The sequence below is a fragment of the Lontra canadensis genome, unplaced genomic scaffold (genome assembly GCF_010015895.1).
Source record: "Lontra canadensis isolate GAN:19392208 unplaced genomic scaffold, GSC_riverotter_1.0 scaffold1, whole genome shotgun sequence".
NCBI lineage: Eukaryota > Metazoa > Chordata > Mammalia > Carnivora > Mustelidae > Lontra > Lontra canadensis.
Window position 1 is genome coordinate 123,706,403 of NW_022630995.1, and position 60,143 is coordinate 123,766,545.

A 60,143-nucleotide genomic window follows, 5' to 3' on the forward strand; every position below is an offset into this window, starting at 1 on the left:
TCACAAGTAGACAGAGAGAGAGAGAGGAGGAAGCAGGCTTCCTGCTGAGCAGAAAGCCCTATGTGGGGCTCCATCCCAGAACCCTGGGATCATGACCTGAGCCGAAGGCAGAGGCTTTAACTCACTGAGTCACCCAGGTACCCTGGTCTCCTATCTTTCTTAAATTTAAAATGATAGCTTTTCATTAACGTCATCTACTCTCCCTCTATTTTCAATATGAAGACAGAAATCTGTTAGTATAATGAAATAAGGCAAGTATTTGATGTATGAGGCTTAAGAGTATTTAATATAATTTTCCTTTTTTACCCATTTTATATTTTAGGTATAAACATGTATTTATTAGGTAGAAATACATAGGCTAAAGTTAAAATCCCTTAATAAACAAAAATGTAACCTAAAAATTGTCACTGATAATAAAAAAAAAAGATGATAAAAGCTTTTATTTTCCAAAAAACAGTTGATTTAATTATTTCCCATGAAGGAGTAGTTAATAAAAACAGGCAAACATCTTTTTTTTTCTTTTTAACCACAAATATGTCACTATATCTTTATGTCTTTGTGAAATGCTTATTCATTTTCCCCAGAGTAGATGTGACCATTTCCTTTAGACATTTTCTAAAATCCTTGTGCAAATGTAATTTTGTCCAGCCTGGTATTTGGAGTTGTATTTTTCTTGATATGATTTACCATGAACTTACTCCTCCCTAACCTCATCCCGTTTGTGTTGTTCCCATCTCCACCTTGAATCTGTGTAGAATAGAAAGACACAGGCAATGTAACTTCCATGATCTGTCCCCCAGAAATAGCTGTACTAGGATCCAAAGACATACAAATATTTCATCAAACATGCTCAGCGACAATTCTGACAAATATGAAGACAACCAAAAGAATGCATTTTATAGAAATAAAAATGGTCTCAGAAATTGTATGGTATAGTTTTAAATATGAAGGATGTTTCATATCAGAGTGGATGGTTTCATTCTAACCATAATTTGTGCTAATGTTTTAAAAATCAAAGATTGCCATGAAGCATGATATATATCTTCTTTTTAACATTCAAATTTCAATGGATACAGCATTTCAAAAATAAAAGAAACAGAAAAAACCGTAATGTGTAGAAAAGTCTAGAAAACAGAAAATGTTATGTAATTTTTACCGAAATATCAAGTGCTTCCCAGATTTACCTATCAAATGCAGAGTGAGTATTCCACAACCAGCATTAAACTGATCTTATTATTTAAGCAGTAATAAAAGGACTCTCTCCCAATATTTCCCTCTTGATATTAATGTGACAGTCTTCTGAATGTGACTGTAATGGCAAGACTTTCAGATTCCACAATCCTAATGTCCTTATTTTTTAAGGCACAGGAAGGGTCTCAACAATAGATCAGAGCTATTGAAGTCTGCAAACGTGGGGAGTGGAGGAGGTCTTACACCAGTGTGATCACATACACAAAATTACAATTTTGCTTTTAGCAGGACATTTGTGTATGACACAACAAAAATCTCCTAAAGATTATATAGAAAAATAAATGCTCCTGAGTCACTAAGTCACTTGTTGAAAAAAGATCTAAGAGAGGGAACTTGCCATGATAGAGAATACAACTTGCTACAGAGCCATAGTTAATACAAACGAAAAACAAAGAGGTGAAAAATACAATGTGTTAATGATGTAGGGTGAGACACATAGATTAATATAACACAATAGAGGGGTCAGAAACAGATCAGAGTACAAATGGAAGCTTGACATAAATCCAAACAAAAATCTCTGAGTGAAAAATTTAATAGAGGGCCTAGGAAATTATGTCTCTTCATGGAGAAAAATAAAAGTTCCTGTCTTCTTTCCTATTTTAGGGTGACCCCCAGATGGTTGAAAGATATGTGATACCTATAAAATTCTAAATCTAAAGAAATCTAATGAAAAGTATATAGGAAAATATCTTTGTGATTTTGGGACAAAGAAAAACCCTTTGGAATTTAAAAATACCATAAGAAATACTGACCTAAATGTTAGAACACCAGGGATGAATTTTACAGATAGGCAATGAAGAGACAGAAGGACATGGATTCACATCTCTAGAAGGAAAATGGCCTTAATAAGACCAAGTCTGTCAAATATTGAATAAAGCTTAAATTCTAGCTATTCATTCATTATTTTTACAACTGTAATTGAGGCATAATTGATATAGTTCCAGAACTGTGCATATTTAATGTGTACGATTTGATGGGTTTGGGCATATGCAAATATGGTGATATCATCACCATAATCAAAGTAATGAACATATACAACACCTCTCAAAGTTTTTTAGTATCCCTTTGTTTTAAGTGTTAATAATACTTAAAATGTGATATACCTTCTTGAGTTTTAAGTGCACAATACAATATTAACTATAGGCATTTTTTTGTACTACGTACCTCTAGAAATTATTCATCTACATAACTGAAATTTAATGCCCCCTGAGTAATTCTTCATTTCTCAGACCTCCCAGCCTCTGGCAGCCACTACTATTCTATTCTGTTCTTCTATGAGTTTGACAAATTTAGATATATCACGTAAGTAGAATTATATAGCATGTGCTTCTGTGACTGGCTCATTTCACATAATATAATGTTCACAGGTTCATCTGTGTTGTCACATATGGAAGAATTTATTTTTTAAGGTTGAATAATATTCCAATATATACCATAAGTTTCCCATTCACTCATCTATCAATGGACACTTGGTCCATATTGTGGCTCTTATGAATAATGCTGTAATGAACATGGGGGGCAGATATTTATTTGAGATACCAATTTCAATTATTTTCAGTATATACCCAGAAGTTAGATGATTGTTCCATTTTTAATTTTTTGAACAACCTCCATACCGTTTACCATAGTTTCTATACATAGCATCATTTTACATTTCTATCAACATAGAGATCATTATCAGACAGATTTCCCCTAGAAATCTCATACATGAAAAATACTGAAATAGTGTGCAATTAGTTTATATAATATCTGACACACCAAGAATCTAAGCAATAATAATGAAAATAACTAGGCAAAAATATTACACTCACCCAAAATAAATAACCGCAACTTAAAAACATCCATTCACATAAAATGTCAGTTGCTTATATCACTCTGTCATTCAAAATAAAATAGCTGAGAGTATAGACCCTGATATGAGAGGCCAAAAGCAAGATGGCAAGGGGTGCCTCGGTGTCTCAGTCCATTAAGCATCCAACTCTTGGTTTCGGCTCAGATTATGATCTCAGGGTCGTGAGATGAGCCCTGCATTGGGCATGGAGGCTGCTTAAGATTCTCTTTTCCTCCCTCTGCCCTCCCAAATCCCTACTCACCCCACAACCTTGCGCTCTCTCTCTCTCTTAAGAAAAAAAAAAAAAAAGGCAAGATGACAAAATGTCTCTTTTTTTTTTTAGGGGACACCATGACATTAATGTGGTTTTATATGGTTAACTATGCACCTTTTATTGCTGGTAAGGCATTAGTATCAAGAGGGTTATCTGTCTTAAAATCTAAATATGTTTCATTTGGAGGTTTTATAATTATTATGCTTCTAGACATTACTTTTGTTGAAGTTAGCATTTAAAAACTGGAGCAACACAACACTATTGTACCATTGTTCTTGCATAAGTTAAATAAACTAAGTCACAGACAGTTTTAAAATATGATTTATTCATATATTCGCAGTTCATTTCACATGAAAATCAGTTTTCTTAAAACTTTCATGGAAAAAAAAATCAAATCAAATAGTCTTTAAAAAGAAAGACCATCTGGACTCAAGTGTATAATATAAAAGCCATCTGCAAATAATGAATTTTTGCTTAATTATCATGTGTGGGATATTCAAAAGTAATGCATGAGTATATTAGTTTCCAGAAGTTGCCACTATGTTTTCTATACCAAAATTTAATATATTCTCCTTGAACATCAAAATACCCAGCCAGCTGTTTATATGCAGTCCAGGCAAGTTCTCCAACAAAGAACTCCATTGCCTTTAGGCTGCTATTTAATCAAGTATGAAGCAATGATAAATCCTGCCCATGGTATTACAAAACTCTCTGTCCATAAAAGTAAAAATTCACTTGCCCAGAAGCATCCACTTTCATTCAAGTTATACTGAATTTCTTTATCAAAGTGTGCAGTTCTTCACAAAACATCTTCATTTTTCTCAATAATTTGTTAGTTTTTTGTTATTTTTCTCATTTTGTCCTTCCGACAGTGGTTCTCCTTTTTGGGATCATTTCTGATTCATTCTCATACTTCTCAACATAGAGCAGAGTTGCTACACTGAGGAAGATACTGTGTTTTCAGGTATGTGAAAACATGAGAGGATGTTCGTTTTTCGAGGATATTACTTTGTTTCTTTATCTCCTCTTTTCTGCATTACCCATCTTCCCTCTCCACTTCACCATCCCTATGGGCCCTACTCATTTCTGTGTTTGGTTCACCGAGTACTTTTGGGTCTTCGTCTCTACCACCAGTTGAATCATCCCTGACAACTTCACATACACTTGATAAATCTACCCAAAGCCAGGATGCTTGCTGTTTACACACTTAATTTTCGCCAGTGACCTTAACTTTCATTGTGCTTGAGATGTTTATTCAGCATAACTTGTCAATACCAAGCACTGTGAGCATTCTGAAATATTAACTTCAAAGTTATTATATCCTGACCATGTATGCCCATCACTCAAAACACCCACAATATTTAATATTTGACCTCAAAGGGACCTTTCAGCTGTGATCTTTCTGCTTTTCATTTTTTCTCCTCTTTTCTGCATTCACTTCATTATCTTTCAGCCTTGATCTCACTGAACACTATTTTTTCTTCTGATACTATTCTCAAATTCATTTTTATTCCAACTTACCACTGAATTGTCTAGGAAAATTCCAGTTTTGGGTGATCAAATTATCTGATTAAGCTACATCTATTTTTGATAGTGCAACTATAACTTCATGGTCTCCAGTTGGTTTCAACAGCAAGATCCACTCCTTTGGGACATAGTCAATTCTCTCTGTAGTTTTCTATGGCAACAGGTGTGAATTTCCTCTACTTTTCTGAAAACGTTTGAAGGTAAGTAAGTACATTTTTACCTGCTTTTATCCTTTTTTTTCCCCCCATTTAAAGATTTTATCTATTTATTTTTCAGAGAGAGAGCACACAAACAGGGGGAGATGCAGAGGGAGAAGGAGAAGCAGGCTCTCTGCTGAGTAGGGAGCCTGATGTGGGGCTGGATACCAGGACCCTGGGATCACCACCTGAACCAAAGGAATATGTTTAACCAACTGAACCACCCAGGAATCCCTGCATTTATCCTTTGTTTCTCTATGGCTACAATGGAATGAAAGCTCCTCCTTTTCCCCCTAAGGCTAAATCTCTTAGTTGAATTCTGGAATTCATCCTTTCATGCCTACTCAGAGAGATCACTCTATTAATTACTGCCTTTCACATTTGAGACTTCTCTGACCCTAAATTGATCTTCAGAGGAAGTGAGTCCCGCTACTAACTTCACAAATGCATCTTTTTATTTTTCTGATGTAATTAATAAATTACTTTTTAACTTCAAAATACTTCTCTAATTAATCCATGAGGGACATTTAAATTCTAAAAACAGAAGGTCTATTAAAAAAAAAAAACTTAACCTATCTATTTAAAATACATTTTCATTTTCTCTTTCCAGTGTCTTAAGAGTCTCTTTTTTTTTCTGATTTTATGTCTACAAAACAATAAACATATTTTAAAACTGAAAAGTCTAAAGAGAATTCTAAACAAAACTGCTTTCATGAAGATAGCAACTAATGCTGCTATACGTTAAAGAATCTATCTTCCTCTCTGAATATTTTTCCAAGGCCCAAGGCCTATTTGAAGAAAAATTGCTTTTTGAAGTATCCTTTAATGGTATTGTGAATAGCCTGTGATATAGTGACTTGAACACATTTTAAAATAAAGAGAAAAAGAAACTATCTGAGATATCTGTTTGTTTGAACAGCTTGCCACCTAAAATTTGTCATACCATCTCTTTTTATGGGTCACACATTAAGTTTCCTTTAATAAATAACAATAATTTGCTTCTTTTTTACCTCCTAGTTTGTTGAGGTGAAATGCCTCTTTCCTCTGAAAAAGTCCAGAGTTTTAATTCAATTTTTTTTTTTTTTAAGACAAAGATGAGCTATGCTGTTGAAATCAATCTTTAGCAATGTGTTGTGTTACAGATGTAACATAAAAATCGCCCTCTGGCTGGCTTATCTTTGTCATACTTTGAAAATTCTTTCTGAAGTTTAAATGAAATACTTTGTGAGAGAAGAGGAATGGTTTATCCACTGATGAAGCAAATATGAAACTTTTTTCTCAGAATCTGAATAAAACATGAGTTCGTTGAAAAGTAAACCTAAAAGCATTTAATAGCTTAGACGCTTTTAGTGGATTATGACTTGATTTATTGATAACTTGAACGAGTAAGTGAACAGGGAAGTGCAGCTTTTAAGTTAAATTTTTAAATGGCTCAATTATGTTTATACTGAAGGACAGAAGTTTCTGTTTATTACTTCTGGTGGGCCAAGCAGGGAGACACTGAGGGGAGGAAAGGACAAGCCCATGGCCACATTATGCTCTCAGTTGTCACTTTTTTCTTTGAACATGCCATATGCCTTTGAGGATTTACAATGTCCATTTTCCATACACAAATCTCCAGTGAGATAAAATTCATACATAAGGAAGTATAAAAATATTAGATAGTAAAAACCCAGGCTATGGATTTTACCAAGGAGGTGTGATAATCCAATGCAAGAATAAATCATAAAGGGAGGTTTTCTTCTGCAGTGAAGGCTCTTTGACATTCTAATTATCTCAGCAGTAATTTCTTCATGTTAAATTTAGGATAATTGATCTGTTCTTGTGCAGCAGAAACTGGGACTTTCCCAGCAACTCATGGGCAACTGCAGGTATTTTGGTAGAGGTCATAATGTATTTCTTTCTGTCCACACAATGTAATGATATATTACATAGCCATAGCCACTTGGAACTGAAACACTTTATGAATCTGTGTTTTTGTGAATGAAATCATTCATCCACTCAAAACATGCTTATTCAGACTCTGTGTTTATTGACATTCAACCAATAATTCTCTGTACTTTTTTTTTTTTATCACACTATTACAAGTGGTTTCTCTGTAATGGAATGATTTACAAGGTCAAGTAGTTAGGTAAAGAAAATTGGATGTAGAAATTGATAATTATGAGATATATCATCTGGAAAAAACAGAATTCAAAGACATATTAGACAAAAAGCTGAAGATATTATCATTACTTTAATAAGAAATGCTACTAATAAGAATTATATAATAATAAATATAATAATATAGCATAGTAAGCCTAGATACTGTGGAGGAAAATCAACAAGAGTGCAAAAAGACCTAAGCCTTGATCTAGAAGCCTGAGGTTTGAGAGCAACCTTGCAAGAGTGTTCTCAGTGGGAGGAATAGGGCAGGGATTTCATAAAGAATTAGAAAGAGGAGTCAGCTGAACTTCGCCTGCTTTGGGAATATTTGCTCAAAAATGGTCTCTTGAGGCGCCTGGGTGGCTCAGTGGGTTAAAGCCTCTGCCTTTGGCTCAGGTCATGATCTCAGGGTCCTGGAATCGAGCCCCGCATCGGGCTCTATGCTCAGTAGAGGAGTCTGCTTCCCCTTTTCTCTCTCTGCCTGCCTCTCTGCCTACTTGTGGTCTCTCTGTCTGTTAAATAAATAATAACTAAAATCTTTTTTAAAAAGGTTCCCTTAAAATACTCTTAAGACTTAGCAACCATTCGTTCACGGTTTGAATTTAGCAAGAAGTCAGGGGAAGAACAGCCTTGAGGGAGATGAGAGCATATGAGTGCAACGTAGAAAATTTTCAGCTGTCCAGGTTCTCTTATGTTATTAAGCATTTTTAATAACATATCCTTATGTGTTTAGAAGTGTCATATCTATAACAATATTTATATTTCTGTTGGCTTTGCCCTGTATCCCTATCTCCGTGTTGACCTGTACCTGGCCTCAAACTCTGTTCCTTCTCTACAACTCCTTCCTTTCCTATATCCATCCTCATCTCCTTCTCTATCTCAACTTCCCTCTAAAATAACAAATATAACAATCAACTACTATTTGAAATCAAGATTAAGTGTTATGTTGAGTGAAGAATGGGAAACCATTGAAAAGTCGCTCAGGTAAGACCTTTTTCTTTGTGAGTATGACACATTGCTTAACTTGGAAAATTGGTAGGATTTTATTAATTTGATCATATAAAATATGCAGTACCTTTCAGTTATAAAATAAATAAGTCCTGGGAATGTTATGTATAACATGCTATCATAAATAATACTGTATTATATATTTGAAACTTTTTTGTGCTGAGAGAGCACAGCTTCAAAGTTCTTATCGCAAGAAAAAAGTTTGTAACTTTGTATGGTGATGGATGTTAACTAGACTTAATGTGGTGGTCATTTCACAATATATACAAATGTCTAATCATTATCTTGTACACCTGAAACTAATATGTTACATGTCAATCATATCTCAATAAAAGAGAATAAAAATAAAATAAAATACGTAGTTCATCATATTAGAAAAATTAATTCTATATAATTCAGTTTTTCTTGATACTCAAAGCTCTAAAAAAATTTAAGTCTCATGATCTCTTCCCTTTATACAATTTTTAAAAAACTTTTAATACATTTTTTAAAAATTACAAATTACCCTAAAAATACATTTAACAATTAAAAATTACCTTAAAAAACATTTTATAAAAATTCTAATGAAACACATTATGCTTTAGGTAAGGAAAAGGACAAGGTTCACTTAGCTTTTCATTCTTGTGGAGGAATAACTGGTAAATCAATGAATTAGTGAAGTTATTGAGGAGTGAGTACCCTTTTCTTACAGATGACAAGGGGCCCAACTAAGATTTAGATACCATTGCTTTGACTCCAGAGCCCAGATTTTAATTTTGCCTCCCATCTCTCCTCCCATATAGTTAGCATTTATCTTCTCCTTTCTCATATGCAATCCATGTCCTTTACACTTGTCATCAGTTTAGCTGGGTTGGTTGGTCTGCTTGTCTCCAATGGAAAGGAACCATGCACTGGCTATTAGGTCTACATTTAGGTGTTATGGCTGCCAGAGGCCAACTCATCTATTTTTACATCAAGTAAACATGTTTATGGACTCCTAGAGACTTGTAGAAAGGAGATTAAATTTACAATACAACCTCCTTAATCATACATCTGCAACTTTGAGACTGCTTTATTTTTGCTCTGACCTGTCCACAATCCATTTTGGAGTCTATTTGTGTCAAGAAGGCAGTGCACAGAAACTTTGGTATTTTTACCACCATACCACATGCGTGTTGGGTTGCCTAAAATACTTTATACTAGCTTAAACTTGTTGACTCATTCTCTGGAGACTCGCGTAGTGTGATATATTTTTAAGAGAAGGACTCAAAAGAAAAAAGACACATTATTTTTGAAAGTTTTATACTTTTAAGAAAAGAGCTTTATTTCTTAAAATATAATTATGCTGTGAACATCATTGCTTTGTCTAGGAGAAAGATATTTGATGTTTGCTTCCTATGGAAAAACGCATCTTACAAAATGAAATTTTGAACTACTAAGTATGAAACTCTGGATCAAGCATGTTGTCATTACTGTGAAAATTCCTGTGGTTCTCATGGTTAGCCTTTTGGCATCCAAAGCTATGGAAACTCTGAAGTCCTTCTAATTTTGGAAAATTTGGGTGGGATATTTTAGTCTAGTTGTGCCAAGCAAGATTCTTGTCTTTATCAAAGCTAAAGCTTCAAAATACATCTTTTCCATTTTTAAAACAGTGGCAGAGACAAGAACCTAACAACCCAGTGGAAGAAATGTTATATTAGATTTTTTAAATTATTTATAAGGGAAGAAATAGTTTACTATTTTAGCTACTTAATTAAGTTGAAAACCCAAATATTAAGAGCTAATCTTCCTCTATGCATTAGTGCATACATCATCTGCCAGGCAGTTGGGCTCTGAAAAACAATCTGAAGGGTTTGAAGAGGTGGGGGGGTGGGAGGTTGGGGGAACCAGGTGGTGGGTATTAGAGAGGGCACTGATTGCATGGAGCACTGGGTGTGGTACAAAAACAATGAATACTGTTATGCTGAAAATAAATTTAAAAAAATGATAAAAAAAAAAAGAAACTTTCTCAGTCCCACTTCATATTTGACCCAGGGACCAACATAAGTGATAGTTTATAGCAAATGTAATTATCATATCCTACTTTTAATGAGATTAAGACCTATTGGAATTAGGACTGGGGTATGTGGTAGACTCTGAAAATGACCACCAATTATTCCAATCCTTGCATGCAGTCCCCATCAGAATATAGCTTTGCTCTTTCCTCATGAAAAGATAAAATTTATTTTTACCCCTTGAATCTGGGCTTGGCCAGGTGACTTCCTTTAGCCAAGGGACAGGAAAAAAAAATGTGATACAGAGACTTGAAAAGTGTTTGCATATTGCACCTTCACCCCTTGCTGCTCCAGAAAGCCAGAATCCATGTGAATAAACCCAAGCTTACTGGAGAACTGAGTAAAGGAAGCCTGAAGAATACCAGCGGGGGGTCAACTCCCTGGTGATGTGGCAACTTGATGGTATTCTTCCCATTGGGAAAGGAGAGATACACTATGGCGCTATAAATAGATTTCTGTTCTTAAAGTCTACATGTCAAGATTCCTTAATTATCTTCACCTCCCATGTATGAAGAAGAAAATCAGTATTCATATAAAGCACCCAGAAGAACTAACTAACTACATGTTGTCATGAGAAGATGGGCAGATTCATGCAGATACACAGTACAAGATCAAGCAGAGGCTTTCAAGGAGTGCCCGAGGAATAGCTGAGTATTTGCAATCCATAGGACTTCATTTGCCCTTTGACTACTCTCATTCTTTTTTAAATGATTCGTCATGCTTTTTTAAAGGCTTATTAAATTCCTAGGAATATTGTGCATCATATTTATATTAAAATTTATATATTAATTACATGTTTCCTAAAGCCAAGAGAGATTGGATATCCAAATATTTTATTATTCTGTGAACATAAAAGAAGACAGGAGGCTACTAGTATTCTGCTAGGCTAACTCCACACAAGTCTGTGTTTTATTAAGTACCAAAATGACTATCATCACTTGCCTTACATCCTATAATAGTTATATTTGGAAAACATAATGATATTTAAAGAAATCAATATGTTATAAAGATGAACGATGAGTAGTGTAATTTTTAAAGAAGTTTAAAGATAACAGATAAAAATGTATCTTGTTTCAAAGCATAAAGGTGTTTGGTCATATATAAAATAATACTATATGAATGAACATTTCTGTAGACCCTGTGATTTTCTTCTTGTATGTATAATTTTCTTTCTTTTTAAGTTATTAAGGACTAATAGTAAAAGAAGGCAAAGTTTTTAGATCAAGAAAACATGGTCATAACTCTACTCAAACTTTAAGTCTCCTTATATTTCCTTTCTTAAATATGGGTTACACTAGATTTTAATATTAATGTAAAAAACTGACTTTTATGCAGTAATCTCAACAAATGATCTATAAAGCAGCATAAGCACTCAATCTAAATTTATTCATTATACTTCTTAAATATAAAAGGTATCAACTTATTAAGGTTGAATAATATGTTAAATGATTGATAATGAAAATATACTTTTTACTTATGAAGTATACTTATGAAGTATAATTATGAAGATAATCAGTCAAATGAACATTAGTAACAACATAGTGAAGAAATGAAGAGTATTCAGAGTAATTCAGATAACAACCCTTATAATTTAGAAACAGGAGCTATTTTGACTCAAGTTCTGGTTGGGAATGAGAATTGCTCATCCTGTGTGTCAGGATCACAGCCTGTCTTTGTTCATCTCCCAGAGCACATGAGACATTGCACCTTCTATCCAGCTGTCACCTTAAAATTGCCCACTTTAGAGAGATCAAGTAAAACTATGATCCTTCATTGATTTTCTGCAAATTTATGGAGCCTATAGTAATTACTACATAAGTTTATATATTTCTGGGAAAAATCCAGACAAAAAGCAATTAGTCAAGGCACTGTCTACCTGAATCTCTATTTATCACCTGATAACATTTTTTAATTTATGGTGGTAAGATGAGGAGAATTACAATTACATAATGATGAAGATGATAATGAGGAGGAGGATATTATAGATAAGTTGAATGCTTTAATATAGAATACATCATAATTTGAGCAGATTTTGACTAATTACGTAGTGTTTACTGTTTGTGCAAACCTTTTTTACTAAGAGAATTATCAGAAATAAAGATTATAGGAGAAATATTTAATCTAGTTACTGTAATGAGCTCTTTAAACCGTTTTGGTAGTACATTATTCTGGACAATATCATACAATTTAATTTTTGTCTTTTTTGTTATATAAAAAAAATCCCTAAAAAAGAATTCTATTAAATAAAACTTTGTTAAAAATCTGAATTATAGGGATGCCTGAGTGGCTTAGTCGCTTAAGTGTCTGCCTTTGGCTCAGGTCAGGTCATGGTCTGAGGGTCCTGGGATTAAGCCCCACATTGAGTTCCTTGTTTGGCGGGAAGCCTGCTTCTTCCTCTTCCACTCTCCATGCTTGTGTTCCCTCTCTCATTGTCTTTGTTAAATAAACAAAGTCTTTAAAAAAAAAATCTGGATTGTGTACCAGGATTAAAACTGACTTTCTGTGTTATGCATTTCAAGGCCATTCTTATATTATTAAGATATTTAATTAAACCAGGCAGGAAATATTTTCAATGAGACCATTTTGGGGAGGAATTTTTTTAAAACATTTTAAGGCATATAGTCTTAAGTATGATGTGATCAGAAAGTTATTTCATCTCTGTAGCATTCTTCCCAAAATTCATAGCCCAGTCTTATTTTCAGAGAAAACCAAATTAAGGGAAGTTCTGCAAAATACCAGGCCAGAACTCCTCCAATTGTCAAGGTCATGAAAACAAGGAAAGACTGAGCAACTGTCACAGACCAGAGGAGACTAAGGAGGTATGACACTAAATGCAATGTAATATCCTGGATTAGATCCTAGAACATACATGTACATACATATATATATTTACATTATATATGCTTATATCATATATTTATATAATTAAATATATTATATTTATAATTATATATTTTGTTAATAATATAATATATTAATATATAAAACAGATATATATTTATAGATAAATAAATTTTATATATATATATATATAAAGACATCAATGGGAAAACTAGTGAACTCCAAATAAACTATGCACTTATTTCATAATAACCTATCAATGTGAGTTTTTAATTGTGACCACTGTGCCATGTACTACAAGATAATAACTTCTAGGGGAAACTAGGTGAGGGGGAGATGGAAACTTTGTACACTGTTTTTGAAAACTTTCCTTGAATTTAAAATTCCAAAATAAAAAAGTTTTCTAAAAAATTCTATAAGCTATTGTTTTTGATGCACATATAAAACTTTTTGTTTAAGTGTGCATTTGGCTGTCTAACATGGAAGTTAACATATTTGTTGCAATGCAAAATAGAATGATGGTGGAGAATTCTAATTTTGCTTCAAGGCAGGAAATGGCTGCACTTTCAACTTGTGACTTTTGGGCCATTTAGAATGTATTTCAAAAGCTGCAAGTTGTAATCAAGTAGGCATTCTTCCTTGTATATAGTGGTTGGTCTGGTATTTCAATGGGAACATAACTTCTCAGAATAAGAACATGCATGCTTCAGCTTCCCTTGCAATAGGAATTGTTAGGGTTTAGGAATTGGTACAAATGTTTTCCAATTGGTACATATGATGTCCTTAAAAGTTGGGGTATATTCTCTTGTGTTGGCCTCTCCTTTCTGTTGGCTGGAATGTAGACTGGAGAATGAGAGCTCAGGATATTATATTGGACCATGATATGGAAGCTACATGTTAAAAATGGCTGGTTAAAAAAAAAAAGAAGAAAAGAAAAGAAAAAGAAAGAGAAAAAGGTCTTTGGCTCCTTGAGACTGGCAAGAACCATCTCACTCCTAATCTTCCAAACTATAGATTTGATTTTTGTATGAGTGAAATAAATTTTTGTCTTGTGTAAGTATTGCCATTTGGATTTTCTGTTTCTTACAACTGAAATTAATTACAAATTGCACTTTATTTTCTTTAAATATAATATTTTGGGAATACTTAGTATTTACAGATCTTAATGTTTTCTGGAAAATGTGACTGCATGACTTCTAAAATGTTCTTAAAATATTTTAATCATAAGCATTAAAAATACTTTCTCATTTTGTTTTATGAAAATCTCTTACTAGTATTTTATTCTAATGCAAACTGGAAATACATTTTGTTTAAGCTTTTCTAAAAACATTCTATACCATCGTTACGTCTCTTGCATATATAAACACACACACGTTACATACCAAATGTTCAAAACTGTTTGCCTAACCTCCTGCTGTACTTTCTTTTGTATAAATAAGAATAACATTTTCTTGAATATAAAGTACAAATCAAAAGATTCATAAGTTTGGCAAATTAAGGCTGGCCCTAGTTAATTTCCTCTCATTGTTCAAGGTATTTCTCTTATAACAATATCCCGAGCATCTCCTTATTTGTTCTACACATGATTTTATATGAAAATCTTAAGCTGATGTTGGAAATCATTTTAAAAGTTTCAGGACTGAATGAAGTTATAGAAATCTTCTGTGGACTCTGGCCAATTCATGTTCCATTGGCCACTTTCCCCCACATTTTCCTTTCTGTTCTGCATTGTACACTCTAGGAGTCATATAGAACTCCTATTCAGTCCTCTCTGGAAGACTACATACAGGGAGAAGCATCAGTAGTTCTCACTTTCTATTTCCACAACTACATACATGAAGGGACTTCATGTGTATAAGGATAACTCACGGATGAACACCATGTTATGTATGGTGCTTCCCCCCTCCTTTCTTTCTGGAAAATAAGTCAGCACATGAATGAGAATGGTACATGTTAGAGAGAGAATTTTTAATCTCCTCTAATTTATTTTTTAAATAATTTTTGCATGCTTAGATATTATAAATATTAATGACAGCAAACCTCTTGTGACATAACTTTGACTTGTAATACCTTGGATGAAAATCGTTGGTATGTGGTACCTGACTGCCCTCTCTACAAATGAAGGAGGTGCACTTTATTTATTTATTTATTTATTTATTTATTTATTTTTGGAAGGTGCACTTTAAAGGTGATCATTGACTCCAGGAGCACACAGGTCTTGGGGCAAGTGGGGGGGAAATAAAGGTGATCACGGACAAGATCTCTTTATTTCAGGCTGATGTTAAAACCATTTAATTAAATTATATCAATTCATAACACTGACAGATATATGCCTGGCACTGGGCAAGACCATTTCTTCTTTCCTCTTTTCTTTTTTCTTTTCTCTTTTTTCTTTTCTTTTCTTTTCTTTTCCTTTCTTTTCTCTCTCTTCCTTCCTCTCTCTTTTTCTTTCTTCTTTTCTTTCTCTCTCCTTCTCTCCCTCCCTCCCTTCCTTTATTCCTCCCTTCCTCTTTCCCTCTCTTCCTTCCTTCCTTCCTTTTACCTATATTCTCTCATCTATATTCCTTCTTTCCTTCGTATATTCTTTACTTTAAAAATAAATATTGACAGCTCACTATATGCAGTGGCCTAGGTGACTGAGAGACAAAGCAGACAAAATTCACTGCCATTTTAAGATGAACAAAATTTAAAAAAAAAGTTAATGCAATGAATGAAGTGTGTTTCACTTAAAACAATGAAGGCTAAAGGAAAAAGGGAAAATAAGAAACTCTAAATAGGTTTATTGCACCCTCTTTGCTTAACAGGTTTATGGCAAGTGAAGGAATATATTATTTAAAGTATGATTTTATACAAATATTTATAGTTAATATTAATTTCCACAATATTTTTGATTACCTAATTATTTAAATTATCTTTTAAATAGGTAACTATTGAACAAATACTTATTTGATGTCACCACTTTTTAAATAGCCTAAAATTTTAAAGCTATAATTCTAAAAAAAAAAAAAATTGTGGGTCATTTCTGGGGTTATTATAGCAACAGGACAAAAAATAATAACTTTTTAAAAGAAAGATTTTTTTTTAAGAGCTGTTTAAGAATTGCAACAAAACTGAGGGGAAGTTACATAGTTTCCTATGTATCCCTTGCCCCCAAACACATATAACTTTCCCCAGGATCCATATTCTCCACCAGAGTAGTACGTTTGTTACAAATGATGAACCTATACTGACACATTATAATCACCCAAAGTCCATAGTTGATATTACCATTCACCCTTCATGTTGTATATTCTATCATATTTATGGTATCATATAGTTTTTTCACTACCCTAACAATCCCTACGCTCCACCTCTCTGACCTTCCACTCAACAACTGGCCATCATTGATCATTGATCTTTTTACTATTTTCACAGTCTTGCCTTTTCTAAAATGTTATGTAGTTGAAATTATATGGTATGTAGCCCCTTTGTCTTCTCTTTTCTTTTCATTGTCTGTCTTTCCCTCCCTCCCTTCCTTCTGCCCTTCCTTCCTTCCTTTTCTCTCTCTTTCTAGTGTTGAATAAAATTCTGTAGTCTGGATGTACCACAGTTTATCAGTCCACTGATCTACTAAAGGACATTGTGGTTGCTTCCAAGTTTTGGCAATTATGAATAAAGCTGCTCTAAACATCTGTTCAGCTATTTGTGGGGACACAAGTTTTCAACTTCTTTGGGTGAATATACAAGAAAATGGTTGTTAATCATATGGTAAGAGTATGTTTAGTTTTAAAAGAAATTGCCAAACTGTCTTTCAGGGTGGGAGTGCCATTTTGCATTCCACCAGCATTAAATGAGCATTCCCATTGCTCCAAATCTTCATAGTACTTGATATTGTCAGTGTTCCAGATTCTGGCTATTCTAATAGGTGTAGAATACTAGCTCACCATTGTTTTAATGCCAACAATGACATATGATGTAAAACATCTTTTCATATGCTTATTTGCAATTAGTATATCTTTTTTGGTGAGATATCTGTTAAGTTTTTAACTTCAATAGAGTATAGCTTGTTCACTAGTTTAAGCATCATGACTTTGGTGTCATATCTAAAAAGTTGTCGCCATACCCAAGCTTACCTAGGTTTTCTCTTATATTATATTCTAGGAATTTTATAGTTTTGCATTTTACATTTAAGTCGGATTCTTTCTGAGTTAATTTTGGTGAAGGGTATGGTCTGTGTTCATTATTCTTTTTTTTTCTTCTTCTTCTCTCTTATTTTCTTTCCTTCTCTCCCTTTCCTTCCTTCCTTGTTTCCTTCCTCCCTTTCTCCATTCATTTATTCATTCCTTCCCTCTTTCCTTCCTCCCTCCCTCCCTCCTATTCTCTCCCTCTCCTTCCTTCCTTCCTTCCTTCCCTCCTTCCTTCCTTCCTTCCTTCCTCTTTCTTTCTTTCCTTCTTTCTTTCTCCCTTTCTTTGGATGTCCAGTTGTTCCAGCACCATCTGTTGAAAGGACTACCTTTGCTCTATTGTATTTCCTTTGCTTTTGTTAAAAGTCAGTTGACTACATGTATGTGATACTATTTCTGGGCTCTCTATTCTGTTCCATTGATCTATTTCCTTTTCTTTCACAGATACCATGCTTTTTGATTACTGTGGCTTTATTTTTTTTAAGATTTTATTTATTTATTTGACACAGAGAGAGAGATTACAAGTATGCAGAAAGGCAGGCAGAGAGAGAGGAGGAAGCAGGCCCCCCGCAAAGCAGAGAGCCCGAAGTGGGGCTCAATCCCAGAACCCTAGGATCGTGACCTGAGCCGAAGGCAGAGGCTTTAACCCACTGAGCCACCCAGACACCCCTACTGTGGCTTTATAATAAGTTTTGAAGTAGAGTAATATCAGTCTTCCAACTTTGTTTTTCTCCTTCAATATTGTACTGGCTGTTTTAGATCTTTCGCCTCTATATAAGCTTTAGAATCAGTGTGTCAATGGCAATAAAATAACTTGCTGGGATATTGATTAAAATTGCATTAAATGTATAATTAAGTTAAGAAGAAGTGACATTTGAAACTATTGAGTCTTCTTATTTAGGAACATGAAATATCCCTTCATCTGCTCATTTGTTCTTTGATTCTGTCCATCAGAGTTTGTAGCTTTCTTCATATAGATCTTTTAGTTATTTTGTTAGATTTATAACTAAGTGTGTCATTTTGAAGGATGGTAATGTAAATGGTATTTTGTTTTTCTAATCTCAAATTCCACTTGTTCACTGCTGGCATATAGGAAAGCAATTGATTTTTGTTTATTAACTTTTTTTCTTAAACACTTGCTATAATCATTCATTAGTTCTAAGATTTCTTGTAGATTCTTTCAGATTTTCTACATAGATGATCATATCATCTACAAACAAAGACAGTTGATTTATTCCTATCCAATCTGTATAACCTGTCATTTTCTTATCTCACTGTATTAACTAAGACTTCCCACAAGGTGTTGAAAGGGAGTGGCAAGAGGGGACATTTTTGCTTTGTTCCTGATCTTCCCATACAGTGTTGAAAAGGAGTGGTGAGAGGGGCTATCTTTGTTTTGTTCCTGAAACTCCAAGGGATAGCTTTTAGTTTCTCACCAATAAGTATCATAATACTGATACTCAAACTTTCAGATGTAAAGAATGATTTCAATCACAAATCAATTATTCATGCATTTGCAGAATCATATTTAGGTGAAAAACTCCATCTCAACAGTGACATGTTTAAAAAGAAAAAAATATATATATCCCTCAACAAATCACAGAAAGTTAAACTTGGGCCACAACCAGTAACTGCTGATATGAAAATTGAGTCTAAAACACAAAGTAGTGGGGCACCCAGGTAGCTCAGTCAGTTAAGCATCTGCTTTCAGTGCAGCTCATGATCCCAGGGTCCTGGAATTGAGCCCCACATCAGGCTCCCTGCTCAGTGGGGAACATGTTTCTCCCTCTCCTGCTCCCCCTGCTTGAGCTCTCTCTCTGTCAAATAAGTAAATAAAATCTTTAAAAATAAATAAATACATTAAATAAAATACAGAGTAGGGGTGCTACACAGGAGAGACTCAGACTGTAAGTTTCATGAACTTGTATTCACTAATATAAAGCCTAGAATGTATGATGTACCATACAGCTACTCATTGAATGCGTTAATGAACAAAATTGTTTAGGAAGGTAAAATAACAATTTTGCTTCCATTTTCACTTTTAGAGCAACCATCCAGAAGAAAGAACTCCTTCCCAGAGAAGCACAGTCATGTTGACTAAAGTGGTAAGGGACAGAATCATTCCTGAAGTCATGGCTATTAGTTTCTTAGGAAAATTAATGTGCAAAAGGACAATAGTGAGTAGTTTTCCAAAATTCCATTAATTCACAAAAGTTAATTAGCCAGAATTAAAATCTGAAGACTGTGTCCATATATCATATTTTGGATATTGTAAGAAGATAATTTCTGACTGAGCCAAAGGGAATGGGAAAGGGGCAGAGGCTTTGCGACAGAAATAGTTATGATGGAATGTTGGATATTCCATACCTGCAGTAGAAGCTCGATTATTGCTGCCTACCCACACTAGTGTCATTGCTGAAGTTACTACTAGTGCCCAGAAACAAGATTTTGTTCATATCATATTAGGTTTTCACATGTGGAATATTATTTCTACTACACATGGGAAGGAACAACATGTTAAAAGAGAATCATTTGCATATATGATTAACCTCCACATTCACACAATAATTAACATTGTAAAATTAACTGAAATTATTGAAACCAAATTATACTTGCTTTGTTTCTACCAGAAAATAAATATTAACAAGAAGACAACATATATTACATTACATAAGTAACAAAACATAAAAACTAATATAATTATACTTAATATAGCTTAGTAGATATTCAAAATTAGAGTTGATTTCTACTTACTTTTTCTTTTTAAGATTGCATATCAGTTCAAATTTCCAAAGTTCAAGAAGTCAGGATATTCATCCCCTTCTGTGGGACTTCATACTGAAACTATAACACAATAGCAAACATTACACTACATTAACGAAAGTATATTTTAGTACAAATTTAAGAGAAAAAACGATTTAACCAGAGGGAAGGGGAGTGGGGAGGGTTGGGTTAAACAGGTGATGGGGACTAAGGAGTGTGCTTCTCCTGATGAGCACTAAGTGACATATGGAATTGTTGAATAACTGTATTGTACACCTGAAACTAATGTAACACTATAAAAATAAAATAATGAAAAAAAGATTTAAGTTGTACATTTCATGTTAACATTATTACTGGAATTGAGAAAATGGATGATCAAAATGGACAAGAATTTTCAATGAAGTTTTATAAACTTTTTTATTATCAATAAAAACTGATAGACTTTCCACTTTTGAACATTTTATAACATTGATATATTTTTATTTATATTTAAGACCTGTATGTAATTTCTATCAACCAAATGTGGACTTCAAACTCTTGATTTTTTTTTGATAAATAAACTTTTGACCGAAATTAATCTTCATGATAAATGAAGATGATAAAGATATGATAGAATCTCACATGTGTTATTACAGTGGTGCTTGCAAGTATGCAAATATTAAGAATATATACATGGGGCACCTGGGTGGCTCAGTGGGTTAAGCCTCTGCCTTCAGCTCAGGTCATGATCTCAGGGTCCCCGGATGGCTCTGCTCAGCAGGGAGCCTGCTTCCCCTTCTCTCTCTGCCTGCCTCTCTGCCTACTTGTGATCTCTCTCTCTATCAAATAAATGAATAAAATCTTAAAAAAAAAAAGAATATATACATACTCTGTAATCAATTACTTGGTTCAATACCATTAATTTAGCACTTCTATGGCAGTAGCCTGAGTATGATTTCAGTGAAATCATCAGGAACACTAATGTTAGGTTTTAAACGTCTGCTCTGGGTACTCTCATTGTTAATGTTCAGATTATTTAACATAAAAAGAACACTAAAGTTTTTCAAAATGTGTATTATACTTTAAAAGGCACTCATTTTTATTAATGACACCAAAACTTATTACAGTTAAAGGGATCTTCATTAAATAAACATCATTGTTTCCACAAGATTGACAATGCATTTAAACATTGTCAGTTTTTTGAAATATCTCTTAAAATTTTTGATATTCTAGGAAGTTTGAGGCCTTTAGCTGTTTATAAGTATTGGTTGATCATCCAAATAAGAAGCAATAGGAAAACAAAGAACTTCAGAGAAGAATAAGAGCAGAAGATGAAAATATGTTGGAAACAAAGTATCAATACATGTAGTCCCAAAATTTAGGGTCACTAGATAAAAAATAGGGTCAGGTCAAATTTTTATCCAATAAAATAGAGAAATTCAACATGTGAATTCACTAAATTCACAAATCATGTTGATTTCATATAATTATTTTTAAGATATTTGGGTATGAAATAAATAGCCTTTGAGATTTGTGCTTATTTATTTTTATGGCTTTTTAAACAGTGGTTTGAACATTTGTCAAAGAAATGCAGTTGGGGTTTTTTAGACAAAAAATAAATTGGCAGCTCCATATATTCAAAGGTATTGTTCCTCCACCCAACTGCACCTTTAAACATGTGTTAGGAAGTTGGCTTCTTGCCTCGGCTTAACACAAGATAAAGTGAGGTCCTGCATAAGTAGTAAGGAAAGTTTTGTTCCATATAGACAATTTTACTTAATAGTTAATACATCTGTAAATTTAATTCAAGATATCCCTCCATGCAAAATATACTGAATGTCTGATATTTTGGAGACTTTTATAGATTTCAGTGATTTATTTTGTGCTGACATAAGATATTCAATGCATAAATTCATGAGAATGAAACATGTGCTGTGAATATAATGCTCCAAAATTACAAGGGATTTTAGAGTACAGAAATACGGTCTCTTCATTAGCCCGAGGTCACGTATTAGGGACAGCCAAACTGTCTCCAAGCCAGGGTTTTAAACCCTGGCTGTATGCAAGACATTTTAGAATTTTAAATTACCTAATACCTCCTTCCAGACTGCAATGTAGAGCAATTACATGAAAATCTATGGAGCTGGATTTTAAGCATGATCATATATATATGTATTTTAAGTACTTTAGGTGCAACCTGGATGGCAAAGTGCTCATCTGTACAATGGCCTGATTTACCTTCACATGAAGCAGTATTTCCCATGGAGGACAGTTTTGTCCCTCATAAGATATTTGGCAAAATCTGAAAACATTTTTGGTTGTCACAGTTTAGGAGTATTTTTGAGAAATTCTGAGATAGGAGTCACTAATGACTAGTGTGTCTGGAGACCAAAACCCAAATCCATGTATCTTAGATCATTTTTAAAGTACCTTCTATTTACCTTCTAATTCTGCAACCTGTAAGCAAAAATAGGAAAAAGGGACATTTCCTCCTTCTTCTCAACTTCAGTTTTCTGTTTCTTCTACTGTTTATCTTCCCTACTGCTAGCCAGTTCTAAAGCAGACAGATAGCATGAAAAGTTCAGGCAATTCCTTCTTCTCTCCCTCCCTCCTTTTCTCCCTCTCTTGTACCTTCCATCCTTCCTTTCGACCCTCCTTCCTCCCACCTTCCTTCCCTCCTTCCTTTTCCTTCCTTCCTTCCTTTTCCTTCCTTCCTTCCTTTCTTCCTTTGTTTTTGCATATTTAACCCTTTCATATGTTGCCAAAGCAACTGGGTTGTTAAGTAATAACTATATTTTAAAGAAAGGAACCTATCAGACCAATGAACCATGGCAGAGACCATTGAATTCACACTGTACAATTGATCACCTGACCCATATATCCTTATGGTAATGTCGCATAGGTGGTCAAGGAAAGAATAATCTCTTGTAAGAAAGCCCATTTTGATACTGCAATAAAAAGTCACCTAAATTATTCAAAAAATGTGCTTTATTTACATAATAAATTTGTCAGAAAGGGATAAATTATAAGATTCTACTGTGAGGCAGCTTGAGGTGGGAGATGATAGAAGCTGGTTTGAGATAACATATTGGAGTTTGAAAGAGGATGACGTTAGAGAGACATAGTCATCCTTTACTTGGTGAGAAAGAATTGAGCTCTCTGAATGTCTTGAATGAAGATGGTATAGAGAAGGGCAGAAAGTTTGAGAATATAACTATGGTGAGGGACAATTTTTATGTTAAAAAATTGAACATTAGGTCCATATACAATGGACAAAATGCAAATCAAAGGTTTTACAATTATCTGATGTTTTGATTAATACATAGTAGTTAAGCCAAATGGCTGTATTTCTTCAGTCGTCAGAGATTTTTTGGGGGGGGAGGCAGGGACGGTAAGGGTAGCTTAAATTATTTAGCTACTATTTTATTCCTATTATAGGATGGTTGCATTTCTAAAACCTGAGAGTTTTTTTCTTCTTCAGGAGGAATTGTTCCATAGATTGGTATTGATTTGGTGTGTCCATGGAGTAGCCGAGTTCATGATCTTCCTATGTCACCATCTGGACCAGAGCTCTCTAAAGCTCCAGTGTTCTTTTGCATAAACTAATGATTCCAGCTTCCTTTAATTAAGGGAATTATAGCTTTGACATCCACAGTATTCATTGGGAACTCTAGAAAATTCATCATTCCAGAAATGTTATGAAGACCCATAGTTGGACAGGGACGAAGCAAAGTCCAGGACTGGCACCAAGATTTATAGGCATTCAGCTATCTGTAGGCTTACACCTCATCAGGAACACATTTTCATTGGTCTGTGTTGCTCATATACTTGGGCTACAATTTTTTTCTTAAATATCTTTGTTTCTGCATAATAATTGCTTGATTCTCATGACTATGCTTTTGCCTTGGTGTTCTGGTTGAAACTCTTTCCTGAAGCTGGAGACCGGTCCTGACCTCCAAGCCCCAAATAGCGTTTGCCAGTCCCTTGCTCCAATACCACAGTTCTGGTCCTCAAAACTACCAGCTGGCTAGAGCAAGGTAAATGCAATGATTGCTAGTAATGAACTCAAGCTCTCCAAGTGAGTGAGTGAGTGAGTTAGTGGGTTAGTGAGTGAGTAAAGGAAAACTCAACATGAAAGAAAACATTTGGTAGAGTTGTCAGTGATTCTTGACCCAAAACTAAGTCTTTTCTAGAACATAAGAACAAGTCAGCTTTCATCATTTTGATCCTGCATGCAAAAAACAGAAATGAAATATTTGCAGTGATGTCAGCTGGCTTTGAAATCAGCAGACCTTGGCTCACACCATTCACCAAATTGACACATTTATTGGAAATGATGTTCAAATCAGCTTATAGTAGGAATGGGAAAAGCAGCTTTTGCTTCTCTGCAAAGAAATATACAACAGCACTTCCTTTGGAATTCACATTCATGCTTGACATTCTAAGCATGGAAATGTGCAGAAAGATGAAGGCATCCTATATTCAAATTTAATTGATTAATTAATTTTTTGGCCATGAAGCTATCTGTAACAGCAGGTGCTGATTGATCTAATGACAAGTGTACTTATGTTTACCCATGGAGTGTCCTGTTTCACTGTGAAGTACTTCTGTATAAAAACTGAAGTTAATTAAATTAAATCCATACATTTTAGGGTTTGAAGGTGGTTTACTAATAAGATATTGGTAAAGTACATATAGACCAACCTGTAAAGAGGTTGGTCTTTGGTGCAGGGGCTCTCCCATCCAAACATTTACTCTCTTCAATCATCACTAGTCCAGATCTTGCAGAGACTCCTGTAGTGCTGACCAGTTAAAAATCATGGTCTAAAGTTCTTTTCCATCTTGCAGGATGGTGTGTGAAAAAGTTGAGACGTCAGATATTAATAAGAAGAAACCTTAAGCCAAGATAACTGATGCTGGTGGCAAGGTGGAGAAGAGTAACCTCAACTCTACAATGCAGAAGATGGGGAAAACCCATGGCAGCCGAAACCATGTCCTAGTCAGAAGGAAGTGGAAGATATTCCTGATTGGCCTTGTATGCCACAGAGACCTTGTACAAGAGGAAATACTGAGCAGCTAAAACGGGTTGAAAAGCAAAAGGAGAAGATTTCTGGCTACCGTCAGGAAAACGGTTATTGGTTACAAGAATGGTGGTACCCAAGTGGTTACATTTTGGAAAATTTCTGGGTATTACCCTACTGAAGGTGAGCCTCAGAAGACATTGAGCCATGGTGCGGTGGGAGGTGGGGGGGCTGTAAGTCAGAAGGTGAGAAAACTGTGAGCTAGCATCACTCCTGGCACCATCTTGATCATCCTCACTGGGAGCCAAAGAGGCAAGAGGGTGCTTTTCCTGAAGCAGCTGAACAGTGGCTTGTTACTTGCAACTGGATCTCTGGCCCTCAATTGAGTTTCTCTGTGTAGAACACACCAGAAATCTGTGATTGCCACTTGCACCAAAATCAATATTGGCAATATTAAAATCTTGAAACATCTCACTGATACTTACTTCAAGAAGAAGAAGCTGAGTACACCCAGATGCCAGGAGGGTGAGGTCTTTGTCACAGGGAAAGAGAGAAAGGAGATTACAGAGCAGTGCAAAGTTAGTCAGAAAGCTGTGGACTTGAAATTCATCCCACAATCCAAGTTGTTCCTCAGCTTCAATGCTACCCCCCACTCTGTGATTTCTCTCACAAATGGAGTTTATCCTTCACAAGTTGGTGTTCTAAATAACGGATCCATTAGAAACAAAAAGCATGGTCTCAAGAAAAAGAAAAGACAGGAAAGGGAAGGGAAAGGACTGGAAGGGAAGGGGAAAGAAAGACACATATGGGCATTAGAACAGCAAAATTCTGGAGATACTCCTTCTATAGTCATTGTCAAAAAATATGTATTTATTTTAAGATGAGAATTCCAAGTTAATAATACAGGGACGAACTTCAGGGGAAAAAAGGGCCAGTTCACAACACCACCACATCCCTCATGTATTTAGTGTTCAATGTTGGAAAGAGAATTTCATATACTTTACTATAGTCTTTAACCTGCAATTAACAGAACAATTAAGCAGTACAGAAGCTATGCTTGCAGGACACATTCGTCATATTTAAAACTGTTCTATAATTTCATAATTTGATACATTTCTCTTGGGATCCTAACATTTGACAAAAATGTCATTTACCAGAGAATCTTGCATAATATTTATTGTCCCTAGAGATGCTGGTTAATAATTAAGTTATATTTAAAGAATATTTGATCTCATATTTCTGTAGGTAAACTCTAAGAACTATCATGGCTTGTGCCTAACATTTCTCTATGAGTACATGTTAGAGAAGGGAACAAGTACAAACAGGGTTAAGTTCAGAAAATATAAGCACAAGGTAAATCATGTGGAAGAAAAACAAAGACCACAAATACCAGGTGGGACAAATTTGCCTTTGTGCAAACATTTTAGGACAAATTTAGAAATGGTCATACTTAACCACAGGATAAGGGTGAATCAGCACAGTGGACCACAAGTAATAAAAACAAGTGTGAAACAATGAGCTGTGAATGGGGAAAATACTGAGCTGTTACCCTTTTTGATTAGCCCAGTCTTCACCAAAAATAATAAATTCCATTGATCCATGGAAGGAAGCTTAATATAACAAGTACTTTTAAATGCTGGGTCAATTTCTGTTTTCTGCAACTAAGAAATGTAGAAATAAATGAATTAAAATAAAAATTATATCAAAATCATTCTTCATATTTATTAACTCAAGCTTAATAATTGCATATTTCAACCTTCTATTTCTATTTTAATTATGTTAATAGCTTTTGGTGTTCTCTTTTTTTTTCTTATGTCAATTTTCATTTTATATTCCTTTTGGAATGTATCTATTTATGCTTTTTTCAACTGTATAACTAATCAATTTTATATATTATTTTTGTTTTAATCTCTGTTGTGTCTTTGAAATTATATATGTATACATACTTATGAAAATATATTCGACAATGTATTTCTACATGAATACTTTCTATAAGAAAGTAGAAACAAGATTAAGTTCATACTGTAATTCTAAATAATTTTATTTTTCTCTCCCTACTCTATTTCTTGTCAATGTCTGTTTTTGTTGTTGTTGTTGTTGTAAAGAATTTAGTTATTTATTTGACAGAGAGAGAGAGATCACAAGTAGGCAGAGCAGCAGGCAGAGAGAGAGGGAGAAGCAGGCTCCATGCCGAGCAGAGAGCCCGATGTGGGGCTCGATCCCAGGACTGTGAGATCATGACCTGAGCTGAAGACAGAGGCTTAATCCACTGAGCCACCCAGGTGCCTCCAATGTCTGGTTTTTAATCTGTAAAATAGTTTCTCTAATTTTAATTTATTTATGTTTTTAATGTATTTATTCACTTATGTCTACCTTTATTTTTTAAAATTTTCTTCTATTTTATTCCAGTAGGATCACCCAGTTATTGGTGTCTCTTACTCTTATTTTAATACACATATTTACAATTATAAATTTCCCCATAAGTATTGTTTTGATTTTAGTTGTCAAATTTTGACATGTAGTAGGTTTGTTTTCATTAAAATCTAAAGTGCTTCATAAATTTCTCTTTACACAAATTACCTTTGATAGTTTTTTATTGTACAGACCATAGGCCATCTTTACAGCTATCCTTGGTGATTAACTTTTAAATATTTTTGCTTAGCTTTTACTGACTCCATCTATCATTATAGGAAAGAAATATTTTTGACTGCACAGATCATTTTCTTCATCCAAGTTCTATAAAGCTTTCCTTAGTAATTTTGAAAAAGCATTGCAAGATTAATACTTTTCTCATATTATGAAAAATAACATATTTTTCATCTTTTCATCATTATGTCATCTGGATCTATTGTTTTGAATTTTTTGTTTTTTGACCCATGTGTCAGTCAGGTTTTAGTTGTGGAAAGACATTGCATTTGATGTATTTCAAGATAGAATAGTGTTGGAAACTAGACACCTGGCATATCTCACATATCCATTTATCTTGAAGAATTCTGGACTTATTTTTCTTACTGGACTACATCTTCCAAGATTTGCCAAGAGAGTCTTTATATGAGTTTAAAATTTCTGAAACTCTGTATGCTTAAATTCTTTTTGTGTCTTCACTTCTAAATGGCAGTTGTGTGGGATAAAAAAATTATCTTGACTTGAGTTTCTTTTCCTTCAGCCCTATAAAAATATTACTTATTCTCCTACTCACTCAGCTATTGCTAATGAGAAAGTTGAAATAAATCTGTATCTTGTTTTTTTATGGATGGTTGGCTTTTTCCTTCAGGAAGATTTTATCTTTTAAATCTTTAGTTATAACATAATGTATCTATATGTAGAAATTTTAGAATCTGTTTTGTATGGCAGCACTGGAAACCTTTCAATCTGAATTCACTTTTCCTTAACTAGGAGAAATTCTGAGTCAATGTTCCATGAGTCTATTTCCTTAAATATTTTATTTTCTGCTCTTTTTTTTTTTCAAAAAATTTTTATGTATTTCAGGGAGAGAAAGAGGGGCATGAGCAGGGTGGAGAGGCAGAGGGAGAGGGAGAAGCAGGATCCCCACTAAGCAGGGAACCCAATGCTGACTGGCTCCACCCCAGGATCCTGAGACCATGACCTGAGTGACCTCAAGGCAGATGCTGAACTGACTAAACCACCTAGGCACCCCTCTTTCTTTCTACTCTTACTTTTGTGTGAGGTCTCTTAATTTAGAGATCACAACATTTCTGTTTTATCACCCATATGTTTTTTACTTTCCTTAATATTTCTCTTTGCGGCTTCCCAATGGTCTCTGAAAGATATTAACCCAATATTCTAATGCTTAAATTTATGTTGAGCTCTATGCAGACTATTCTTCAATCCATCCACTAGATTTGTATCAACTGCAATATTTCTCAGAGGCTATATTTACAGTTGGCCTTTCTTCATGACTACTTCTTTCTTAGTTTTATACATATGCTCCCTCACATTTTTGACAATATTTTTTAGGCTGATTCTAAATTTTTGCTCTCCTTCTTTATTAACTTTGCTTTGTCTGGGATACTCTACGCAGTCTTTCCTTCTCTATCTAAAATTGTGTAGTGCTCACAGTTTGATTATTACACTTTGTGAAAAAATATTATTTCAAATATTCCATCAGGTACCTTGGTTCGTAATTTAGACCTGATGGAGGAAGTGATGACTACTGGGTATTTAGCCTAAAGATACAAACGTAGTGATCCAAAGGGGCACGCACACCCAAATGTTTATAGCAGCAATGTTCACAATAGCCAAACTATGGAAAGAACCTAGATATCCATCAACAGATGAATGGATAAAGAAGATGGGATGGACACACACACACACACACACACACACACATACACACACAATGGAATACTATGTAGCCATCAAAAATGAAATCTTTCCATTTGCAATGACGTGGATGGAACTAGAGGGTATTATGTTAAGTGAAATAAGTCAACTGGAGAAAGACAACTATATGATCTCTCTGATATGAGGAATTTAAGACGCAGGACGGGGGTCATGGAAGGTAGGGAGGGAAAAAATGAAACGGATGGGACTGGAGAGAGAGACGAACCATGAGACTCTTAATCTCAGGAAACAAACTGAGGATTTCTAACAGGTAGGGGTAAAGGATCTGATGGCTAGCTTATGGACACTGGGAAGGGTATGTGCTATGGTGAGTGGCTGTGAATTGTGTAAGACTAATGATTCACAGACCTTTACCCTTGAAGCAAATAATACATTTGATTAAAAAAAAAAAAGAATATTGTGATTACATAATGTACCATCCAAGTCAGGACATTTTTGAATGAGAAAGAGTATGTTAACATAATTAAAATCAGGGAGACCTTGGTGGCTCAGTTTGTTAAGTGGCTGCTTTCAGCTCAGGTCATGATCTCAGGGTCTTACAATCGAGCCCTCAGTCGGGGTTCCCCGCTCAGCAGGGGTTTACTTCTCCCTCTCTCTCACTCATTCTCTCTCTCTTTTTCAAATAAGTGCAAAAAATCTTTTAAAAATAATTAAAATCATGCAATTTTATTAAATAGTTATATAATGATGACATGTTTTACTTTACTATGGATCTGCAAATAGTTGTTTTCACAAACTATTTTCAACGATAAAGTTATTTCAAAAATAAAATTGCCTACATTAAATTTTGAAAAATTGGTTCATTTTTATTGCTTAATTGAACATTAATTTAAAAAATACCATAAGCAGAATTGCAGAATCATTATTCTGGATGTATGTGTTTATTATACATATGATATATAATTTTATATATATTTATATATGTTACTTATGTATAAATCAAATGTCTTTAATAAAATAGAACTGATATATATCTGGGAGTATATTTTTAAAATATGCTTTAGTTATTTTTACATTTTTATAAAACTCATGTAATCTTCAAACTTTTATTTTATGTTTAAAAAAATTAAAGATAAGGGAAGAAGTCAAGATGGCAGAGAAGTAGCAGGCTGAGACTATTTTAGGTAGCAGGAGATCAGCTAGATAGCTTATCTAAAGATTGCAAACACCTACAAATCCAACGGGAGATTGAAGAGAAGAACAGCAATTCTAGAAAACAGAAAATCAACACTTTCTGAAAGGTAGGACTGGCAGAGAAGTGAATCCAAAGTGATGGGAAGATAGACCGCGGGGGGAGGGGCCGGCTCCCAGCAAGCGGCGGAGCAACAGAGCACAAAAGCAGGACTTTTAAAAGTCTGTTCCGCTGAGGGACATCGCTCCAGAGGCTAAACCAGGGTGAAGCCCACGTGGGGTCAGCGTGGCCTCAGGTCCCGCAGGGTCACAGAAGGATCGGGGGTCTTTGAGTGTCACAGAGCTTGCAAGTATTAGAACAGGGAAGCCGGCTACAGAGACAGAGCTGAGGAGTGAGCTTTCAGCTTGGGGTTACCTTGAACTGGTTACGGGTTCGGTGAGCTCGGAGCGTGGCCGGAGGCCAGGGAGATGGGAGTAAATGCGCGCTGTTCTCTGAGGGCGCACTGAGGAGTGGGGCCCCGAGCTCTCGGCTCCTCCGGGCCAGAGACTGGGAGGCCACCATTTTCATTCCCGTCCTCGGGAACTCTACGGAAAGGGCTCAGGGAACAAAAGCTCCCGAAAGCAAACCCGAGTGGATTGCTCAGCCCGGCCCCTGGTAAGGGCGGTGCAACTCCGCCTGGGGCAAAGACACTTGAGAATCACTACAACAGGCCCCTCCCCCAGAAGATCAACAAGAAATCCAGCCAGGACCAAGTTCACCTACCAAGGAGTGCAGTTTCAATACCAAGGAGAACAGCGGAATTCCAGATGACGAGAAAGCAAAGCACGGATCTCATGGCTTTCTGCCCATGATTCTTTAGTCTTGCAGTTAATTTAATTTTTTTTTTCTTTTTCAATTTTTGTTTCACTCTTCTTCTGCTAAATTTTTTTAACTTTTACCCTTTTCTTTTTTTAATGTTTTTTAATTAGTTTATCTAATATATATATTTTTTTTTCTTTTTTATATTTTTTCTTTATTTGTTTTCTTTTTTTAATTGTTTCTTTTCTTTCTTTCTTTCTTTTTTTTTTCTTTCTTTCTGAACCTCTTTTTATCCCCTTTCTTCCCCCTCGAGATTTGGGATCTCTTCTGATTTGGTTAAAGCATATTTTCCTGGGGTTGTTGCCACCCTTTTAGAATTTTACTTGCTCCTTCATATACTCTTATCTGGACAAAATGACAAGGCGGAAAAATTCACCACAAAAAAAAAAGAACAAGAGGCAGTACTGAAGGCTAGGGACCTAATCAATACAGACATTGGTAATATGTCAGATCTAGAGTTCAGAATGATGATTCTCAAGGTTCTAGCCAGGCTTGAAAAAGGCATGGAAGATATTAGAGAAACCCTCTCAGGAGATATAAAAGCCCTTTCTGGAGAAATAAAAGAACTAAAATTTAACCAAGTTGAAATAAAAAAAAAGCTATTGATGAGGTGCAATCAAAAATGGAGGTTCTCACTGCTACGATAAATGAGGCAGAAGAAAGAATTAGCAATATAGAAGACCAAATGACAGAGAATAAAGAAGTTGAGCAAAAGAGGGACAAACAGCTACTGGACCATGAGGGGAAAATTTGAGAGATAAGTGACACCATAAGACGAAACAACATTAGAATAATTGGGATTCCAGAAGAAGAAGAAAGAGAAACGGGAGCAGAAGGCATATTGGAGAGAATTATTGGAGAGAATTTCCCTAATATGGCAAAGGGAACAAGCATCAAAATCCAGGAGGTGCAGAGAACCCCCCTCAAAATCAATAAGAATAGGTCCACACCCCGTCACCTAATAGTAAAATTTACAAGTCTTAGTGACAAAGAGAAAATCCTGAAAGCAGCCCTGGAGAAGAAGTCTGTAACATACAATGGTAAAAATATTAGATTGGCAGCAGACTTATCCACAGAGACCTGGCAGGCCAGAAAGAGCTGGCATGATATATTCAGAGCACTAAATGAGAAAAACGTGCAGCCAAGAATACTATATCCAGCTAGGCTATCATTGAAAATAGAAGGAGAGATTAAAAGAATCCAGGACAAACAAAAACTGAAAGAATTTGCAAACACCAAACCAGCTCTACAAGAAATATTGAAAGGGGTCCTCTAAGCAAAGAGAGAGCCTAAAAGTAGTAGATCAGAAAGGAACAGAGACAATATACAGTAACAGTCACCTTACAGGCAATACAATGGCACTAAATTCATATCTCTCAATAGTTACCCTGAATGTTAATGAGCTAAATGCCCCAATCAAAAGACACAGGGTAACAGAATGGATAAAAAAACAAAACCCATCTATATGTTGACTACAAGAAACTCATTTTATTTTAAAGATTTTTTTTAATTTATTTGACAGACAGATCACAAGTAGGCAGAGAGGCAGGCAGAGAAAGAGAGAGGAGGAGGAGGCAGGCTCCCTGCTGAGCAGAGAGCCCAATGCAGGACTCGATCCCAGGACTCTGAGATCATGACCTGAGCCGAAGGCAGAAGCTTTAACCACTGATCCACCCAGGCGCCCCCAGAAACTCATTTTAAACCCAAAGACACCTCCAGATTTAAAGTGAGGGTGTAGAAAAAAATTTACCATGCTAATGGGCATCAGAAGAGAGCAGGAGTGGCAATCCTTATATCAGATCAATTAGATTTTAAGCCAAAGGCTATAATAATAGATGAGGAAGGACACTATATCATACTCAAAGGATCTGTCCAACAAGAAGATCTAAATATCTATGCCCCTAACATGGGAGCAGCCAACTCTATAAACCAATTAATAACAAAATCAAAGAAACACATCAACAATAATACAATAATAGTAGGGGACTTTAACACTCCCCTCACTGAAATGGACAGATCATCCAAGCAAAAGATCAACAAGGAAATAAAGGCCTTAAATGACACACTGGACCAAATGGACATCACAGATATATTCAGAACATTTCACCCCAAAGCAACAGAATACACATTCTTCTCTAATGCACATGGAACATTCTCCAGAATAGATCACATCCTCGGTCCTAAATCAGGTCTCAACCGGTATCAAAAGATTGGGATCATTCCCTGCATATTTTCAGACCAGAATGCTCTGAAGCTAGAACTCAATCACAAGAGGAAATTTGGAAAGAACCCAAATACATGGAGACTAAACAGCATCCTTCTAAAGAATGAATGGGTCAACCAGGAAATTAAAGAAGAATTGAAAAAATTCATGGAAACAAATGATAATGAAAACACAATGGTTCAAAATCTGTGGGACACAACAAAGGCAGTCCTGAGTGGAAAATACATAGCGGTACAAGCCTTTCTCAAGAAACAAGAAAGGTCTCAGGTATACAACCTAACCCTACACCTAAAGGAGTTGGAGAAAGAACAAGAAAGAAACCCTAAACCCAGCAGGAGAAGAGAAATCATAAAGATCAGAGCAGAAATCAATGAAATAGAAACCAAAAAAAAAAAAAAACAGTTGAACAAATCAACGAAACTAGGAGCTGGTTCTTTGAAAGAATTAATGAGATTGATGAACCCCTGGCGAGACTTATCAAAAAGAAAAGAGAAAGGACCCAAATAAATAAAATGATGAGTGAAAGAAGAGAGATCACAACTAACACCAAAGAAATACAGACAATTATAAGAACATACTATGAGCAACTCCGCCAACAAATTTGACAATCTGGAAGAAATGGATGCATTCCTGGAGACATATAAACTACCGCAACTGAACCAGGAAGAAATAGAAAGCCTGAACAGACCCATAACCAGTAAGAACATTGAAACAGTCATCAAAAATCTCCAAACAAACGAAAGTCCAGGGCCAGATGGCTTCCCGGGGGAATTCTACCAAACATTTAGAGAAGAACTAATTCCTATTCTCCTGAAACTGAGGCCAGCATCACCTTGATCCCAAAACCAGACAAGGATCCCATCAAAAAAGAGAACTACAGACCAATATCCTTGATGAACACAGATGCAAAAATTCTCACCAAAATACTAGCCAATAGGATTCAACAGTACATTAAAAGGATTATTCACCACAACCAAGTGGGATTTATTCCAGGGCTACAAGGTTGGTTCAACATCCGCAAATCAATCAATGTGATACAACACGTTAATAAAAGAAAGAATAAGAACCATATGATACTCTCAATAGATGCTGAAAAAGCATTTGACAAAGTACAGCATCCCTTCCTGATCAAAACTCTTCAAAGTGTAGGGATAGAGGGCACATACCTCAATATTATCAAAGCCATCTATGAAAAACCCACCGCAAATATCATTCTCAATGCAGAAAAACTGAAAGTTTTTCCGCTAAGGTTAGAAACATGGCAGGGATGTCCATTATCACCACTGCTATTCAACATAGTACTAGAAGTCCTAGTCTCAGCAATCAGACAACAAAAGGAAATTAAAGGCATCCAAATCGGCAAAGAAAAATTCAAACTATCACTCTTCACAGATGATATGATACTATATGTGGAAAACCCAAAAGACTCCACTCCAAAACTGCTAGAACTTGTACAGGAATTCAGTAAAGTGTCAGGATATAAAATCAATACACAGAAATCAGTTGCATTTCTCTACACCAACAACAAGACAGAAGAAAGAGAAATTAAGGAGTCTATTCCATTTATAATTGCACCCAAAACTATAAGATACCTAGCAATAAACCTAACCAAAGAGGCTAAGAATCTATACTCAGAAAACAATAAAGTACTCATGAAAGAAATTGAGGAAGACACAAATGGAAAAATGTTCCATGCTCCTGGACTGGAAGAATAAATATTGTGAAAATGTCTACGCTACCTAAAGCAATCTACACATTTAATGCAATCCCTATCAAAATACCATCCATTTTTTTTCAAAGAAATGGAACAAATAATCCTAAAATTTATATGGAACCAGAAAAGACCGCGAATAGCCAAAGGAATATTGAAAAAGAAAGCCAAAGTTGGTGGCATCACAATTCTGGACTTGAAGCTCTATTACAAAGCTGTCATCATCAAGACAGCATGGTACTGGCACAAAAACAGACACATAGATCAATGGAACAGAATAGAGAGCCCAGAAATAGACCCTCAACTCTATGGTCAACTAATCTTCAACAAAGCAGGAAAGAATGTCCAATGGAAAAAAGACAGCCTCTTCAATAAATGGTGTTGGGAAAATTGGACAGCCGCATGCAGAAAAATGAAACTGGACCATTTCCTTACACCACACATGAAAATAGACTCAAAATGGATGAAGGACCTCAATGTGAGAAAGGAATCCATCAAAATCCTTGAGGATAACACAGGCAGCAACCTCTTCGACCTCAGCCACAGCAACATCTTCCTAGGAACATCACCAAAGTCAAGTGAAGCAAGGGCAAAAATGAACTATTGAGATTTTAACAAGATCAAAAGCTTTTGCACAGCAAAGGAAACAGTTAACAAAACCTAAAGACACCTGACAGAATGGGAGAAGATATTTGCAAACGACATATCAGATAAAGGGCTAGTGTCCAAAATCTATAAAGAACTTAGCAAACTCAACACCCAAAGAACAAAGAATCCAATCAAGAAATGGGCAGAAGACATGAACAGACATTTCTGCAAAGAAGACATCCAGATGGCCAACAGACACATGAAAAAGTGCTCCACTTCACTGGGCATCAGGGAAATACAAATCAAAACCACAATGAGATATCACGTCATACCAGTCAGATTGGCTAAAATTAACAAGTCAGGAAATGACAGATGCTGGCAAGGATGCGGAGAAAGGGGAACCCTCCTACACTGTTGGTGGGAATGCAAGCTGATGCAACCACTCTGGAAAACAGCATGGAGGTTCCTCAAAATGTTGAAAATAGAACTACCTTATGACCCAGCAATTGCACTACTGGGTATTTACCCTAAAGATACAAACATAGTGATCCGAAGGGGCATGTGCACCCGAATGTTTATAGCAGCAATGTCTACAATAGCCAAACTATGGAAAGAACCTAGATGTCCATCAACAGATGAATGGATAAAGAAGATGTGATATATATACACAATGGAATACTAAGCAGCCATCAAAAGAAATGAAATCTTGCCATTTGTGACGTCGTGGATGGAACTAGAGGGTATCATGCTTAGCGAAATAAGTCAATTGGAGAAAGACAACTATCATATGATCTCCCTGATATGAGGAAGTGGAGATGCAACATGGGGGGTTAAGGGAGTAGGAGAAGAATAAATGAAACAAGATGGGATTGGGAGGGAGACAAACCATAAGTGACTCTTAATCTCACAAAACAAACTGAGGATTGCTGGGGGGAGGGGTGTTGGGAGAAGGGGGGTGGGGTTATGGACATTGGGGAGGGTATGTGCTATGGTGAGTGCTGTGAAGTGTGTAAACCTGGCGATTCACAGACCTGTACCCCTGGGGATAAAAATATATTATATGTTTATAAAAAATAATAAATAAAAAAAATTAAAGATGCCTTCAGTTGATCTTTTTTCTGCTGGTCATAATAGCTTTTATTACAATATTATTGATTATATTCCCTATGATATCCTTTTCATATGGCTGCCTATTCAGAGACTGCATATTCAAAGTCTCTCAACAGATTTTTTTTTCATATGACTGCCTATTCAGGTCATAATATTGTTAATTGAGTAAGGTATCCCAACAGATGTTGAAACACCCAAAAACCTCAGAGGAAATAATATTAAATGGAGAAGGTCAGTGGTGGGGTGGAGTTACTGGATAATTTGTATTGAAGAAAGCATGGGATGTGATGAGCACTGGGTGTTATATGCAATTGATAAATTATTGACCACAATGAAAGAAAAATTAAAAAGATATTAAATGAAGAAGATTCTCAATTCCAATTTTTTATTAAAATGTATAAATTCTTTGTCTCACCATTTTTATCTCCATTTTGAGTATATTTTTTCAACAAATATTTTTATGAGTCAAAATTTATAAAATATGTTTTTAAAGTCTATTATTATTTGGAATGTTTTAGCAAATATAGATGCTGGAAATCAGAATTCCATTCCATTTACTAGTATAGAATATAAACTTAATTAATGGATACAAGAAATCCATTGAGAGATTCTTCCCACAACATGACATATTCCAAATCACAATAATAAAATTTCAAACTTGTAAACTCTTCAACCTCTCATAGATTAATTTGTTCATCTTTTTTCTTATTTTTTAAAGGAATACTTTTCTTAAAGATTTTATTTATTTATTTGCTAGAGAGAGAGCGGAGGAGAGCACAAGTGGGAGAGGCAGGCAGAGGGAGAAGCAGACTCCATACTGAGCAAGAATCTGATGGGGGACTAGATTCCTAGGACCCTGAGAACATGACCTGAGCTGAAGGCAGCCACATAACTGACTAAACCACCCAGGCATCCCTTAAAGAATATTTTAATATCTTTCTTTTTGAAGGCTTTCTTTCCAATAATTACAATGCAAAACCACTTCCAAAATTTAATTGACAATAACTAGCAAAGACAAGTGGCATCTACTGCTGTGGCACGGGCATTTTTTGTATTAATAACAGCTTTGTCACCGTATTTTTGTAGTTTATTCACTGTGCATATATAGAAATGTTTGCAAATTTCAACAACCTTCTTATATTTATATTTAGATTGCTAGAGTACTGCAGTTTGCATGACAAAATTATGAGTTTTGTGTGAATCACTGCCAATTCCAAGTACATTTGTATTCCAATGCTTTCCTAATTCAGCAAGAGTAATGTTTGCGCCATGATGCTGTGCTCTCAGGAAATTAATATTCTTATCACTGCAAATAAAAATTTAATTTTCAATGGTGAATCCCTAACTCAACTTAATATACCATTCAAATTTTCAAAAATTTGATTTAGTAGCTTGGATTAAAACATCAAACAATTACTGGAAATAAATGTTTTTCTCTAGTTGAAGCATCATATGATAATATTAAATTGGTATTTTTTTAAAAGATTTTACCCATTTATTTGACAGAGAGAGAGATCACAAGTAGGCAGAGAGGCAGGCAGAGAGAGAGGGGGAAGCAGGCTCCCCGCTGAGCAGAGAGCCCTATTAGGGGCTCAATCCCAAGACCCTGAGATCATGACCTTAGCTGAAGGCAGAGGCTTAACCCACTGAGCCAGCCAGACACCCCAAAATTGGTATATTTTAAATGTTTAAAAATCTTCTTTTGCTAATAAAGGCAACTCATTGCCTACTATCGCATCACTTTTTACAAATGCATAAAAAACTTGGAATAAAATATGAGTGTAATTTAGAACAGCCTATTGTTTTAAGTGAAGCCATGCTTTACTGAGTGATATATAAATGCAAATGTTTCACCTTCTATCAAGGAATCAATGGAACTACTAAAGTTTGAAGTAAGTGCTGATGTTTTTTCAGCAGGTTTTTTTTTGGTTTGTTTTTGGTTTTGCATGTGGCTATTGACTTAATCCTGATGATAGATATTAAATATCAACAAATATTTTTGCAAGTTACATATTCACCCTCAACTTCCTTTAGAACTGCAAATGTAGTACATAAATTGCTCTTAGGCTGGCAGTTTTGCTTTTTGAGCTCATTACTGTGAAAACGCTGCTTCCACTGGAATTGATCTGTTGGACTCAGAGAATGAACACTAGATGACTATAAATGGGAGATCAAAGGGACACATTCTAAATAAACTATGACTTCTTAGAGGAAATCCAGTCCCCGTGTTATCTTCATAATTTTTATTTTGAACACGTAAGAGAGAGGGAAATGATTAACCAATCTAATATTCTCAAAGGTTGTTTTGCTGGTGTCCTAACTTTTTAAACATGTCTTCAAAAAATAAAGCAAGAAAATGAAAATCTTCCAAGAAATATGCCCAGGAACTATTGCAAAGTCTCAAAGTAAAAAACAGAAGAGAGAAAAACCCTTTATTAGTACTCTGGAATCTGAAAAGACTTGTCAAAATGCCTTCATTTTGCAAGTTAGATATCTGTGTTTTCTTATGAGACAGTGCCCACTTTGAACTGCCTAGTAAGTGCTGGGGCCAGGGCCTCATGTAATTCCTACTTCTGTAACTATAACCAACCATGTTTTAAAAATAATGGTTGAGGGGTGCAAAATGAACTGGGGGATTTCAGTTGGTTGAGCATCCAACTCTTGATTTCAGCTCAGGCCATGATCTCAGAGCTGTGAGATTGAGCCCTGAGATTGAACCTGCTTCAGGTTCTCTCTCTCCCTCTCTCCCTCCTCTCTCCCACTCTCTTAAAAAAATGATAGTTGAAATTAGAAATGGTTGAATTACCCTTTAATTTCCATAATGTCCCTCTATCTTTCTTTAATATCTTATCCCTGAATTGTGATTATGGGGACTTTGCACTACAAAAACCTCCCTATAGCATCTCCAATCTCATAAATTTTCCCTGATAATCAAAAGAAACATAAAAAATGTAGAAGACAGCAAATGCTTAACTTGGATCCTACATATAGCCCATACCAGCCTTCTCTTTATTAAAATTAAATCATATTGCCACTATATTTTGTAAAAGTATATAATTATTTTAGAAATGAGATTTTTACTTTTTAATGAATATTACTTTTAGAAAGAAATCATTAAAAATAGTCTATGTAAAGCAGGTTTGAGTCACTTTTCATTGAACTGAATACTAATTCCTTAGTCAAGCTTAATAAATCTTTCAAAGATGAATTTTTATTAATCAGAACTATATATAAAGATAGCCTTAGTAAGGCATTCATAATAATAACAAAATTTATAGCCTCCCATTAGTTACCAAAATATATCCAATATAGAAATTAAAGATAGAGGAAATAAACCATTTTTGGGGGGTTCAGAAAATTAAAAACTAGCTTAATACCTCAAAACTCAGGAATGATTTTAATTTTTAACCTGAGTTATTTGGATAAATACCTGTTTTCACCTCCGCATAGGTTATAGAACTCCTAATGTCCAAAATATATATTTTAAGCAATAACATACTAATCTTTATAATACTATCATTAAAGACCCACATAATTTCCTCAGGCAAGATATGGAAGATAACAGAGAGTTGAGAATGGCTCACACATATGCAACAAAATTCATTTGACAGAGAGAGAAATCAAGACAACTAGCTTTCAACCTTTGAAATACTTCTTACACTCTAATTCACATATTCATTTATTGATTTATTGTTTAAAAATGAACAAAACCATTCTAATTGTAGAATGTTGTATCTCAAGGAAGGTGCAGCCAGAACTATTTTTGACTTTTACACAAATTTCAAAAAAGATTGAAACTAGGGTACCTGGTTAAGCCTCCAACTCTTGAGTTCGGTTCAGGTCATGATCTCAGGGTTGTGAGATCAAGGTCTGAGTCAGGCTCTGCTCTGGGCATGGAGCCTGCTTAAGAGTCTTTCTCTCCCTCTGCCCCTCCCCCACAGTCTCTGCACTCCTCTAAAAAAAAAAAAGGATTGAAACTGAAGCAAACAAATATGACTAAGCTTCATATACAAAAATCATTTGAATAGTGAGGTAATAGCTAAATTATATGTAATTAACTGTTTTTAGCGTCCCCTTATTGAAGTATATGTTTCAAATTATCTTCTACCTTTCAGTGTCCTATCAGTATATAAATGAAATGGTTAGATGTACAGAGTTTAAGTATCTTTTAATGCTTATAGCATCCACGAAGGTGCTGTTTACACCCTATCAAGCATTCTACGTAAATTGGGTTTGTTCATTTTTAACAATGGCAATACTATTAGAAGTGGAAGTGTTAAAAAAAAAAAAGTGGAAGTGTTATTGGGGAATGAAGATTATCAGCCTTCCCCTAGAAGAGTGCATGTCTTGTTTTTCCAATTGAGCTTATGAATTTGGAAATGTGCATGTATACTCTGTATCTTGTTTGTCCTTATGCCCGCTGACCTATGTGTAAGATTCCTTATGAAAGTTAGAAGTGAAATACGCGGCAATGGCAAAGAGCCAAACTTGCCAGCCCACGGGGAGATCAAACCTGGGATCTGGGCCTTATTAGCACCATGCTCAAAGTAAGTGGGTTAATCATTCACAGACTAATTGGGCTCAGAACACATTAGTTAACTTGTTTTTAAGTTTCTCCTAGCTTAATAACATATACAGATAAGCAATTAATAAATACTTTCTTATTATAAAGTGTTTAAATGCAATATTTAATATTAAATATTTATAATTTGTATTGTTCTCAAACTTGTGTTTTTAATTTTCCACATGTTAATAATGTAAAAATTATTTTAGATATTTAAATATAGATGTTTTCATTGCTTGCAAACTCCTTGACACAAATAGTTTAAAGAAGTTTACTATTAGTTTTATAAACAGAAGTAGGGATAAATGACCATTACTATGAAAAATTGACAAAACAATGTCCCCCACCCCCTGCTATATGATTTCCTATTGAAAGTATTTTTAGGACACACAGTCCCAACATCCGACACTGACACCGGGAAAATAACAACCCTACACTATCACTAGGTAGAGCATCTAATTTTCTGATGAGGAAAACTAACACAATTTAGCAAAGAAGAAAGTTCATTTGGGGGAAGAAAATTACTTTATGTGTTTAAGTATGTATGTATGTACGTATGTTTTAGGAATATTATAAGAAAATCCATGAGGTGAGAAATGAAAAACTGTAAAAGGAAAGGACTGCAATAAGGCTCACAATTTTTAATAAATGTACAGGATTTCTTGGTAGGGAGAGGAATCTAGCAAGTAGGGAGGATTATAAAGTGAGGAATGGAAAAATTGTCTGAGGACTTTTTAACAGTGGGATAATATAATAGGAAATTTTAAACCAATGGCTTTCTGGTGTAATAATGCAAGTTCCAATGAACTGAGGTCCTACATAGGAAATGCTCTAGCCCAGGACACTGGAACCTCAGCCAACAATGAATAGATCTAGGGACTACTCAAACTTCATCCTGGTAGCATGGCAGCAGAGCCATCCACTAACCAGCAGCTCTGATTTCTGTTACTTTACTTCCTGTTTCTGGTTTTTGGATCTCAAGATTACCCATAGATCCATAGATTCTATAAACTAATAGCGACCTAATAAATTCATTTTTTGCTTTGGTTTTTTTGACTAATACAGCTTTGGCAAAAGTAAATGAAAAGCCATGAAAGAGTATAGAAAGCAGTCATGGTGCAAAAGCAGAAAATTGGAGATGACTATTGAAAAGTGAGCCTTTGGGAACTCATAGATACCTCGAGAGGACCAGTGTTGACTCATCACCTGGTGTGGTGAAGCTCTGGTAAGGTCCTGCTGGTTATCTGTGGCCAGGACCACTGTGATTAGCTATGCCACACTGTGATTGTTCATGGCCTGTACCCTGCCACTTCTTAAGTCCTTTACATATCACTGCTGAATAGGATGTTAGATTTCCTTGGTGTATGGGATAGAGCTATCCGAAATGACAGTGTCTGAGCTACTATATAGATTTTACCTGCATAAGGTAAGCAATTGGACTTATTTCATTCCATTCATCTAAGGAGAAAAGATTCTATACATTTATATTTAAAATGAAAATAATGCAACAGTACAGAGGAACACAGCCTCTTGTCAGTGACCACTAAATAATTACAGTTCATATCTTCATATCTTCAAATACATATGGGTGTGTTTACATCAACTTAATGACCTCTTAAGAGCTTTATACACCTTTATTACTGTTTCTTGTATATTTGCTTTGAGTCCAACAGTAGAAACAGAAAACTCTGGACAATAGTAATTATCCTCAAACATTCTACCCAAATTCTTGAAGAGATGAATGTCCTTATATTACTAAAAACAATCATATACGATTCTTCATAGCAACAATGAGAATGCTGGGCTGGCAGTGTCTGGAAAGAGGTTTCACATATGTGAAACCATGAATTCCTCTATTTACTCCCCATATTCCTAAAGGGGTCATTCAAGGTGGAAAGCTGCATCTAAAACCTGAGTCAACTGTGTGTGTCTTCACTCACCTACTGACTGGTTTATGAGTTCCTCAAGGCACTCTTTTTCCTTGGTACAATTGTTTGATTGACAGCTGCAGGAAACAGTATGATTTTTGCCATATGCTTGTCTGCAAACATTGCATTCTTCTCATTGCAAACAGTTCTGTAAAATGAAAACAGTTTCTTTCATTCAGAGCTGTTTTTGTGTGCAGAGATCGAGTAATGCCCTTTTTAAAACCCTTCCTCAGTTTGAGACCACTTTTTGCTAGTGAAGCATTTTTTTTCTTCTTCATTTTGAACTGGAAGTTTTGTTCTCTGATGATACTTGTTGGTGCCCAAAACGTAAAGAAAATCATAGGGAATAAAATAAAGCTCTCTTCCTTTGATGTCTATCCAAGAGCATGAAAAAACTATCACTTCTTTCACCTACAATTCCTTTAATTTAGTCCCTCGACTGCTAAGAGATGACAATTAAAGCATTCAGGGTCTAAAATAGAACCAAAAATATAATAAAAAAAACAAAAGAAGCATTCAGAAAAATCATTTTTAAGATTTCACCATGGTAACAAAAATAAGATTAAGTTTGTGTCTCAAAAAAAGTAGTGCAATAAAGCACAGATATAATTGTCTTAATAATTCATGCTTAAATACTTTAGCCTATCATATATTTTAGGTTTTCCTGATAATTCCTTATTATAGTTTTAATTTTGTGTCATAAAATTTGAAATATAGTAGGTTCTAACTTGCGTCAGTATATACATTCCATTTCTCCTGGAAAGACAGAATGTTCTTAATTCTCTCAAGTTTAGGTCATCTTAATTTAAATAATAATCCGGAATGCATGGGTCGCTTAGTTGGTTGAGCATCACACTCTTGGTTTTGGTTCATGTCATGATCTCAGGGTTTTAAGATCAAGCCCTGGGTCAGGATCCCTCTCAGTGCAGAGTCTGCTTGAGTTTCTCTCTCTGCTTCTGCCCCTCCCCCCATTCAGGTGCATGCCCTCATAAATAAATTTAAAAAATAAATAAAAATAAATAGATAGATAAAAATAATAAAAATGTCATTATAATAATGTATGTTTGTCTAGGTGGAGAAAGATTATGTAATCTGTAATGCCAGAAATGAAGTGTGTCAAATGATAACACCACTCCCTATATATGCCATTTCTCCTTTTTCTTTTGCAAAAAGCCATTTTGCTTATGAATGAAAATAGTATTTGCAGAATATTATTATGGAAATTTGTGGCTCTCTTCTTGATCATCAGAGCATTTAAATACAATGTTTTTTGAAACATTTTAGAGGAATTATGTTAAATTTATAAAGTATAGAGAAATATATTAATCTGTTGTGTGGAATTATAAAACATGTGTTCCCTGGTAGCCTCACCACCACTGTGTTCTATTTCTATACTTTTTGCACCTCAGATTCTAGAATTTTTGAACAGGAAATCTTTCTTTTTTTCCACCAAAATGGTTATTACAAAGGACAAGTAAACCAATCGAAGTAAAATTTTGACTAAGACATATTTTTCATACATGGTGCTATATTTAGTTTTTTTACTATATTTTTTATTATTAAAATATAGTTGTTATTGAACACAAATGGATGTTAAGATTAATATTAAATAATGTGTATCTGTGAACATTTTCCTTGACCTCATTGTAGAATGTTTGGGGAGTGCTATAACTACCCTAGCACCTATCTCAATGTTTCTCGAATTGTGATCCTTAAAACACCCCTATCTGACATACACGGGCTTTCTTATACATTGACATACATTATTATACTTTAGTTTATGGATACCTAAACTAGAGCAAGGTCTAGAGCTCTACTCTAGACTCAAAACAATGTGCTAAACATAGCAGGTGTATTTTTAGAAAACTCTTTAAAATCTTGGAAAATGAAAAAAGTTTGTGAATATCTATCCTTAAATCCTATACCACTTAACAAGTCCTTTTTTAAAAATACTTTTCACTTATTAACAACCAGAAATGGAATGGTAAAAAGTGGCTTTAAAGCAATGTCTAAAGTGGCCTTTCATATGGTCCAAAAAGATTTTATTTTGTTACACGTACATAAATTATTCACATTTTTGTTAATAAATAAATCAAAACATTTTTATGAACTAAAACTATTTTAATATTAAACCTGACTGAATATACATTATAAAATATGTATTATAAGGAAAATTATTCTTTTGGTATAATAACACTTGATACATAAGCATATTTACAATAATCTTAATTTACAATAATCTTGGTTATTTTGGCCTTTGAAAATTTAAAAAATTAGTTTGTTGTTGTTGTTTATGAGTCAATGATGAATAGAGTAAGTCTGCTACATAATATTCCTGCTTTGATTTGAATAAAGCACATGCTGTCGAGTTCCTAGTTGCAGTTAAGACAGAGCAATCATATGCCAGCATATCTTTACTACTGATTTCAACTAAACACTCTGAACAAAAGAATATGTAAAGCAACTGTCACAAGACATGGAAAGTAATTCCAACAGAACGTCTCATAGGAAAATCAAAACTCAAAGAATGAGAATGGGGTCCTCTGTAAATCTGCTAGTCAACAAAAACAATCAAAATACTGACAATATTTCAAAATCTACTTTTTCAAAACTCTAGGTATTAAATGAGTTTTGAAAAACAACAACAACAGAGGAGCATTTACTCAAGAAAAACTGCTGACCCTCAGGGTAAACAGTGGAATTTGCAGCCTTTTTTTTTTTTTTTTAGGATTTATTTATTTATTTTAAATAGAGAGAGAACACCTGTGCTTGAGCATGGGGCAGGGAGGAGCTGAGGGAGAGGGAGAGAGGAAATCCTCAAGCAGACTCCTTGCCAAATGCAGAGCCTGATGCAGGACTCTATTCGGGGTTCGATCCCAGGATCCTGAGATCATGACCTGAGCTGAAATCAAGAGTCAGCCACTTAACCAAATGAACCACCCAGGTGCTTTGAATTTGTAACTTTGTAGCTTAGCTTATTCCTATCCCTCTTTCTCCAGCTTCACAGTAGTCTTCAATGCCAGCAGTCTCATCACTATGGCAGCTGTTAACATAGGCTGGCCACCACCAGAGGGGAAAGAATGAGACTGAAGACTTTAAAAATATTCATCCTCAGAACAGTGTCACCATTTAGTAGGCCTTTCAGGTCTCTGGAAAAGGTGATCTTGCTGAACAGGAGAAACCCTATCCCAAGCATTTGTTCCCCCAAATCACCAGCACTTGTTCAATGCAGCATTTTTTTAAAGTTGAGTACTCTCAACTTTCAAATATCTCAACTTTTCAACTCTCTCAACTTTCATGTACTCTCAAAAGTATATGGCCAAACTGTAGAAAGCTCTCTGGAATGAGATATCCATAGAGAACTTTGAAAGCTCGGATGTATACCTGGAAAACTAGAAAGTCACATGCATGTGCAGGACTCTGGATATGTCCACAAAATGCCTAAGATGATTCCCATCTCCCATCCCTGGGTGACCCTGAGGCCCTGAAGAAGTGAGAAGTTAAGGCTAAACTGGAGTTGTAAACTTCCTGAGCACTGAGCTTTGTATCCAACACACACTCCACAAGCCCTCAGGAAAGTCTGGAAGATTTACAGTTTCAAGACATTTGAGGAAATCTGTGTATACTTATTACCTGACCAGGGTAAACCACGTAGATACTACAGTGGCTGCTCAGTCATTCGTACATGCACCATATGGGAGATTACCTCTATAACAGAAGTCATCCAACGGGAGAGTAAGTACTATAAAATTTTGCCTAAATTGAGTTGTAATGATCAGTGACACTATGTTGGACCCCAAAGGCATTAGATCAATCTTATCTTACTGACTAGGGTTGTTATGAGAAAATTATCTTAGTCTCCCCCTTATGGTTCCAGGCAGAGGCTGTGCCATCACGAGTACATCCTGCTGTATTTGAATAAGGCTTCAGACCAAGCAAAAGTGCGTACAGAAACTTAAGAAAAAAGGCCTGACCATTTATTTAACTCGTTGGGTCCAGGACCTTGGAGGGCATAGTTGAGGTCATTACTATAGGTGAGCTTCATGGTGCCCTTTGGATTCCTGTTGATACAAATATTAATTAAAAGCTATATGAGAGAAATTGAACAAATTTCATCCCAGACACTGTGAGTAAAATTAATCAGAGTGGTTGATAGGGGTGTTCTTGTGAGAAAATGCAGCTGAAGCCAAGAAAATATGGAAATCATGGATGAATTTTGGTGCTAAATGATTCATCATGGGTCTCTCATGCTCTGTATATCACACAAGAAGAAACGCTACTTTTAATCCAGATTATCATTTCAAAGATGTTTTACAACAAATGGCTTTACGGCTTTACAAGATGGAGCTAGTGTCTCCTGCTAGAGCAAATAGAAAGGTTATATACTCCTCAGTATAATAAGGATAACGTACCATTTTGAAATGAAGGATAGATAGATTCAAACCCAACATAGAAGATATGGGTTTCTCAGCTAAGATTAGCTGTGTCATCTGCCTGGGCCCCTCTCCATCACAGAGAACCAACAATATAATTCTCATGGAACTTGCTGGACCATAAGTGATAAAAATGCCTTGTTTCTGACTCAGAAATCTATCTTCTATCAGCATCCATGGAATATATCTAGGAATATTTTAGCTTGCAAGTAAAGTAGAATATGACTTTTAAAGGTTCTTGGCAAACAGATAAAACCTAGAAATTAGTAAATTATTTTGATCAAATATTTAACACATTTTCAAGAAAGATATGTATTCATAATAAATTCAAACCGAAGTCATCTAATTGACACAAAACAAAAAGCCAAGGAAACTTTTCATTTGCTAATAAGAAAATGCCTGTGGCAAAATGTGAGTGTTATTGAAAATAAAGTGTCTGGGTTCTTGTGGAAACTAACTTTCTAATAATTAATATTAAACTGCATTTTCAGCAAACAATTTTACAAACATTATTTATCTGATCTAAAAATGTAAAAGTAATACGTATTTACTTTTTGAAAAATAAACTTTCACCTAAAGTTTCAAAATAGGGGCGCCTGAGTGGCTCAGTCAGTTAAACATCTGACTCGTGATTTCGGCTCAGGTAGTGATTTCAGGATTGTGAGATCAAGCCCCACGCAGGGATCCTCACTGGGCATGGATCCTGTATAAGACTTTTTCTCCCTCTCCCTCTACCCCTTCTTCCCCTCTCTAAAATAAATAAATAAGTCTTTAAAAAATAAAGTTTCAAAATAAATATACAAAAATTAATAGATGGATAAAATCTACAAAGGAGATAAATAATCAATATTGTTACACAATATAAATTGTATTCTAATTCTCTTGAACAAAAGCAGTTTACCAAAGCCTTACTTTTTTTTTTTTTTCTTTTAAAAAAGATGCTAGGGCACTTTGGTTCACAGCAAAATTGAGAGGAATGTAGGGAGATTTTCTTTATGCCCTTTATCCCCACATACACACAGCATCCCTCATTATCAACATTCTCTCATGCATTGGTACATTTGTACCATTGATAAACTCACATTGACACATCATAACCACCACAGTCCCTAGCTTTATACCAGGGTTCACTTTTGCTGTTGTACATACTCTGGGTTTGGACAAATGTATAATGACATGTGTCCACCATTATTTCAATTCCTCTAGTTGAATACTAAGAGGTGTGATTGCTGGGTCATATGGTTAAGGTACATTTAGTTTTATAAGAAACTGTCAAACTGCCTTCCCAACTTCCCAATTTTTCACCGGCATCAAAAAATTAGGTTTCCTCTCACTCTACATCTTTTCCAGCATTTGCTGTTGTCAGAGTTCTGGATCTTATCTATTCTAATAGGTGTAGTACTATAAAATCTTACTTTTTAAAAACCTCGATGTTTTTCATTCCTAATTGGTACTTTCATTTGGCAGCAAGGAATTAGAATGACTGTCCCTATACTTCTTAAATATTTTGCATTGTCAATTTTTTTTAATATTTTCCATTTTTTAAAATATTTTCCATTTTAATCAACAAAGTAATAGTCCTAATTTTATAACTTTGTTATTGTTAAATACAGTATACATTTTAAAAATTCACCAAGGAAAATGTAACTGTATAACCACAACCAAGGTCAACAACACACAGGATATTGCCTGAACCCAAGATGCCTTCTTACTATTCTGTTCCAGTCTCCTTTTTTTTTTCTCCTCCATATGATGATAATTACTTTCTTACTTTTCTTTATTTGTTTGTCAACTAATTATATATCCAGAAGCATTATAGTTTACTAGGGTCCTTTAAAAATATTATATAAATAAAATCATAAAGTGTGCATTCTCCTGGTTACTTTACAGTTTTATTGAGGTATAACTGATGAATAAATTATAAGATATTTAACATGTCCAACATGAGTATTTGATAGATATATCAAAGCATTTTTAGGTTTTTGAGGTTCATTCATGTTTTAGTTCTGAGTTAGTTTCAACAAATCAATTATTCTCCTCATTATTGTCATATTTTTCTGGTTCCTTTCATGCCTTATAATTTTGTACTGAGTGCCAGACACTGTGATTTTACCTTGGATGTTCGATATGTCCTTAAATACTTTTGCAGTTTGTTCTGGGACAAACTGTTTGGAAACAGTTTGCTCATTTTAGGGCTTCCCTTTATAGTTTTGTTAGATGGGAATGTAACACCTGATTTTTTTCCTACCAAAGTACTATTAGAAGATTCTGAACTTGATGCAATTTGAATGTTCTCTCCTGTGGCTGCTTGGGACTTATAAATGACACTAGATGAGTCCAGGGAGTTGTTGTATCTGATCCTTTCAAGTGGTCTTTTTGCCAGGCTCAGGTAGGTTTCTTATATGTATGTGCACCTCAGAAATCAATGGAAAAATTCAGAAGAGGAACTTCTTGAGGTCTCTGGAGTTTGGTCAATGTGTAGCTCTCTGTTGTCTAGCATTCTTCCTTATGAATTCCAACCTTCTTGGCCTCCCAGATGCCTAGCTCTGTCTCCCCAATGCAAGGAAACCACCTGCTTCTTCCTAGGCTCACCTCCCCTTCACTGTAGCTTTGATATACATCTCATATGTAATTTAAAAAATTAACTCAAATGATCAAATAATTTATTATTAAACTATAAAACCCATCTAAGAAAACAGAAAATCTGGATGACTTTAATTTGGTGATGAGTTTTTAAATATGACATTAAAAACATGATCCATGAAAAACCATTGATGAATTGGACTTTCTAAAAATTTTTAAAAAACATTTATTCTGTGTGTTCAGGGCACTATTAAGAAAATCAAAGAAAACCATAGAATGGTAGGAAATATTAGCAAATCACATATAAATATCACATAAAGAACACATATGCAGAATACATTAAAACATCACTTAAAACACACAAAAAAATAAAAAATAAAGAATTCAAAAAGGACAAAAGATATAAATAGACTCTTCCCCAAAAATAACTTACAGAAGACAAATGAGAATATGAAAAGATATACAACATCATCAGTCATTATAAAATGAAAATTAAAATTACAGTGAGAAAACATTTCATACATGGCTAAAAATGCAAAACAATAACAACAACAACAATAACAACAAATAAATGGATGATATCAAATTCTAGGGAGGAGGAGAGCAAAAGAAAATTTAATTAATTTGGGGTGGAAATACAAAATGAGGCAGCCACTGCAGGTTTTCTTTTTTTATAAAGTAAGACATATGCTTACCCTACAGCCCAGCAAACCTACAACTAAGTATTAACTAAGTGAATTAAAAATTATAACAATAAAAATATGTGAATATACAAAACCTGTACATGAGTGTTTATAGCAGTTTTATTCATAATTACCAAAAATGAAGCAGTCAAGAAGTAACTTATCAGATGAATGGATAAATAAACTGTGGTATATCCATGCAATGGAATCCTACTCAGCAATAAAAAGTAAACTAGTATCCACCTAAATGATATAGATTAATATTAATTGCAATTCACTAAGTAAATGAAGTCAAACACAAAAGGCTGCATATTGTATGATCCCATTTAAATGACATCTTGAAGAACATACACTAGAGATGGAGAAAACATCTACATTTTGTGGTTTGGGAGCTTGACAACAAATAGGGTCAAAGAAACAGTATTTTAGGATGATAAAATTGTTTTGTATAGTATTGTTGATAATGAGTGCATGACTTTTGCAAAACCCATAGAATTATATAACAAAAAGATTAAACTTTATTGTATGCAAAGTGAACAACAATTACCTGGAATGTTCTGGGGTTCCTGGATGGGATGGAAACAAATTAATACAACTGTATTACTAATGTTTGGCATAATCTAATTAACAGGGATTGGAATAAATAGCCTGACCTCAAGTCAGCAGTGTTTTGACAGGATATTCTAAGGCTGGGAGACAAAAGGAACAGTACATAAACAGTAACTCTATTTGATGAATTTATTTCTCACAGCAGTATGAGTTAACAATTCTGAAACTATATAACTAAAGTTAAACAAATTCTTAAATAAATTGTAGGCAATGGGACCCATGGTTTACGTGTCAGAGTATGAAATCACAAATAAGAAAGTGTGTGTGTGTGTGTGTGTGTGTGTGTTGAAAAAGATTAAAAATCTTGTGGAACTGAATTAGTAAAAGGTATATTAACATATGTTTATTATAATACATAAAGGGAAACTATACACAAAATAAATATGGATATATGTGTATATACAGTTTAATATACATGCATGTATTTTCTAGTTCTGTCCAGTGAGAATGTTTACAGGAAATGACAGTAAAGTAGCAATGACCATACCATGTGCCCAGATCTTGTTTTCTACATACTTTTCTCTAATAACAGAAATCAGGCTCCTTCAAAAAATATCTGATTTTAGAGTTGATGCAAGGAAAAGAGAAAGTGAGTCTGGATCTTGTAGTGACAGAAAGTACAGAAATGACCCCATTCCTCCTGACATACACTCATACTCCCAATAAGAAGGAAATATGTCAAAAAAAACCAGCTGAGTCAACCAGAAAGAGCTCCAAATGACTGAAGTTGGTGCCATTTATGCAATGAAATAAATAATTATTTTGCTGGTTTATAATACAAAGAATAAGACATATATCCATGAATCCATATTGATACTAATGACGGCATATGTAAGTAAGTGGGAAAGAGACAAATGTTCCCTAGAGAAGACATTTGAGTAATAAATGTAGAAGAGAATGAGGAAATCAGAAAATTATCATTAAAACAGCATAGTAATAACTGCTTCTAGCAAAATCAATTGGTGAGTGTTAAAATTAATGGGTAAAATATTGATAGAATATTTGCTTAACCTTACAGTAAGTCCCTCCAAATTTTTGTTAATCACTATGGTGGTTTTTAATACAAGTTCACACATTTTTTTGATAATCCTGTCTCTACAAAGTGGAACTTAAGCTGTCTTTCCAGAGTAACTTGCTTCTGAAGAATATAGTATAAAAGGGGGAAAATAGTAACTACAGGAGAAAGATGGCAGCCACTTAGCCACCTAATCAAGAGTAACACAAGTAACAAATTCTGTTGATTTCTTATCCCTCCTGATATGATGCAATGGAAAAAAACACTTCACCTCTCGGGTATTATTCCCCCAAATCTATAAACCTCACTCTAATTCTCAGAAAACAGTCAAGTTGAGGGCCATTCTACAAAACCCATTTCCATTGCTCCTCAAAATTTTCAATCATGATTGGAAAGACCAAGATACTTTCAGATTAGAGGAGACTAGCACATAACAGCTAAATACAACATGGCATTCTGGATTGAATCCTGGAACAGAAAAAGAACGTGAGTGGTAAAACTGGTGAAATCTGAATAAAACCTCCAGGTTAATTAACAATATTATATCAGTGTTAATTTCTTAGTTTAGACAATATACCATAGCTTTGTCTTAAGATATTCCCAGTAGGGCAACTGGGTAAAGTTGAGCAATGTCTGGAGATACTTAGGGTTGTCACAACTGACAAGGGTTGCTACTGTTGGAGGCCAGAGAAGCTCCTAAAATCCTTACAGTGCCCAGAACAGGCCTACAAGAAAGAATTATCTGAACTAAAATGTTAATATTGCTAAGTCTGATAAACTCTCAACCGGTGAATGTTTTATTTATTCTGTACATCTTAAAGCCCACTGGAAATGGTTCTCCTTCAGCTGGCAGGGCCAGTGATATAGATTCACTCTCTTACTTCAGAACTTCCACAATTCTACAGTCCTTTGTCATTATCTATGTCTCCAGAATATTTCTTCTCCGTTCCATAGGACAACACATTGGATTATTACACTGGCAATAATGTGATAATTGGACATGGTAATGAGAAAGTAGCAGATGTTTTTGACATGTTGTTAAGACACATGCAAATCAAAGGGTAGGAAACAAATTCCATAAGACTTCAGGAAGCTGTTACCTTAGTGAAACTTTAGGAGTTCAGTTATCTAGGGCAAGTTGAGATATCCTTTGAAAATGAAGGATCACACCTTTCCTACCACGAACAAAGGCTTGCTTGGATTTTGAAGGAGACATATACCTCATTTGAACATTCACTCCAATCCACTTACTTCAAATTCACTTCAAATTCACTTCACATTCACTTCAAATCCATTTAAGGGACTACAAAACCCACCAAGAGAAAGATATGCAGCATATCCAGGCTGCCACGAAGTTTGCTCAGACATTTGGGCCATATGAATCACAGCTCCAATGATGCTTCCAGTATATGTGGTAGACAGTGACATGTGGAATCATTAGCACGCTCCTTCTGGTGAATTATAGGAAAGAATCTGAAGATTTCTGAATAATGCTCTGCCATTTTTATAAATAACTCTTGTCATTTTGAAAAATAGCCCAGGGTTGCTACTAGGCCTTAGTAAAGACTAAACACTTGATTGTGAGCCACCAAGTTCCCATGTGACCTGAGTTACCCATAAAGAACTGAGTGATAGAAGTGGTTCTACCTTGGAAGGATTGCATTTTGTTCTCACTGGAATAGGAACTTATTCTGTGTATGGAATTGCCTTCTCTGCCCAGGATGAGTCCCATTGATTTACAAACGCTTTATACACCATCATGTTATTCCACACAGCATTGCTCCTAAAGAAGGAACTCATTGTCTAACAAAGGAAAGTGAGGCTTTTTAAAAATTAATAATGCAAATTACAATTAACCCCATATTTATGAAATTACTAAAACTTTAAAAAATGAAGTTAAAATGAATCTATTTGCAAGCTCCCAAATCAGCTTTAACATCATAACATACAAGGCTATTTTTACTGAGCACTGACTATTTTTCTTACTTATCAAGGATCCAGAAATGTCAATAAACCGTAACCCCTGCCATAAAGAAACTAATAGAAAAATTGATACAAATTCCAGGAATAAAAAATAAATGCAATGTACTGAAAATAATAGCTTTCTTGAAATATTTTACAGTTACTACTCTTCCATTATATGACTATGCCTTAAAGGCCAAACACTATTTTAGTCACTTTAATGTATATTAGCTGGAAGAAAGAACCTTCTGTCAATAAAACAACTTCAGACTGTCACATGAAACTAATTGCTTGATCTCTGGATCTAATTTTATTATTTAATTTATAAACACTTACATGTGGCTGACTATTTGCCAAGTACTGACTTCAGCCCATTACAAATACTTACATTGATTTAATGCAATTCTTAATTTGAATTATATCAAATTATCCTGATGGTCTAGTTCACTGAATTATGTAGGGACAAAAAGCACTGTAGGAGGGTGAGAGAAGTGTGTAATAATTTAGGCTTTTGGAAGGGTCTCTGGTACATTATCAATTCATCCATCTTAGAGGCTGCCTCATACCTGTGTCCCATTAACTTCATTCACATCTTCCATTCTTTCTGCATTGCTTTGAAACACAAGCATCAGAGACATATGGTGGTCTTTCCATTATGAAAACCGACACCTAAGATTTCTGAGGACAGTTTTAAATATCAAACTCTACTTTCTTGATTCCCAACAGCATTATTTAATGCAGGAGAAACATGTAGTTTGAAAATTCATATTCAACACACATTTTTAAACATTTTAATTTTTACTTATTTGAGAGACAGAGAGCAGAGCAAGCAAGAGAGAACATGGGAGGAAGAGGGGCAGAGGGAGAAGCAGACTCTGTGCTGAGCAGGGAGCCCCATGGGATATTGGGCTCAATCCCAGGACCCCAGGATCATAACCTGAGCCCAAGGCAGATGCTTAACTGACTCAGCCCCCCAGGTGCCCCTCAATACACATATTTTTACTTGATCCATAGATTTCCCTAGATGGTAAGAATACATAGTAGATACAGTGAGAAATATATGAAATACATTGAGAATTATGATTATATTTAAAATGGCCCATTTTCTTGGTGGCTTATCCATCAAAATTCAAGTCAGACGTGTGTGTGTGTGTGTGTGTGCATTTGCACCTGTGTACATATTTCGTTCCAGGGCACTCTGTATTCTCATATGGCTTTAGTGTACCAAGGCTTTTGCTAAAGCCACTCTGTAGGGAAGTATTTTTTATTATTCTTGTGTATTTTTTGTAGGGAAATATTGAGGCTAGCCCTCCTTCTCCCTACCTGCCTTTTATTCTTCCCCTCTAAAACTTTATTTTTTAAATCATACTTCTTTTTTATTTTCTACTTCTTGCTCATTACTCTATCATCTGCCTTACAATGAAGATACTAACTATAATATAAGGGCTTGGATCTGATACTATTTGAAGAAAAATAAACAAATTAACAGAGCAGAAGAAAATATTATCTTACTTTGGTTTTATGTTCTGAGCCAGAAAATTGGCACATTAAGGAAAGGAGAGAAAGCTGCTCGATCCAGCAGATACTATCAATAAATGCTCTTCTCTGCCTCCACAGCCCCAGAAAGGCAGGTCAGAAGCCAAATTCAAACAAACGAGGGGACTCCTAAGAAAGGAATTAAGTAAACAAGTTCCAGAGAGTAACTATTCCCTGGAGGGTTTTTAAAACGAAGAATTTTAATTGGATCTTGAAATAAATATTTCTGACACTGTTTGAACAAAAGGAGTAGCAGCCTTCTGGCCACAGACCGAGTGTTCTGAGGAGACTGGGCTGTGTCACTCTGGAATGCCACAAACAAGCAAAGTGAGGCTGGGAAGACTGTAAAGAGGAATGGCTGGGTGATTACTGAGGATCAAAGGATAGGGTTAGTTGGAGAATGATTTCAATTCAAAAATTTAAAAAGACCTGTAAATTAAGTCTCTTTTTATCTGAAGCATGGTAGTGAACTCTATTACATGATAGAACTGCCTGAGTCAGGCTCATCTCAAGAGAGAAAACAAAATATTTTTAAAACTAATCCTTCTGTATCTCCTGTTCCCATGGATAGCTGATAGGAACAATTTATTTTGTAATCTCTCTGATAAAGTTAAGTAGCCTAATAAACTGAATCACAACTAAACCTTGGCCCTGTCCTTAATCTTTACATACCTCTAGTCCGTCATCTGCACCATTGAAATCACAAACGACTTGCACATTCACTAGTGTCTGTGTCTACAAAGTGCCCCAGGCTCCCCAAATGAAGCTTCAGTCCAGTCCCAGAGATGGTGGCACGTGGGAAGTCACAGTTGATGTCATCTCTTGCTCAAGCATCTCTGATCCCGTGCGACTCAGTGCACCAGCTTTATCTCACCCTGTGAAGGAGACCAGGGAGGAAGAGGGGAGGTTGTCATGCTCTTAAACCATTGTGCACTCTAAATCAATTTCTTAGAACACTGTATCCCACTTCTGAAGTATTTCATCATGTACTCCTTTAAAGGAATTCTCAAATTGTTCCTCCTTGAACATGTTGAGATGTCTTAACCAAAGAAAACAGTTTTGTGATTAAGAGTACTAGTAAGCTCTGAGCAAACCAATTTACATTTCTAAAAAGACTCAGGTTTGTGACTTTGGTCATCAAACCCAACAATAGTTACCTCACATATTCTTCTTCCCCTCCCCCTCCCTCTCCCTCTTCTTCCTCTCCTTCTCCTCCTCCTCCTCGTCCTTCTTCTTCTTCTCCTCCTCCTCCTCTTCCTCCTTCTTCTTCTTCTTTCTTCCTCCTCCTCCTTCTTCTTATTTTTCTTCTTCTATTCTCCACTTAGTAGGTATAATTTTGATTCCATTTTCATGGAAAATAAAAGTGAGGCACAAAAATTAAGCAACTTGTCCTGAGTCACATACGTAGATAGTGGGTATAGAAGTCAGGATTTGGATCCAGAGGTATAATATAATCTAATTAACCCAATTAAGTTATAGCAGTTTTCTTTTGATATTTTTCATTTATAAGTTAGATATTTTCTCTGCCATTTATGAGCCTCTTTTAAGAAACAAAAATATGTATTTGCTTAATTCATTTTCGTTAAATACTTGTCACTTGATCAAACTTAAAATCATAGTAAAGTAACTTTGTAAAATCCAGACTAATATTGTTTCTGAATGGAAAAGTAAAATGCCACTTGATAAGTGGCTAAGCCTGAGAAATCTCGGCAAAGGACAGTACTGAGTGGGAGAAGAAAACAAAGGAGACAGGTGGTGGGACGCCTGACCCAGAGAGAGCATACTGGGAGTGAAAAGACATGGTTTGGGAGGGGATGGCTACAGTGGCAATGAGCTGGAGTGATAAATGTCTATACTTACAATGTGGTGTTCTCTTCACTTTTGACTCATGAATTATTCTGATTATTCTAAAATGTTTTTCCACTAATTCTATTGAAACTACATGTTCAATAGAAAAAGTTAGACTTGTGAAATCTCACACATCCACACAACAAGCAAAGTACGTTAACTATCATCTCATCACATAGAGGTAACCTCTATTAATAGTTTTGCCAACAAGCAACGAGAAGAGTTAAGATACTGACTGGTGTCTACAACCCAGGAAATTCTCTAGGGCACATAATAATACTTGGAAATGTCATGGCAAAACGTTATGGTAAAATACAGAAAGTCAAAGAAGCAAGACCAATACTGACATGGGAACTTGAGGATTGAAAGTGTGGATCACCTAGCAGTCTTTTATCAATGAGGTATTTACTAATTTTGATAATTATGCTAAGAAGATTTCCTTGTTCTTAGAGAGTATCTGATAAAATATTTAGTGGTAAAGGGTCTTAAAGTCTCTAGCTCAACTCTTGAATGGTTCACAAAAATGTAATATAAGTACCTATAAATAGAGAGACAATGAGAAAGTAAATGAGACAAAAATATGAATCTAGGTAAAAGATAAATGGGATTTTTTGGTACTATTCTTGCAATTTCTCTGTAAATTTGCATTATATCAAAATAAGAAGTTAAAAAAAATTTGAACCACCTGGCCAGGTAATGAGATTTAGATCACTTTGTTAGATAAGACACTGACTGAGGTTAAAGTATGCAAGGTGGCTGATGGGAGAGGAATGTTGTAAATACCAATAACGACCGTGTGACTGGCTGCAGAAAGGAGAACTAAGGAAGATGCACGCCCTTCCTTTATTTGATGAGTATTTATTTTTATCTATTTACCAATTTGTTCTCTCTCCTTACTATTCCTATACTCTTTAGTATAAGATGTGTAAGTAGTGTTAAATTCTGTAGTTCAATATTATAGTTACACGATAGCAAATGGAGATTGTAACTAAAATAAATAAATAAATAAATGAAGCATCATCATCCAGCGTAAGAAAAGCAATGCAAGGGACTATCTATAAATCGAAAAATAATAAACCTATAATGAAGTCATACCTTGTAAAGAATTGTGAGGTTACGGGGGCACCTGGGTGTCTCAGATGGTTAAGTATCTACCTTTGGCTCAAGTCATGATCTCTGATCTGGGTGGGGGGATCAAGCGGCACATCAGACTCCTGGCTCAGTGGGGAGTCTGCATCTCCCTCTGCCTGTCTGGCCTACTCATGCTGTCTCTCTCTCTGCCTCTCTTTCTCTCAGATTAATAAATAAAATCTTAACAACAATGACAAAAGAATTGTGAGATTATTGATACATAGAACTGACTGGAATCATGTAGATAAATATCCAACTCGGTTTTTGAGATGGTATTACTGTCAAAAGAACCACTTGGCTGAACCAAAAGACAGTCCTGTCCAAGACTTAAAATAGCCTTTGGAATGCTCCCAAATTTCTATAAATAGGAAGCAGGTTAAAAGATCTCTTCATTCTTCCAAAATAGCATATTCTTCAGTGTCTTCTCATCTGTGGTTAAGAGGAATAATTATCTTCCAGAAGGTGGAGTCAAGAGCCATAGAGAACCATGAATTTGGGAACTAGTCCCAGGGAACAGCATTGGAGTTTAACCAAGGAACGTTGCCTACCTTTAAGGTAAGGCCCTCATATTTTCAAAATGGGACTATAGCCTTGTTGTGTACTAAGGATGGCCTTGTGCTCCCCTGTTCTCTCTGAAAAGGAGTGTTTATTGTGGCTTTCTGGATTTGTTCAACTTTTGCTTTTTTGTGTGAAGGAAAACAGAAAAGTTGTCTTTATACTTAATGCATCTACAGTTAAAAAGGATCCACATAGAGACAATGTTAAGATTATCACAATATCCTGGAACTGGGACTTTGAGTTGGGTTGACCTTTGGGAAGAGATTGAGTGT

At 35.0% G+C, this 60,143-nt stretch overlaps 1 pseudogene; it reads left to right on the forward strand.

The window, feature by feature from the left end:
* Window positions 1-24,861: 24,861 nt before the first annotated feature.
* On the forward strand, window positions 24,862-57,256 carry LOC116868905 (annotated as a pseudogene).
* Window positions 57,257-60,143: the final 2,887 nt, after the last annotated feature.